Source organism: Scleropages formosus, chromosome 6, assembly GCF_900964775.1.
Source record: "Scleropages formosus chromosome 6, fSclFor1.1, whole genome shotgun sequence".
Taxonomy (NCBI): Eukaryota; Metazoa; Chordata; class Actinopteri; order Osteoglossiformes; family Osteoglossidae; genus Scleropages; species Scleropages formosus.
Genome location: NC_041811.1, coordinates 4,144,567 through 4,216,250, shown reverse-complemented (window position 1 = coordinate 4,216,250; position 71,684 = coordinate 4,144,567). Strand labels below are relative to the sequence as shown.

General features: G+C 45.1%; 2 protein-coding genes across 5 annotated transcripts; one reads left to right on the top strand and one right to left on the bottom strand.

The window, feature by feature from the left end:
* Nucleotides 1-18,012: 18,012 nt before the first annotated feature.
* aak1b (AP2 associated kinase 1b) lies at nt 18,013-44,585 on the bottom strand. Of its 4 annotated transcripts, XM_018734505.2 has the most exons (22): nt 44,283-44,585; nt 43,486-43,675; nt 38,879-38,997; nt 38,626-38,734; nt 37,983-38,125; nt 37,772-37,893; nt 37,139-37,220; nt 33,746-33,878; nt 33,418-33,521; nt 32,913-32,998; nt 32,688-32,836; nt 32,281-32,468; nt 30,619-31,059; nt 28,615-28,790; nt 28,351-28,523; nt 28,114-28,212; nt 27,674-27,775; nt 25,422-25,526; nt 25,204-25,308; nt 24,209-24,310; nt 23,923-24,030; nt 21,618-23,514 (listed from the first exon to the last, which is right to left on the bottom strand). In XM_018734505.2, exons 2-22 carry the CDS (start codon nt 43,646-43,648, stop codon nt 23,420-23,422), a joined length of 2,904 nt encoding a protein of 967 aa, XP_018590021.2. In that variant the 5' UTR covers nt 43,649-43,675; nt 44,283-44,585; the 3' UTR covers nt 21,618-23,419. The 4 variants fall into 4 exon arrangements, with proteins under 4 accessions (XP_018590019.2, XP_018590020.2, XP_029108817.1 ...); XM_018734503.2 differs by lacking the exons at nt 21,618-23,514; nt 23,923-24,030; nt 24,209-24,310 and adding an exon at nt 18,013-19,719; XM_018734504.2 differs by lacking the exons at nt 21,618-23,514; nt 23,923-24,030; nt 24,209-24,310 and adding an exon at nt 18,013-19,719 and having other exon boundaries at nt 30,619-31,056.
* An 8,422-nt stretch (nt 44,586-53,007) lies between these two features.
* anxa4 (annexin A4) lies at nt 53,008-69,950 on the top strand. Its single transcript, XM_018734405.2, has 13 exons — nt 53,008-53,090; nt 56,506-56,552; nt 57,050-57,137; nt 59,050-59,144; nt 59,289-59,402; nt 59,603-59,693; nt 62,862-62,941; nt 63,465-63,521; nt 63,602-63,695; nt 66,174-66,269; nt 68,988-69,046; nt 69,216-69,338; nt 69,792-69,950. Exons 2-13 carry the CDS (start codon nt 56,544-56,546, stop codon nt 69,849-69,851), a joined length of 966 nt encoding a protein of 321 aa, XP_018589921.1. The 5' UTR covers nt 53,008-53,090; nt 56,506-56,543; the 3' UTR covers nt 69,852-69,950.
* Nucleotides 69,951-71,684: the final 1,734 nt, after the last annotated feature.

Sequence of the window (71,684 nt, the reverse complement as noted above, 5' to 3'; positions counted from 1 at the left end):
TGTGATTTCATTGATCTCAATGATAGCTCTTGAATCAGTGCAATTAGGTGATGCTGTTGAAAAATCTTTACTTGAAGAATCTATGTTGGGGTGGAGATAAAAAGTGAAAAATTATAATTCAGATCAAGGTTCCCTGTAAGCAGGGACCTTCTCCAGGCCTTTTGCACAAACCTACCTAGAGAGATGTTTTATGAGAAACTCCCTATTTGTTCTTCTGAAGCTACAAGGCACAGGCCACAACACAGCCTGTTGTCTGCGCAAGCCCTCCAGAGAGCTCTGAAGAAAGAAAGAAAGGGGAGGGGGGGAAAAAAAAAAAAAAAAAAAAAAACCTCTCCTCATTTTTCTCTCTGGTCTTTCTAAAAGTTTTTAAACCAAGGGCCCAAAATTAAAAATGGAGATTTCTAAAGAGTTATTCTCAAGGATCCCCCCCAAAGTGTTTCCAACCTTCCAACACTTTGCAGGTTCAGGAGGCATTTACATTGTCAAACAAGTCTGCACTGGGGGGGGGGGGGGGGGTCTTGAGGCTCTTTCACAAAAGGTCTCTTCTACCGAGAGGTCTACAAACAACCAGCTAATCTGACTGCTATTTCAGGACCAAAATCCCCTGCTGCACTGAGATCCCATGACAGGCACTATATGTGGCACACCTGGGTCAGATAAATGGCAGACTGATTCATAGTCGCCCACCTACTGGTCAAACACACCTGGACAGGCAAAATGATTGTCATACCTCTGAACCTTTCTTAGAGAAAGACACTATAAATAAATAAATACACCTGGAAGAAAGTCACTGTAAGAAATACAGAAGCAGTGTGACTCATGCAAAAGATCTCATTGTCAGAGCAGGAGGCCAGGGCATGGATGGGGATTGGGTGTAACTGAAGGGAACCTGTCAACAAGGCTTTGATGAGGTTTATTGAGGTCCATTAGTTCTCCTGAGTAGTAACTGTGCTGATGGCCATGTAGCTTGGACCCAATTAGTTCCATAAGCTTATTAAAGCCAAAGGGAGCTGACTAATGCTTCTGGGAATGACTGTGCATCACAGTGCTAACTACATTATTCAGGGTCAAAGTCCATGTCAGATATGATGTTTAATTGCTTTGATTTTATTTTTGGCATGGTATAAATATTTAAAAGGACAGGAAAAAGTGTTGCCCACACAGGAGCAGCCAAACACAGGCTGGGACTACAGGTGCCCGTGGCTGTCATGGTGAATGTGGCCAACAATGTGAATGAGCTGTACTACATTTATTCATTTCCCAAATCCTTATCTTGAAAGTGACATATGACTCAAAGTAAACAGAAGTGCATCAACCAATGATGACTAGCTTTAGACACAGACAAAGGATTATCAATGCACAGCTTGTTTGTGACTGATGTAGCTGTCAGGAGATCAGGAAAGAAGGGAAGCTCTGAAAGAGATGGGTCTGAGACCCTTCTTCAATGCTGGGAGGGATTCAGCAGCTATGAAAGATACAGGGAGTTCAAAGCATTAGTGACCAAATCCAGCTACAAGAAGTGCTATTGTTTTTTCAAGCCAGATATTGAATATGTGCCAGAAACATATACAGTAAAACATGGAATGCTACAGTGAAGCCTGCAAAGGAACTGAACAATGTAACAAATTCATAACAAAGGCATATGGCACTGACTTGAAATAGTAACCCTAGTTTAGGGGTTTGTTAGTGTGTTGTGGAGAACCTGTCTCAGCTCTCACCAGGACCAAGTCCAAGTTAACGCTGAAGCAGAACAAGGTCTAGAACTGAACAGGGGCTCCAGAACACCACGCAGGACTGGGGAAACACAGTGTCACTGCAAAAAAAAATGTTCCACAAAGCCAAGAATTTGAGCAATTGCAATCTGAGAAGCAGCCTGAAACTAAATGCATTTCAAAGCAGGGAAAGTCGCAGTCTTTGGAATTCCAGAACAGTATGCAATTTGTATCAGAATATAGAAAGGCTAGGAGTTCCAGCAGTAAAACATCACCCTCTACTGGTCATCCACACAACTTTAGGAGGAACAGTACACAACTCAAAGACACTGATTTAGGAAAACTGAAATAATTCTCAGGAAGTAAATTATTCTTTCTACAGTATTGATGCAAATGTAACTATTATTTTTAGAAATAGAAAGAAATAGAAAACAGCAAGGGAACGCGGTGGTGCAGTGGGTTGGACCGGGTCCTGTTCTCTGGTGGGTCTGGGGTTCGAGTCCCGCTTGGGGTGCCTTGCGACAGACTGGCGTCCCGTCCTGGGTGTGTCCCCTCCCCCTCTGGCCTTACGCCCTGTGTTGCCGGGTAGGCTCCGGTTCCCTGCGACCCCGTTTGGGACAAGCGGTTCTGAAAATGGGTGTGTAGAAAACAGCATCCAGTTTTGTCAACAGCATTATTCCTACCAGGAGGCTCCTTGACCCAAGTTATTAATCACCCTTAAGCTCACATTTTGCACAAGCTGAATTTTAATATTAGACACCCAGCTTTACAGTGATTTGTCTGTTTATACATCATGGTATTCTTTCTTACTCATTTCAAAGTACAATATTTTCGGTAAGACAAGGTGGCTGCTTGCTGCAATAGCTTAACATTATACCTACCTACTCTGATGAAAAGTACTACAGCAGGTGTGTGGATTCAAACCCAGGACATTCAAATCACCAAGCAAAAGCTCTAACCACTGTGCTACCTGCTGTTTAGCCAATAACAAACCAATCTCTACAAGCATATGGAACACTGCAGGTTCAATCTAATTATTATGCAACATATACACCGATCATTTACATTACATATACATTTAGTCATTTAGCAGACGCTTTTGTTCAAAGCGACGTATATCTCAGCAAAAGTACAATTTATGCATTACATTAAGAGAAAGAGACATAGCTGCAGACATGTAAGTCTCAAGTAAACTTAGTTTGTTACCAACCACTAGCTGCACCGAGGTTCATCATTTAAGCAAGTGCACAAAACACAGGACAGACAAATCCCGATACCATCCTACCAATTTTTTTTTTAATATTATAAAAATTTTAAATTTTTATAATAGTCAAAGTTAATATTATAAGATACACAAACAAACAAATACAATGCCGGAGTCGTGGCTGAATAAAGGCTATATCTGGGGATGCTCATGAAGTGACGGTGCATGAACAATTACACCGTAAATGAGCTGGAGAGATCTTGGGCGAAGTAGATCCGGAAAAGATGAAGTTTTCAGACCCTTCTTGAATATAGACAGAATTTCCGCAGTTCTGAGTGAGAAGGGAAGGTCATTCCACCAAAACAGAGCCAGAGCTGAGAACCTCCGAGCTCTACCTTTCACGTGCAGGACAACCAAGCGAGCAGAAGTAGATGAGTGAAGGGGCCTGGCTGGGGCGTAGCACTTGATCAAGTCCTGTAAATAGCTGGGAGCAGTTCTATTGATGCATTTGTAGACAATAACCAGGGTCTTGAATTTCATTCAGGCAGCTATAGGAAGCCAGTGCAGAGAGATGAGTAGAGGAGATACGTGGGAATGCTTTGGCAAATCAAACACAACTCGTGTAGCAGCATTCTGTAAAAGCTGCAGAGGTTTGATGGTAGTAGCAGGAAGGCCACACAGGAAAGAGTTGCAGTAGTCCAGATGAGAAGTCACCATGGCCTGGACAAGTAGTTGGGCAGAGTCAGTTGTGAGGTAGGGACGGAGCCTATGAATATTATGCAGGAAGTATCTGTAGGACTGGGTTGTGGCTTCGATATGCTGAGAAAAAGACAGACTTGTGTCAATTGTTACTACCAGACTCTTAGCCAAGGAGGTAGGCGAAATGAGTGAGTTGTCCAGTTTGATCGATAGATTGTGACAGGAGGACAGGGCAGCTGAGAGGTGAAGAATCTCTGTTTTGGAGAGCCTGAGTTGGAGGTTGTGATCAGACATCCATGCAGAGATGTCCAACAGTCAGGCAGCAATGCGTGCGGAGATGTCTGATGTACCAGGTGGAAAGGAGAGGAAGAGCTGGGTATCATCAGCATAGCAGTGGTATTTGAATCCATGGGAGGGTATGACCAGACCGAGGGAGGAGATGTAGATCGAGAAAAGAAGAGGACCCAATACTAAGCCCTGCGGAACACCGGTTGAGAGAGACAGAGGAGAAGAATGAGAGCTCCGCCAGACCACTTGAGAAGATCTGTCAGATAGGTAGGACTTAAGCCATCTCAGTGCCACACCTTTGATCCCAAGCTGATTAAGAAAGGAGAGTAGAATCCGGTGGTTGACTATGTCGAATGCTGCAGACAGCTCGCAAAGGATGAGGACCAAGGAGAGGGAGGCGGCTCTAGCAGTTTGGAGAGCATCAGATATCGCCAGAAGGGTCGTCTCAGTGGAGTGACCAACTTTGAAATCAGACTGATAACCATTGAGGAGATGGTTCCGTGTGAGGAAATCAGACAGCTGATCACAGGCTGCCCGCTATAGGGTTTTAGACAGGAAGGAGGAGGAGAGAGACCGGTCTGTAATTTTCAGCCAGACTGGGATCCAGGGAGGGTTTTTTTTTTTTTTTTTTTTTTTTTTTTTAAACAGAGGTGAAATTAGAGCGCTTTTGAAGGCAGCTGGGAAACAGCCAGAAGAGAGCAAGAAGCTGATCATCTTAGAGATGAAGGTAGAGAGCTGCGGGGAAATGTTCTGCAGGAGTGACAATGGGATTGGTCAAGCAAGCAGGTGGTGGCTCTGCGCAATATCAGGAGGTCAGAGATTTCAGATTCGGCTTGAATTTGGAAAGGATAGCTTCGCAGGGAGATCCAGCGCAAACCGGGCAGGTTGATGCTGAGAACTTGTTAGTAATCGCTTTGACTTTGTCTCTGAAAAACAAAGCAAAGTCGTTAGCAGTGAGAGAAGAGGGAGGAGGAGGTGGCTGGGGACACAGAATGGATGAGAAGATGGCAAAGAGTTTGTGTGGTTTTTTTAGATGCAGACTGTATTTTGTTGTGGCAGAAGGAGGTTTTAGCTGAAGAGATAGCAGACTGAAAAGCAGCTAAGAGTGACTGGTAGGCATCCAGGTCCGATGGAGTTTTGGATTTATGCCATCTTTGCTCTATAGCCCGCAGTTTGGTCCTGTTAGCACTGATAGATGCCTCACATCAGACAGCCATGGGGTAGCAATGGGGCATGCTGATCTAGAAAACAGAGGACAGACAAACTCAAGGGAGGAAGATATTGTGTAACATTATGTAAGTTCCCCTCATGCCGCCAAAAACAGCTCTGACCCGTCAAGGCATGGACTCCAAGACACCTCTGAACGTGTCCTGTGGAATCTGGCACCAAGACATTAGCAGCAGATCCTTTAAGTCCAGTAAGTTGTGAAGTAGGGCCTCCATGGATCGGACTTGTTTTTCCACCACATGCAACAGATGTTCGATCAGACTGAGATTTGGGGAATTTGGAGACTAAGTCAATACCTTGAACCCTTTGTCATGTTCTTCAAACTATTCCTGAACAATTTTTGCAGTGTGGCAGGGCCACTGCCATCAGGGAATACTGTTGCCACGAAGGGGTGTACGTGATCTTTAGGTAGGTGGTATGTGTCAAAGTAACATCCACATGAAAGCCAGGACCCAAGGTTTCCCAGCAGAACATTTCCCAGAGCAACACACTACCTCCACTGGCTTGACTTCTTTCCATAGTGCATCCTGCTGCCATCGCTTCCCCAGGAAAATTACACACACACACCCAGCTGACCACATAATCTAAAAGAAAACGTGATTCATTATACCAGGCCACCTTCTTCCATTGTTCCATGGTCCAGTTCTGTTGCTTACCCATTGTAGGTGCTTTCCGCGGTGGACAGGGGTTAGCATGGGCACTCTGACTGGTATGAGAACACACAGTGCATCACAGCTTGCTGCATAATGGGGCTGTGTAGCCGAATACCTTTCTATCATGGCTAGCACTAAGGTTTTCAGCAATTTGTGCTACAGTAGCTCTTCTACGGGATCGGAGCAGATGGGCTAGCCTTCGCTCCCCACATGCATCAGTGAGCCTTGGGTGTCCACTGGTTCACTGGTTGTCCTTCCTTGGACCACTTTTGGTAGATACTAACCACTGCATAATGGGAACACCCCACAAAACCTGTCATTTTGGAGATCCTCTGACCCAGTCATCTAGCCATCACAATTTGGCCCTTGTCAAAGTCTCTCCGATCCTTACTCTTGCCCATTTTTCCTGCTTCCAACATATCAAATTCAAGAACATACTGTTTACTTGCTGCGTAATATATCCCATCCCTTGACAGGTACCATTGTTACAAAATAATCAATGTTATTCACTCCATTCAGTGGGTACGCATGCGGACATGTGCATGTATGCAGCAGCTGGATAGCCTAGAGGTAATGTCACTGACCTTGGTGCAGAGGACTGAGGTTCCAAGCCCAGTCAGAGTGAGCCTCCACTAAGGGTCCCCAAGCTTAGACGCCTAATGCCATACAAAAGCCTGCCTTGCAACATGTGCAAGAGAAATATAACTGAACTGCTAAAGGCTTGGATGTTGCCCAGATTAACAAGGCCTACATCAGGTAGGGGGGAACCAGGACAACCTGATGACAAGTAGGCTACTGGAACAAGACATTTATGGACATGGACTGAGAACATGGAATTGATAAAGTAACAGCAGACCTAAGGAAAAGGGTTACATTCACCATATGTGGGAACTATGGATGAGCAGAAGACCCACATCCACACTAACCAAGAAGCACCTCCTAGCTCAATGCTCAAACATCAATAGAAGGAAGCTACTCTCATAGCTGGAGATTGAGAAGCTCCAACAGAATGTCCATGGTAGTCAGCAGCTTGGAAATGAAAGCCTACCCCTAATGGAGGAGAGCAGGGTTACAGAACCAGCTGACACAATCCTACCAACTATGACAGCTGAATCCTCTTCAGTGACCATGAGAATCATGGCCAGCCTGCATACAGTCAAACTCCCATCAGAACAGAGTCTGGTAGATGTGAACATAGCTCTGCTCACTATCCCCACTACCAGCCTCACAGAAATCCATGAGCTTGTATATGCTGTTGGACTATCAGATCAAGATTGCAAGATACCCCCTCTAAAACCAGACAAACCAACCTGAGCAATGTTGGGATTGATTACAAGAAAGCCTACAACTCAATGCCACTCACATGGATAGCCCTCCTTAAGAACTCAATGTGGCTCTGGAAAACAACACTAGAAGCTAACTCCAAGGCCATTGCACAAGTTACAACATATGTGTTGTGTGCAACATATACCAAGGTGATATACAGTCCCTGCTGCTGTTCTGCATAGGTCTGAACCCCTGTTAAATCATCACAAAGAGTGGATATTCATACAAATTCAGAAGTGGAATAACTATAAGCCACCTTCTCTACATGGATAACATCAAGCTGTATGCCAGGTGTGAACAAGACATTGATTTATTGATCCACCTCACCAGGCTATACAGTGATGACACCAGGATTTCATTTGGACTGTAGAAAAAAGAGGGAAGGTGATCAGAACTGAAGGAGTAGAGTTACAAGAAGGCAGAATTGCAGACATACAGGACAGCTACAAGCACCTGGGTATCCCACAGGTCAATGGGAACCACGATGAGGCAGCAAGGAGGTCAGCCACAACCAAATACCTCTAAAGTGTAAGGCAGGTCCTGAGAAGCCAGCTCAATGGCAAGAATAAGATCTAAGCCATCTACATGTATGCCCCACCGGTCATCAGATACCTAGCTGGAAAAAGAAGTGGGCCACAGGAGGAGATAGATGCCTCACATGTCAAAACACAAAAACTCCTCACAATGCATGGAGAGTTCCACTCAAAGTCCAGCACCCTGAGACTGTGCGATAAGCAAAAAGAGGGGGGCTGATGGTTAGTGAGTGTCAGAGCCACTATCCAGGATAAAACAAGGAGCATCCAAGAGTACATCAGGAAGATGGCCCTCCAGGAAAAACCACTGAGTGAGTACCTCAGGCATCGGAGACAAGGAAGAGGAGGAGACATCGTGGAAGACCAAGCCCCTCCACGGGCTCTATCATTGACAGATAGAGGGAGTGGATGACATCAAGAAATCCTACCAGTGGCTGGAAAAGGCTGGCCTGAAGGACATCACAGAGGTTCTGATCATAGCAGCACAAGAACAAGCCCTAAGCACCAGATCCACAGAGGCCGGAGTCTACCATAGCAGACAGGATGCAAAGTGCAGGCTGTACAAAGATGCCCCTGAAACAGTCCAGCTGGGCAGCGTACACCAAGAGACATAACCAAGTGGTTGGGATAGTGTACAGGAACATCTGTGCAGAATATGGACTGGAAGTCCCTAAGTCCAAATGGGAGACATCACCAAAGGTGGTTGAAAACAGCAGAGTTATGTTCCTGTAGGATTTCAAGTTCCAAAATGACAGGCAGTTGCTGGCCAACCAACCAGACATAGTAATGGTTGATAAAGAGAAGAAGAGGGAAATTGTGATAGATGCAGCAATCCCAAAAGACTGCAATATCAGAAAGAAGGAGCATGAGAAGATCAAGAAGTACCAAGAGCTGAAGGAAAAATTGGAACGGATGTGGAAGGTGAAGTCCAGAGTGGTCCCAGTAGTAATAAGAGAACTCGGGGCTATGACCCCCAAACTGGGAGAGTGACTTCAGCAGATTCTGGGAACAACATCTGAAGTCTCTGGCCAGAAGAGTGCAGTCCTAGGAACAGCTATGATACTGCGCAGAACCCTCAAACTCCAAAGGCCTCTGGTAGAGGACCTGAGCTTGAGGAAAACACACACATCACCCCCTGTGAGGGTGAGAGGGAAATTTATATTGTAACAGCACTGAGGGGAGTAAATGTGTAAATAGTTGGCATTAGTGTTTATGTGTATGTACATAGTTGTGTGTGGTTTCTGACTGGTTGTCGTTCTATTTATGTTCAGTGTTCGACAGTGGAATTCTGGTGAGTCCCGGGGGGAACCCCTTAACCATGGGGTGCAGCAGGGGGGCTGGGAGTGACCCAGAGGGATTCTGAAATGTTATGTGACTTGTACTGTCTGAAGCATCTTTGTTAAGACTGCTGCTGAGAGACATGTACGCTTCTAATAAAGAGCACGTTTCTTTTACCCCGTCTGCCAAGCCGGTTTCTAGTAGCTCCGCGGGGGGATGCTACAGTATATATGTATACACACACACACACACACACACACACGTATATTATGGTGAGCATGGTGTATCAATGAAGAAGGTAAATATTTATTTCAAAGTCCTTCATTACCATAGACAGTGAAAGAACTTGTATAACACACCTGACAGTATGACACCTTCAACAAGGATCACTTCCCAAAGGGTATTACAGGCAGTTTTCAGTTCTTCCATAAGTTGTAAATTTCAGGCACTTTTTAAACTTTTCTAAAGCTGGGAAATGTCAAGCAGCTGTTACTTCTAAATTTTAGTCTAGGATTCTAAGAGGTCTAACACCTCCCATTTCCCCACAATTTCAGATTAACTTTCTCCTGCAGTCAGGTCACTGCTGGGTTCCGGAATATCTTACAAATGGTTTAAAATACTTCAGTGATCATACAGAACATGTCTACATTTCATTAAGGATCTATGAGATGAGCTCAAGCACTTTTGTTTGTCATCTCGGCCCTATCTAATTCACAATTATCAGCACCAGACCCTTGAAGACAACCAATCCATTCACCTGATGACTGGGATGCAGGGGCTCAGGACCAGATAGTGGATATTCTGCAGATTCCCCATTTCCATCTAAAAAGCCAAGTTCAGATGCAGCAATGCAACACATAACCTTACTCCTTGAACATCTGCAACGGATCTAGTGCTGTTAGAGTCCCAAAATGGATCACTGTTGTTAAAGACCTCAATAGGCTTGTAGGATGCTGTGTCGTTGTGTATATGCCATCTGACAGAATTCAACAGAAACACACTTGAGGCTGACAGAGCCACAAAACAACTGAAGAAAAACATACATTTGTAATAGGTTATGACATTTGCCACGCTAAGTAGGAAATTGTGAAAAGAATCAATGATATAGAACTCACGTGCACTGGCTGAAGCCACTCGTCACGAGCGGGGTAGCGATGAACCAGAGTCTAACCTGGCTATACAGGGTGTAAGGCTGGAGGGGAAAGGGAACACACCCAGGACAGGACACCAGTCCGTTGCAAGGCCCCCCAAGCGGAACTGAACCCCAGACCCGGGTCCCGGCTAAGCCCACTGCTTGAAGGGACTTTGACAAAATGACGATTGCTACAACTTGCTGAGATTGAGGAGTAGAAACTGACCTTCTGGCTCAGTTTTAAAACTAGACACCACAAAACTTAATTGTCCACCAAAGTTTGCCAACTAGTTCTAGGAATAGAAAGATTTCTGATTATGATTCCACCAGTTTGTTGGAATACATTACAGCAGCAGCTAAGAATCAGGGATTCCAAGGACATCTACAGGAAGAAGGTGGAGGGCAAACAGAGATGTGCAAGAGATGTGGAAAATAATAATAAACATCATGGGTGTAGCCACTACTCTGCGAAGGGTGACTGTGAAAATACACACACACACACTTTCTGAACCGCTTGTCCCATACGGGGTCGCGGGGAACCAGAGCCTAACCCGGCAACTCAGGGCATAAGGCTGGAGGGGGAGGGGACACACCCAGGACAGGACGCCAGTCTGTCGCAAGGCACCCCAAGTGGGACTTGAACCACAAACCCATCAGAGAGCAGGACCCGGTCCAACCCACTGTGCCACCGCGCCCCCCAACTGTGAAAAAACCAATGAGTTAAACTAGTTTTCCACAGGTTTGACAAATGACTCCTAGCTCAGTGCTTCTCCAGCAAACAGCTTACCCCTCTGAACATTCCATGCTGCCACAGCTCTCCTCAAATTCATAATTCTGTACATCAAGCCCTTTTGAAGCTTCTGGACCTCTCCTCTCTATAAAGATGCATAATCTCAAAGCTCTCTGCTTTACTGAGTCACATCTTAGCACTACAGCCTCCTGTGTCACCATAACTCCTCCTTCTCCTACCACTCGACAACCTTAGATTGTTTTTCACCGCTAACTGGGTTAGGTAAGGGCTGAAGGGACTGAAACAAGGAAAAGCCAGATGGCATTAGTCCAAAGGATTAGGTGTGTGTCAAAAAGCTATGTTCACATTACGTTCTTATGGACCTGGAGGGTGGGGAGGAGGTGGGAGCTTAAAGATAAACAGTTCTCAAGGGCTGGAATAATGGGATAATTACATGCCAGTCAGCAACAGACACTTGAGTGCTCAGTGAAAAGGCTATAAAACGCAGCTAGTCTGAAGACTGTGAGAGAGGATGGATGTTTGGCCTGACTGCTGGGTTAAAGACCCGAGTTTTGGATGAGATTGCGTTTTCGATTTACATTTATTCATTTACCAGAAGCTTTTCTCCAAAGCGATGTACATCTCACAGAAAAAATGTGTTCATTACATTATCAGAGTGACAGATGCAAACACATGATTCTTAAGTATTTTCTTTCCACCATGTGAATCAATGTACATAACACAAGTAGTGCATAAAACTTTTTCCAAATATTGACGATTCCTTCCTAGTAATTTTTTGTATGTGTGTTTTGGAGTTTGAGTTCTGTGCAGTATCCTAGCTGTTCCTAGGACTGCACTCTTCTGGACAGAGATTTCCAATGTTGTTCCTGGAGTCTGCTGAAGTCACTCTCCCAATTTGGGGTTCACAGCCCAAGTACTCCTATTACTACTGGGACTACTCTAGACTTCATCTTGCGCATCCATTGCGTGTGTGTGTGTGTGTGTGTGTATATATATATATATATATAAATAAAAACATTTATGTTACATTACAGGAGTAGTTATGTGAAGGTTTATCCATTGTTTAACAGGCATGATCTCAAAGTTACAGTGCATGAACTTAATAGATCATGGTGAAAGTAAGCCCGGAAGAGGTGAGTTCAAAAGACCCTTTTTAAATGTGGACAGATATTCAGCAGTTCTGAGTGAGAGGGGAAAGTCATTCCACCACAACAGAGCCAGAACCAAGAACTTTTCTGCGTGGGACCACCAAGTGGGCAGATGTGGAGGAGCGTAGCAGTCTGGTTGCGGTGTAGCGGATGACGAAGTTCTGTAGATGGCTGGGAGCAGTTCCACTGATGCTTTTGTATGCCATAACCAGGGTGCTGAATTTGATCTGGGTAACTACAGGAAGCCAGTGCAGATAGAGGAGGAGGGGAGATATATGGGAACGCTTTGGAAAGTGAAATAAGTCGTGCAGCAGTGTTATCAGCTGTAGAGGTTATGATGGCAGTAACTGGGAGGCCAGACAGGAGAATTGCAGTAGTCCAGGCTGGATATCAACATGGGCTGGACAAGTAGTTGTGCAGAGTCTGCAGTGCAGATAAGGACAGATCTCGTGGATGTCTGCAGGATTTATTTGCAGTTCCGGGTTATGGTTTCGAGATGCTGAGAGAAGGATAAACTTCAGTCAATCGCTCCCAGACTCTTAGATGAGGAGGAAGGCAAAAATCAGTGAGTTGTCCATCGTAGAAAGTTCACGACAGGAAGACAGGCCAGCTAAGGGTGAAAGATCTCTTTCTGGAGTGGTTGCGTTGTAGGTAGCAATCAGACATCCATACAGAGATCCAGCCGTCCGACAGGCAGGCAGCGATGCGTGGAAATGTCTGATGTTCCAGGTGAAAACGAGAGGAAGAGCTGGATATCGTCAGCATAGGGCTTGCACCCAAGGCTTAAGTTCTCTTTTGCTTTGGTCGTGTTGTAATGTAAACATTTTGTTGCACTTTCTCTGTTTTGTGCCTTAATTCTGCCCTGTGACAGTCTCCAGCCCCACGGATAGGGGTCTCAATGATGGGGTGGGGGGAATCTTGTCACACCAGGGGCAAAATCAAGAACTGACAGGATTATTATGGACCTCTTTTGATTAGAACCACCAAGCAACCAGACATGCAGGATCACAGAACTTTTCTTGGCATGAATGGAGTAATCAAGTTCTGTATTTAATCCTTTCATTTTGCTGCTGCTGACAATTGTCAGAAAAAGATACAAACCAGTGAATCCATATTCATCCAAGTACTTACTGTGAACCCTTTCATACCAGTGTGCTGTTCTGCCTCTAGTCCAGGACTAAGACCTTTACCTTAGAGTTGGACTATGTGTCCTGGTGAACGAAGCTGTAGATAGGGAATAAAAGGCATCTGTTCTGGTGTTAGCTTTTGAAGGCAAGTCTGTCGGGTTCATTGAGCTTGTACACATTCCAAAGGACAAAACGGCATTTACCAGATCCAGGCCAAAGAAGGAACTGGGGCATATTTCTGCAAATTTTTTTTTTTTTTTAAACTCTCTCAATGCACTAGCTCCTCAGCTAACAATTCTGATGGTGATCTATTTGTATTTCTGAAAAAGTCACTTTTACAACTCATTAAAGATGAGCAACACTAAATTTTAATCTCCAAAATCTATGTGCCAGTTGTTGACTCATCCCCTAAAAAAAGGGGAACATTCCTCATGTGGTATTCATCTGCAGCACAGAAAATGGTAGCTATAAACACTGTGGAAGAGTTGACAAACATGGTTAAACTGTGTTGTGCCTTACTATTTGTCAGCTTGTAACATGAGTAGCCTCTGTGTGTGTATGTGTATATATACACATTGTACTGTTCTGTGAGATATTTCTAGATTTGTTTTGGGTTTCTGCCACCTAGTGGTCATTTAGGAGAATAACGTTATTCTTCACGTTATTTCTTACTATTACGTTATTGGATGGATATGCCACGTGACGCAAGCATAGCTATCGTTTAAGAATCAGGAAGTGCTTTCAGTCAATGTGTGCCTTGCGGTCAGCTTGCAACTCCAGTGCCTTGGAAAGCATCGCTTTTTTACTATTCTGTTGATTTGCGTTTAGACGCGCGCGCGCGCGCGCGCACACACACACACACACACACACACACACACACACACAGGGTTGTATGATAATTTGTAGTTTAAAAAAAAGCCACACAAAGTAAATATACAAAAAAACCAAAGCATGTGGCTTGAGAGTCCCAATTAGGACGAGTGTAATATTTATTTTGCATTACTTTCTTAAAGGTACACAGCTTGTTATGACACTTTTCAAGGACAAATGCTTTGGGTAAAAAGTATTTTGTGATAGTAGTGCCTCATGGATTTACTTATGCTAGGCTGGCCGTAAAATTGTCCATCAGTCCTGTATGTGTGTACATGCTCATATTTCAAAGTGTGATTCAACACACAGCCACCCAAAAAAAAAAAAAAAAAAAGCACAAAACAGTCCTGAAAGGATGTACCAAATTTGATAGAAGCCGTGATCACTCACAGATATGTCTATCCAAACATTTGGAAATTAAGGCCTTCATCGCACATGGGTGGTTGGACACAAAGAAACAAAAAGCAAAAATTCTGGATGCCCGGAGGACTAACAACCACGAGGCTAATGTGCCAGCAGAAAGCTGACACTTCTTTAGACGTGGATTAGCAGAACACCATTACTAGACCACATGTGAAGGTTCCAAGCAGTTTTTCAGTAGCTGTTGGCCACAGCACAGAAGTTCTTTGAGTGCCAACCTGGTTCACTGCCAATCCAATCTATGAGGAATACTGTGAGGGTAATTTTCAGACCTTCAATAAGCTAAAATAACTACATATACTACACAAACCATAAGATTTAAAAGTTTTCCTCTTGTGGTCATACCTAATTTTTTTTGTACACACCCTACCCCCCACCATTCCTGGATCGAGGCCTTGGCATGGCGGAAGGGCTTGCGTGATCTAGGGATCTCCAGAGCTATGTCGTCAGGAGCATTATGCTCCTGGTAGGGTCTCCCAAGGTGAACAGGTCTGGAGTGAAGATCCAGACTAACACGATCCAAAAACCTCCATGAAAACAAGAGAACGTTTACCCTGCCTGGAATAGGGTCACCGGGACCTACCCCTGGAGCCAGGCCTGGGGGTAGTGTTCCTAGGCGAGCACCTGGTGGCCGGGCAGCCCACATAGCCCGGTCAGGCTCAGCCCGAAAAGGCATAGTCGGGGGGCCATGTAGGCCCACCACCTGCAAGGTCCAGCATGGGGGTCTGGTGCTATGTATACCTGGCGGCAGGAGGGGGCGGGGTGGCGCATGGCGTCGCAGCCCCTCGTGACGAAAACTGGCTCTTGGTACGTGGAATGTCACCTCGCTTGGGGGGAAGGAGCCAGAACTGGTGCAGGAGGTTGAGAAATACCAACTAGATATAGTTGGGCTCACTTCCACTCACAGTGTTGGCTCTGGAACCAAACTCCTCGATAAGGGGTGGTCCCTCTCCTACTCAGGAGTTGCACGAGGTGAGAGGCGCCGGGCGGGTGTGGGGATACTCACAAGTCTCCGGCTGGCTGCCATACAGTTGGGAGTTTGCCCCGGTGGACAAGAGCGTCGCCTCAATGCGACTTGGGGTCGCAGAGAGGAAAACTTTGGCTTTTGTGTGTGCTTATGCACTAAACAGCAGTTCAGAGTATTCGGCCTTCTTGGAGAAGGTGGGAGGGGTTCTGGACAAGGCCCCACCTACAGACTCCATAGTTCTGCTAGAGACTTCAATGCTCACGTTGGCAATGATTGGGAAATCTGGCAGGGGGTGATTGGGAAGAACGGCCTGCCTGATCTGAACCCGAATGGTGAAATGTTATTGGACTTCTGTGCTAGTTATGGTTTGTCCATAACGAACACCATGTTCGAACACAAGGATGCTCATAAGTGTACTTGGTACCAGAGCTCCTTGGGCCAAAGGTCAATGATCGACTTTGTAGTCGTTTCTTCTGACTTGAGGCCACATGTTCCGGACACTCGGGTGAAGAGAGGTGCTGAGCTGTCAACTGATCACCGTCTGGTAGTGAGGTGGATCAGATGGCAGGGAAAACTGATGGAGAGACCTGGTAGGCCCAGACGTTTAATGAGGGTGTGCTGGGAAAGACTGTCGGAGGATCTTGTCCGGAATGATTTTAACTCGCACCTCCGGGAGAGCTTCTCCCATGTCCTGGAGGAGGTAGGGGACATGGAGTCTGAATGGACCCTGTTCAAAACCTCCACTGTGGAAGCAGCCAGACACAGCTGCGGCCAAAAGCTTGTTGGTGCCAGCCAGGACGGCAATCCGAGAACCTACTGGTGGACACCGGTGGTGAGGGAAGCCGTCAAGCTGAAGGAGGAGGCCTTTAGGGCCTGGTTGGCTCTGGGGACTCCTGACTCAGCAGACAGGTACCGGCAGGCAAAAAAGGCAGCAGCGGCTGCGGTTGCAGAAGCAAAATCCAGGGCATGGGAGAAGTTTAGAGAGGCTATGGAAAACGACTATCGGTCGGCTTCAAAGAGGTTCTGGAGAACCATCCGGCAGCTCAGAAGAGGTCAGAGGAGTTTCGCTCAGGCTGTGTTTAGCAGGAGTGGAGAAACTCTGACCTCTGATGAGGACATTGTCGGGAGGTGGAAGGAGCACTTTGAAGAACTCTTAAACCTGAGTGATATGCCTCCCTTACAGAAGTCAGGGCCAGACGCTTTCGGTCTGTCAGAGTCCATTTCCCTGGTGGAAGTCACTGAGGTAGCTGGTAAGCTCCACAGTGGCAAAGCACCAGAGGTGGATGAGATCCGCCCGGAAATGCTTAAGGCCCTGGATGTTGCATGGACCTCAGGGACAGTGCCCTTGGATTGGCAAACTGGGGTGGTGGTCCCTATCTTTAAGAAAGGGGACCGGAGAGTGTGTGCTAACTATCGGGGTATCACACTTCTCAGCCTCCCTGGGAAAGTCTATGCCGGGGTGCTGGAGAGGAGGCTCCGGCTGATAGTTGAACCTCAGATTGAAGAGGAACAATGCGGATTCCACCCTGGCCGTGGAACAGTGGACCAGCTTTTTACCCTCTCACAGATCACTGAAGGGGCATGGGAATTTGCTAATCCAGTCTACACGCGTTTTGTGGACTTGGAGAAGCCCTATGACTGTGTTCCCTGGGAAATTCTGTGGGAGGTGCTTCGGGAGTATGGGGTACCGGGGCCACTACTGCGGGCCATTCAGTCCTTGTACATACGGAGCGAAAGCTGCGTCCGCACACTCGGCATTAAGTCAGGCCTGTTCAGTGTGGGTGTTGGACTCCGCCAAGGTTGTGCCTTGTCTCCATTCCTGTTTGTGGTCTTCATGGACAGGATATCAAGGCGCAGTCGAGGTCAGGAGGGCATTCTGTATGGGAATCGGAAGGTGACGTCTCTGCTTTTTGCAGATGATGATGTCCTTCTGGCACCGTCACATGGCTGCCTCCAGCACGCACTGGAACGGTTTGCAGCTGAGTGTGAAGCGGTGGGGATGAGGATCAGCACCTCAAAGTCTGAGTCCATGATTCTGTCACGGAAAAGGATGGCATGCTCCCTCCACGTAAAGGGAGAGTTTTTTGCCCCAGGTGGAGGAGTTCAAGTATCTTGGGGTCTTATTCATGAGTGAGGGAAGAAGGGAGCGTGAGATCCGCCACAGACTGGGAGCAGCGGCAGCAGTAATGCGGTTGCTGTACCGGACTGCAGTAGTGAAGGGGGGAGCTGAGCCATAATGCGAAGCTCTCCATTTACCGGTCGATCTACGTCCTTACCCTTACCTATGGTCGTCAACTCTGGGTGATGACCGAAAGAATAAGATTGCGGATACAAGCGGCCGAAATTAGTTTTCTCTGCAGGGTGCTGGGTGACAGGGTGAGGAGTTCGAACATCCGGGAGGAGCTCAGAGTAGAGCCGCTACTCCTTCACATTGAGAGGAGCCAGTTGAGGTGGTTTGGGCATCTGAGAAGGATGCCCCCTGGACGCCTCCCTTTGGAGGTATACCAGGCACGGCCAACTGGGACGAGGCCCTGAGGTTGGCCCAGGACCCGCTGGGGATCCCCCAGGCTGAGCTGGAGGAAGTTGAGGGGGACGGGGCGGCTGGGCCTCTCTGTGCTGCCTGCTGCCACTGCAACCCTTTTAGGACAAGCGGGACAGAAGATGGATGGATGGATGGATGGACCGACCCCCCCCCCCCCTTTACTATATGACCAGAGTGATTGAGGAACTTATGCAGAGAACAAAGTTAAGCACTGATGATTCAGGTGTGGACAAGCAAGATGACTGCTAGTCTGTAATAAAAGCACAGATCATCACAAAGGTTTACTCCAACTGACCTAAACTTGGGCAAAAGACCCTAAAACAAACAAACCAAAAAAAAAAAAAGTCCATACGAACAGCAAGTAGAACCAGCACAGGTGCCAAAAAAAGGCACTGATATGAGAAACCATTGGTGGACATTCAACAGCAAGTTCACTAAGTTAATCGGAAGGTGGCTGTGGGTGGTGAGCCTCTTCTACAGGAAATGGCCATGGACTAGACGACTCCTGTCACCATCTCTGCAGCTTGAAGAAAGCTTTCTATCAATAGTGAAGAAACTAGAGTCACATCTCACTAAGAGGAATAGATAAGCAGTGCATGGAAGTGACACAGAATACTGGGTCCTAGGTATAAGAACCTCTTTTGGTTCAACAAAAAAGCCACGTTTTTAACACTGAAACAGTCTCAACGGTGTACATAAGTGATTGGTCAAACCAAACTTTAAAGTGACAGCAGTTCCTGTTGACTGGACACACAACCCAACAAACAGTAAAAGCACAGTTCCTTCAAAGTCTAATTATAACTAGAAGTACAGATGACAACTCTGACACTGAAAGCTCAGCTCTGGCCAAGGACGGTCCACCACCCTCAAGATGGCTAAAATGAGGCTGAGGTTAAAAGTACCTGCTTCACCTTGATCCCACACACAGGGCTAGAATGTATGAGAAAATTAGTGTAAAACTGATGTTACTTCAGTGTGCAGGGCTATAAAGTGGGCTCAGAGTGGGTTTGCAGTCCATTTAGATCAGAATATAAAGTGCTGAGGTAGGCCACATGCATGGAGTACTGGAGCAGAAGCCAGTAAGTGTCTTCCAACCTTCATTTTGGAATGAGAGAGATGAATTGTATATTTGTTTGTGTGCCATCTGCCTGCCCTACTCCAGCCATCTGCCATCCTCCAACAATCCTCAAGGCCTACCTTGCTGACCCCGACACAAGAATGGTGCCGTGACAAATGGGTCCAGCACAGGTTTTGGTTTCCCTTCAGAGCTCCAGGAATGCAGTGGCCCCACAGGCACCGAACCCACAGCTGCCTGCCGAGCGACATTTGACACCACACGGTGAGCCGCCACTGGCTGCTGAGGAAGAGGGACCTCCAGGGGCCATGAGGGCTTATGCAGAGGGCCTGCCGGGTGGAGCTGTATCCTCGAGTGATTAGGATGAACGTTGCTCTCCGGCACCTGGTCCTTCTTCATAAATGGAGCCTGGAGAAAAATGTCAGGCTGCTGGGTAGGGGCGTTAGCACACTGGAAAGGGGCATTAGCAAATATATCTGTGCCATCCTCATGGACTATCTGAACTGGGGTATTTGAAAAGACAGTGCCCTGGCTCTTGCAGGTATTTTGGGGCAGCTTGAAAGTGAACCGATGGGTGGCCTCAGTAAAATGACCCTGCTGGGGGTCGTCGGCATCTTCTGACTCCAGCAAATAGAGCCTCTTCTCATCATGCAGCCCTTCGCTGTGCTCCAACTCCTCTTCACCCGACATGGTGTCTCTGCCATGGATTGGATGAACTACGCCTAACTCTGGTCCCGTCCAGTTGCATTCACCCTCATTCTGTAATGCTGTGGGAGGAAGAAAACCGGAATGAGCCTTTAAAATAGAAAAATCACCACCTGGTGGTGAGGCACATAAGACCAGCCCTTGGCATTCCACTAAGTACAGGGCTGACGACACCAAAGGAGAGTAATGATTGGTTGGCTCACAAGAGCAGAAACACCAGAAGGAGAAGCTAGAGAGGCAGGTACAGTGAGGTCACCAATGGAACTGGCACACAACACAGTGTGGTACTTTCAGTGTGCATGACGCACACCAACATAAACATGTCAAAGCAAAATGAAACATCTTCACATGGGGCATGAGATAATCCAAGCGGTATTGCAAAGCGTGTAACAGACTGCCAGCACTCACAAGAGGTTTCATTCATGCCACTGATCATGTTGAAAGCAAGAGACTTTCACAGAACCTCTTTGAGGGACAACACACAAACTCACAAGTATACAGAGATGGAGGAAGGTAGAGACAGTCTTACCTAGACAACGCAGAGGCACCAGCTTCAGAAGAAAATTATCAACTACACATGCAGACTCAAGCCGGAGAGGAAGTGTGAGTAAGGTGAGGAATTAATGCGAGACGTCAAGATGGAAGGTAAACCCGGGATTTTTGGGAGGCAAACTACAAGCTTTATACAGCAGTTGGAAGAATCCATCTACAGTATTCCTATGTTCAAACAACTCCAACAATGTGTTTCTCAGAAGAGTACTAAGCATGAACTCCAAGGAACTGTGTGCGTGAAACATCAGCCAAGCTCCTAAAGCCAGCACTGAGGGACTCTGCCCTGGCAATGCAGTCTTTCTTGACCTGAAGAATTTCATGGTTATAGAATGAGTAGACAAGCACAGAAAAAAGTATGACACATTAGGCAAACAGTCTCCACAAGACAGCAATGCTAAAAAACCATCTTAACCAAACACAAGTGTAAAATCTATTATGTTCCCTTGGTGGAACCTCAAGATCTCATGAATGACCAAAAACACTGTGTTTATGTTGTTTCATTTATATTTTTATTCAATGCCCCCTATTTTTTTTTATCCATTTCTAAATCAGATGGTAGACAATTATCATCATCACCCTGCCAGAGGAAGGGGTCATTTCATTCTCATTTTATTTTCTCCTGCCCCCCTCCCCAAACATATATATTATTTAAAAAGAGCAAAATTCTACCAGCAAGGTGAGGATTTAATTAATATAGCATGAGAGACTGCATAGCGTGCAACACGGCAACAGCAGGGAAGGGGAAACCAAAGAGCACAGAGCTGAGAAACTGCCTCTTTCAGATTTTAAATTCTCCACACAATTTCACCATCAGGTGAAGTCAAGTTGACTTCATACATGGACTTCCTTCATGAGATCATCTCTACAGCAGTGTGCAATAAGCATCACAAACATTCACTACCAGCTGGCTACACAGAGAGTTCACCAAAAGTATGTGAAGCTGAAACTTCATTCACTCTGCTCCTAAACACTGTGCAGTGATATTATACATTTATCTAATATATGTAGTTATTTATTCATTTAGGTGATGCCTTTCTCCAAAGAAGCTTACAATGTTAAGCTACTTACACTGATATACCCATTTATATAGCCAATTTATTAACACTGTCTCAGTTGCATTTACATTTATTCATTTAGCTAATGCTTTCTCTAAATGACTTACAGCGTTAGTCTACCTACAATTATTCAACATATACAGCTATGTAATTTTACTAGAGAAATTTTAGGCCAAGTACCTTTCTCATGGGTACTACAGCAGTAAGTGAGATTTGAACCTGTAATCTTTGGGTTTGAAGGCAAACAGCTCTAACCACACTCTGAATGTGAGGCAACAGTCCAGGGGAAACAAGTGGTTAGCACTTGCACTCGAAGGACCCAAGTTTGAATCCCACCTCTTGCTGTTGTGCCCTTGCTCAAGGTACTTGCCCTGAATTGACAGAGCAAAAAATGAACCTGCTATATAATCAGTATACTAGTGTAAACAGCTCAATGCACAAAGCTCACAGTCATTTTGGAAGATGTGTCAGTTAAATGATTAACTTATAGTAATTATAACCGAGGCAGCAGGGGTGCAGTCAGTAAGCTGTTTGACAGAAATTTGTGCTGTCACTCAGTGTGAAATGACCAACTGTGGATTTTAAATTCATTTGTGCCCCACAGACAATTTGGTGCAAAAAGAAAGGAAGCGAGAGGACAAAAAGACGACACTTGGCACAAAAGAGGGGGAGAGAGAAGGACATTGTTTACACTTCCAAATACAGATCCATAAAGACCGCAATAAACAGCTCCTCTTAAAAGTGTCATGACAATTATCATTATATATTATTTATATATCAATACTCATTCATTAGCACTCTATATTCACACGTACTCACCCATACTTGAAATATCTTGTAACTTTCACTAAGTACTTACACTATTCATTTAAAAAGAGAAAAGCTGAAGGGTTTGAGTACAGCGTGAGTGGACAATGGAGAACACATTGACAGAGGGGGGAAATCTGTACCTCTGTGGTCTGTCCAGGCCGGGGGTGGTTACAAACTGTAACAGGTAATGGACACATGGGGTTTGTGAGATGTGAACAGTGGTAGTTGAGAGATGGCAATTGACCGGTGACTGATTTTTGTGCTTTTGACCCCATCTGTGAGTCCCTGGTTGCATAATTAGCCCCCGCCCTCTTTCCACACAAAGCACATGCTTGGTTGAAGGCAGTCCTGCAGCAGTGCTTGCAGTTGAGGGGTTATCTTCACCTGACAGTGGTGGACTTCGACTGGAACTGGCACTGAAAAAATCATTGCTGGCATTGCCAGTTTCGCCTCACTCGACCTTGTGATTATGCAGATCTGTGAAAACGCACGTGGTTTCAGGAGCTTGTGTAACATGCTGGGCAAAGCTACACGACACAAAGCCCAAACAAAACAACAATTAAAGCAATGTGCAAGAAACCTACTGAAATGACATCTGAACCATACAAAGTTTTACCATACAAAACTACTAATGAAAAAACAAAGACCATCTCATTTTTGGGGTAAAGGGTCTTTCCCGAAGTCTAAGCACATGCAGTGAAGAGAACAAAAACAAAACATGCGCTCATATGCAAGGAGTTCATTTAAAAGCCACTAGCATAGCGAGAATTAAGGCAGCGAAGGAAAAACTATCTGATTTGGTAAAGACACAGGAGGAACGAAGACGTGTGAATAGTGTAGTATCAACTAAGCACTGCATTGTAGGAAGTGTAGTTTCTGTCAAATTACTTTCGCAAGACAAGGATGTTCTGATGTTACGGCCCACCGCTGGCTCAGGAGAGCTGTTGTAGTCAGTATATCTGTGATAAGGTGGAAAGGGGACGAAACACCACTTGAGGCAAGCTAGAGACAACCCAGCTGTGGAACACAGCGCTAACTGCCACTCCCATGATTGGGAAAGGAAACAATGGGGGCAACCATGATGGAACTGAGAAAGTGATGAGTCAAAAGAATCAGATACAGTGTGGGAAGGAAAGTTGGAGGTAAGCAGGAAGGGGACAGGGGGATGATGGGAATGTCAATGGGGGGATCCAAACAGTCCCCAGTACTCGCTGCAAATGAAGGATGTGGTATGATGAATATGTAACTGAGGATGGATGGAAAATCATTTACAAATTACCACCATCACCAACCCCTCATCATTCTAAAGCCCTGACCAACCCTGCTCTGCCCACTCCTGCCCCCACTACAGGTCGATGAGCTGGTCCACCAACAGGAGGGAGCGGGCCAGGCCAGGGAGGCTGGACTCGGAGCCTCCATTGTTGCTGTGGGACTGAGCTCCTGAAAGAGGGCGGAAACAAAATGGGCAGTAGGGGAGAGGGGGGTGTGGCCAAAGCATACAGGGGAGGAGGGAAGAGGAAAAGAGAGAGACAGACATGTTACGGAGGAGTTATTAAAGGGGTGTCAAGTGATAGAGTGTTCAGGTTGGAGGGGTTTAGAACGTCCAGAAAGGCAACATTCAGGAAAGAGAGAGACAGGAAGTAAGCCGGAATTATACCCTTGTGAACAAAACAAGAGGTGATGAGTCTGTGTGTAACTTATTGCCTCCCCAGTGTTGTATACACCTACACAACACCCAACCAAAAACTTCTGCCAAAGTTGCCATCACTGTTGCGCAGCATTGTGGGAAGTATCACACCAGTGACATGGGAGAGTAATAGCAGAGACCACAGATGGGTGAGTTTTTACCTGGGGCAGGGCTTTTGGAGACAAGCACAGGGATGGGGTCAAACTCTTCCTCGGGACCCTTCTCGGCACTCACGGAAGTGTCAAAGCATGAGATGAGGTAAGAGGGGTCTGCAGCGGTGGTGGAAGTGGACAGTGTGATATAAAGAGAGTGAGAAAGAGCAAGAAGGAGGGTGAGGCAAGGAGGACATAAGTGGAAAGAAGATAAAAGTGAGCCAGGAAGGAGTGGAGGTCCTCAGGTCAAGCTCTGGCGTGCGTGCGTGCGTGCGTGCGTGCTCTTTATCCTTACCCGTTGGTGGCTGCAAGACAGGCGCAAACTCGGCCAGGGAAGAGGCTGAGGCCTGGGAAAGCAGTGAGCCATCGAGAAGGCAACCCTCCCCATTCAGGGAGTCTTGGATAGGAAAGAAGCAGGGATTCAAGGCCGAGAGTTAGCAGTGAGGGGGAGAGAGATTAAGCGGTGTTAAAAATTAGGTTAGTGATAGCAAAGCAACACTAAGCATGCATGTGAATGGAAGATCATGTAAAGGAAACTGCGAGATCTAGAGCTGCTACCATACCAATGAGCAGTCACAGACCTGCAACAATTAGACGAGCACCACAGCATCCAAAGTTATGGCTCTCCTTATCTCACATTTCACCCCGCCAGCCACCCTCTTGCACCCTTCCCCGAGAATGTCCACTACTCACTGTCTCCCCCTAGTGGTCATTAGCAGTAGAGTAATACGACAACTAACCATTCAATCAGTGATTTCAGAAATTATGGAGAAATTTCCGGCAGAACCTGGCGAGTAAACATACATACAATTGTAAACTGGAAAAAGATTCATGCCAGCATTGGGTGCCACTTTCATTTTTTCACAAAAACAGGGAGCTCAAACACCTATTTCAACTATGTTCTGTGTGTATACTGCTGTAGCCTCATGCTCTTTCCTTCAGTAAACTTTAGATCTGTCCATCTATCTAGCCATCCATCCACCATATGAAAGTGAAGCAGAGAGAGAGACCAACATGGACCGCAGAGAAGCCTTCTGTTGGTCTGACAAAGGGAGACAAGGGTACAATAAGTGCCACAGTGTACGTTGACTCTAAATGACCATTCACAGGGTTTCTAAAGTAACAGAGTAAACTTTACCACCACCTTTTTGTGTACATGTCTTTGCTTTAGGAAACCCATAGAAACATGGAGAGAATATGTAAACTCCACTCAGCTTGAGTGGAGATTGAACCCCAGTTACAAACATCCACCAGCAGAGTGCTACAATGGAGGGAGAGACAGACACTGACCTGATGGTTGCGTGGAGACAGGATCCAGTGGAGCAGAGAGGGACTGGGTTTGGGGAGCCTCCAGCCCGGGAATAAGGGACTCCATACACACCTCGGACACTCCAACTGCATACAAGAGAGACGGTGACAGTGCGAGTGAGGACACTGGCTCTTGGCCTCCAGCCTAGCCCTTCCATACAAGTGCAAGAGAGTACCACGGTACTTGAGCGCCATGTTACCGTTGGCGGAGGAGTTAGCAGTGCTGCCAAAAGGGTCGGCCAAACCCAGCAGGTCGGGCAGCAGCAGAGATGTTTCTGGGGATGCGAGTCCCTCAATGAGCTTCTCTGGGGGAGGGGGAGTAGCGAGAGCAAGGAGAAGGAAGAAGGTTTGAGGTTCATTCAAAAAAACTGGCCATGAGAGAGAAAGGGACAGACTGTTAGCTTCAGGAACCAGGACGAAAGAGTTCACAGAAGAGTCAGACTGCAAGAGGGAAACATCTTAGAAGAATAAAAACCAACCCAATCTCTTCAATTCATAATCAAAACTGTGACTGGAAGCCTGTTTGCAAGTCCATTTGTTCATAACTTCAAAGTCACACTCAATAAAAGCTAAACAATACGGAAGCTCATTGACTTATGCATTTGTTAGATTCTGTAAAAATCTCAGATACAGACACGAGAAAAAAAATATTTTGTAGAATTTTGTTTTAAGATTATTATCCTAACATTAGCATTGCTAAAACTGACTGAATAAAAACTTGCTGCCTCCACCCCACTCCTGTTCAATGCTAAATATTCTCCAAACAATATGCACAATGTTCCACATCTTGATATTGATCAACACTCAGGAACACTGGACAGGAACTGTAAATCCTGCAGAAGTGAGCTGAATAGCATGCAAGTGACAGAGTGTGTGTTCCACAGATATATGAATGAGTGACCTATTGTATCTAGCAGTGTAAGTCACCTTGGTGAATAAGGTATATGGGCTGATAACATTTCATAGAGTTCATTGGAAGTCATTTTGGAGAAAAGTACCAGCTAAATGAATAAATGGAATATTAAGTGGTCTCACATTGCTATTTTGTTTGGCTGCTCTTTACCCTCCCAGCCAATAGATGACAGTAAAGACTTCCCATTTTCACCATAACTACAAATTTTCAAAAATAGTTAAGAAAATGCAATTAAAACCCACGTAATGTTCATAACTTAATTCAAAACTCGTTCATTTGTAAAATGTACGTACAAGTGGATAACATTATTTACGACCGAAAAATGTCAAAGCCTCCTGTTGTCACTCTCCAATATCTTGGCTGGTGCACCCTGGCAAAAGGTCGGCTTTGCTGAAGAGTGGTGTTGTGTGTGTTATTCCCACCTGGGTTTAACTGGTGCAGAACCAAGCTCATGTAACGCAGACAATGCTATGTCACCATGGACTCACTGTTAATTGACAGTGCACCAAATGCACTGGCATAGCACAGCAAAGCAGTAGCTACTGTTCGCTTGGCCACACAGCACTGCAAACTATGAGATACTGCACCCAGCTGGAGAATAAGTGCTGCAACCTCAGGTGGAGAGAATCAAACCCTGAGAGTGATGCCCAACTTCAGGCTGATTGTACCAAAAATTTCCTGGGGAATGTGCAAATTAGCAGGATGAAATGGGTGTCTATCAGGTGAGCCCCATGAATCAGTTTGCAGAAACAGTAGAGGGGAAAAAAACAATTATCCCCAGAGAGTTCATCCTGGAAATCGAGCAAGTGTATGCTTCCCCATTTCCTCTGTCCCATCCATGACCCCACAACTGTCCAAGGCGGGTTAGTTCTGAGTCTGGGTTCTTAAACCAGAAGACACCACATCCATGCCACCTGCTGACATGCCTTGCTCACTCCATTTGGGGAGCCTCCATTACATCAACACACACATACCCGTGCCTGGTTAGGGAGTCGTAAAACACGTCAAAGAGGGAGCACATGCACCCCCTGCACTCCCAGCTTCAGCAATGACAAGGCATCAAGTCCCCAGACCACCAACCAACATGAATGTGAGTTTCATGTAACACAACCAGCTGCCCCTGTAGTTACAGTCTTGACAGCTGATAGGACCACAAGGAAAAGAGAAGAGCTGGGGCTCTCCAAAAATGGACTGGGGGAAGAGAGGTTGCAGCTGACCCACTTGTAGCAGTGAAGGGCAAACCTAGAGAACACTAGGCTGCCCCCAGTTGCTGAAGGGCCACAGTGACATTTCTACATACCAGTGTGTAGAAATCAAAAATCAATTATATTCCTTCTATTTATACCTCATTTTATAAGTTGAAATAGTGCATTTCAGTGGAACTCCTGAACAACTCAGTGAATACTGAAATCAGCAGTCAACCCTGTTCAGGTAAGGGGACAAACAGCACTGTGCTCCAGCAATGAGGAGCTGTGAGACCAACCGTAAGGCAACAGAGATCAACATTTTCTCCAGCTGGGGGCCTGTTGTGGTGTTTACCTGAACTATCAGGGAGGGCAAGCAAGGAAAATGGATCAGGGGCACTCTGCAGCACTCCAGTCATTTCCCCGCTAAGGGTGTCTGTGGAGCCATCCACTGGACCTGACAAACAGAGCAAAAAGTTCATGAAGAATACCAAAGTGCAGCACAAAAGCAGAACTTCCAGACAATTTAAATCAGCATACAGAAACAATGTGGTCATCCCTTAGCCACAGATGAAATGAGCTGGAGACAGTATAAGACTGAGAATGTAGAGACTATGGGGTCATGGACCACAATGCTGCAACCCACAAAGCTCTCAGGGTTTGGACCAAACAGGGAGAGAAAGAACAACAAAGAAAAACAAAAAAACCAAAGGAAAAGCAGAGGCAGAGAGCGAGAGAATCTGAGGTTCGCATCAGGTAGATGTAAGCAGGAGGGTGGGGCCCAATAACACCTACCTGTTGACGGGGGGAAAGAGGGCAGCGGTGCTATTGGTGCTGGCTGTAGGCCAGGGATGAGGCTCTCTGTGGAATCACCAGCTCTATCTTCTGTCTTACCTGCAAGTCAGAACAGCACATAGAAAGTGAGCACAAAATGTAATCAAAAGGTCATTCATTGAAGATCACGTACTCTGTACATGACAACTGGGCTGCTGTGAGCTACCTTGGCTCAGTCTTCCAAACCTGAGTTCTCACCATCTGCCAGCTTGGCAAAGTCCTTGTTGAGTAGCTCCTCGGCTGTGAGCTTGGAGAAGTTGTCGTCACCAAACGGGTTCCAGGTGGGCTGCTCGGAGGCGCTGGCCTCGGCGGGCTCATATACACTCGGCTGGGAAGCATGTGGGGAGCTTGACGGGGTGGTGCTGGCGGACCTGGAAATGCACAAGACACCGTTATGGTCCCAGAAGACAGATGAGTGCCTGACGTAAGCATCTCTTTCTCGCATGCCCTCTGCAATCTCACTTGGACTTGTTGAGGCTGGCCTCGTGCGCAGCCGTCTGCATTAGCTGTGTGGACTGGCTGACAGGGACTCCAAACACCGTGCTGTGGGTCACATCGCTCAGGATTCGCCGGTGGCCTCCCCGCGATGCTGGCTTGGGGGAGGAGGGGGGTGTCAGCGAGGTCACCTTTGAGGCAGCCTGGAGGACAGCAAAAGGAGAGGGACACCTATGAGTGAAAGCATGAAGGAATGAGCTCACAATGTCAAATACAGTTCACTCTTGCATGACAGACAGGCTCACAGGAGGAGGGTAATTCCAATGCATCATGTTCTTTTTTTTTTTTTTTTTTTTTAAGACCCTTTTGAGGATAGTATTCTTAAAACCAACTAACCAATTTAAATAACTGCTTGTCCCGAGCAGGGCTGCAGTGAGCCGGAGCCCATCCCGGAGACACTGGACGCAAGGCTGAAGGAGTGGGGGGCACACCCTGGACCTGCCACAACTAGCTACCCAGGCACACAGCTGGGCAAAAGGTACTGGAGCAATTGCAGGGCAAGCACCTTGCTCAAGGGCACTACAGGCGGAGGCAGGGTTAAAACCGAAAACCTTCGGAGCCAAAGGCAGCCACTCCAACCACAACGCCACCAGCCACCCGGATAGTAGTCTTGCTATATGTAATTTAAACAATAGGTTAAAACACAATTCATGACAAAATACAAGTGCCATATTTGTTAAAATATTACTGAATATTTAATGCCAGTAAATGACTTCAAATATTCAAATATTCTTTAAAGAATCTTAAATTTTGTTGCCTTTATATGCATTTCAGGCAAATGCATTAAAAAAATATTAGGATGCATTGGACTGTCCCGTCATTCCCATATTGGGTCTCACTTACATGAACTGTAACAGCCAAAGCAGTATTTAATTAATGCTTTATTAGAACATAAAGCATTATGTAGGGAAAATGTGAATTGATGAATGAATAAGTGAGTACAAATCACACTCAAACGGAGAGAGGAAAATGGGAAAGACCATAATGCATTTCTCACTACTCCATAGGCAGATTAAAAACAAAAAAGCAAAAGAAACCACCAAATTACATAAAACAAACAAAAGTGCTGTCACCAATGATCTGACCACATGATGACCACAGAAAATATGGTGGCAGGTGGACTCATGCAGATGAGTGGAATCAGCTTTGCTCCACAATGACCTGTGACAAGATGTAAAGGGCACCTTGGACTGTGGACCATGCTGGACCTCGGAGCATGAAGACATTAGAGCGTAGAACGTTCACAACAGGAAAATTCCAAGGTACCCTGAGGCACACCAAGACTGCGAGGCACAACTGAACCCATCCCCCGCTGAGGCTGACTTGGGTCAAAGTTCATGCCTTATTGATGTCAGTACACTGGCTGCTCACGTTCTGAATACTTTTGAGTTATAGATTTTCAAAGAAATTCTTAATTCTTCTCCCCTTATCTTTTTAAAATTTCTAAATTGTTGCAGAGCAATTGTGACTTGTGTTGACAGTAAAGGGGATCCACACAGTAATCTATTTGCATGGAGGGTAATGTCTTGAATCAACTCACTTCCACAGTGTGTAAAAGACATTTCCCATGTTCCTGACTGCCGGTGAGCAATAAGATGAGGAATCAGGTCTTTTCGAAACCTAACTTGTCCATAATTTAATGGAAATCTATTTTGTAAAAATTTTTAATCATTAATTAGCCGTTTGATCCCAAGTGCACTTGTGAGGTGAGGAGCCAGCGTACAGAGCAATCTGTGGGGGGGGACCTGTGAAATTTTAAATTTTGAACTGCGTTATCAATCACCCTGGACAGGAACACCTGGTAAATGAATGTTGGCCATTAGTGGTCAGCAAGGCATCTTTGCCAGGGAAAACTGGGCTAGTGACCAGGAGTTAATCAGCCATGAATGGAAAAAGGAGCCCATATCCAATGTTTAACCTATATGGGAATGCCTTTTTGTTTACGTGTGGGTCCTGCCCACTGAAGTTTACCATCTGCTCAGATGCAGACTCAGATGGTGGAGTGGCTTCTTCGATGCCTGCTGGAGGCAGTACAGCTGCAGATGCGGGAACAGGTGCTGAAGCAGGAGCCTCCACAAGCGCCTCAGCAGGTGCTGCAGCAGGAGTTGGAATGGGAGTCACTGCAGGTGTCGGAATGGGAGTCACTGCAGGCGTCGGAATAGGTGTGGAAATGGGTGCTGAAACAGCCTGAGCTGCAATAGCTGTAGGTTTGGAATCAGTGGCTGCTGGCTGGGCTGATGTTGCTTGTCTCTGGCGGGACCCTCGGGGCGGAGCTTTGGGAGGAGTGGGGCTGGCCTGTGGTTGCTTCTGGAGAGTGGTAGAAGCTGCCTGCTGTGGGCGCTGCTCGGGTTCTGCTTGCAGCTGTGGGGCTGCAGCTCCCTGGACTGCCTGCTGGGGCTGCGGCTGCTGCTGCTGTGTGAAAATGCGCAGAATCCACATGGGGCAGTAGGTGGAGTAATGAGGGAAAGGGAACCAGACCAAAAGGCTTTTCAAGTTTTGAAAATACAGCACCGCTCTGAACAGCTTGACTTCTGTTGTGCAGACAAATCATAACTCTTCAAGCACCTCCTGTGCCATGAACGTTATTACTGCGACAAGTCTTGCAACAATCCAAACTGAGCTCACGCTCTCTATCAGTGCCCTCAATAAGTCCAATGCACAGCACCCTCTGTATCTCGCTGTCAGAAACGCAGCCATCGAAAGATTAATACCCATTTCAGTGCAAACAGATTAGTAAACCACACCCCTCCCCCAACAGCTAAAGAGTGAAGCTCAAAAGCAGTGAAGAGCTTCAACATCACCAAGCCACCACAACTAAGGCATTTTAAAAAAAAATAAAAGTCAGTGGTCCATGTGTGACAAGACCTTAGCAGTCACCTCTATTAAAAACCAAGAACTCAAAAGAGCACCTGCAGACTGGACACACCCCTCCCAGACTAATGATAAAATCATCATCATCCTGAATCCGTGTTCCTATGCAACTAGGTTCGATCTTCCCTCTCTCCCTTGGTCACCCTTGTCCTCTGTGGATACTCCAGCCTTGCTGCCCAGTGCCAATATTCACACCTTTCTCCCCTAGCCTGATTGAACCATGAAAAGGAGATTTAAAAACCTCAGCCATTGTAAAGGATGGTGACTAAGAGCCAAGGAGAACAGTGGGGGTAGCATCCCAACTTTCCATGAAAGACACCAATTTTAGTTTTCAAACAGCCCACTGTTGTCAAAACAGGAACATCACAACACAGACATGTACAGATTGACCATATTTTCACAGATACTTCACATTCAAGCAGTTAAAACAGTAGTTATGTTGTGTTATTGGCCATAGACACCTAGCAGGCAGTGCTTTGGGAGGCTGACCAAAGTTTGTCATAAACAGTGAATGCAGTCTAAGAAACTTGACTCCTGGTAACTACAGAGGACAAGTGCAACCTGACTGCATCTTCAAAAAGCCACACCCTCCCATGGAAGGGGCCTTCATTTCCAATGAAAACAACAGGATTATGAAAGGCTTCGTCAGTGAGCTCACCAACTAAACACTGCTGCCATAGAGCTAATACACTTAGTATACATTATCAAAATGTGTGAGTTGCGGTGTGACATGGTCAAGGATGATATGGGTGGCTCAAGTACCTGTTGCCCTGGCTGCCCGTCAGGGAAAAAGGCTGCTGCTGCCATTTGTGGCTTTGGAATGACTGGCTGCTGCTGGGGCGTGGTTCTGGCTGCTGCAGGCATGGTCTGTGGCTGTGTGGGAGTGGTCTGAGGCTGCATTTTTTGAGACTGGACACTGGCTGCAGACTGGGCTGGAGCTATGGTCAAAGCTGTAAGACATTTGAAGCACTTAAAACCTTTATTGCGTTTCTTTACAAATTAAGCAGAGATGCTATTACTGTTCAGTTTGTTTAGCACAATATCTTGCTTTGTAAATAAGAGAAAGCCAAGATTTAGAAAGGACACTATTATCACTGTCCCCTCCAACATGATAATGTCACTGAAATGGGTAACAGAAACTATGAAGCTGAGACTGGGAATTCTCGTACCAATTGGCCCTGGGTTGGCAGGGGGCCTCTTACGCGGTGTGAGGGCAGCCTGGATGGGCAGGATGCCAGCATTGGGCTGAGGCTGCCCCGCTTTGGGCCGCTGCCGGGGAGCAATGGATGTTTCCATGGTGGGAATAGGATCCGTCAGCCTAGGCCACAGAAGTCAAAGATGAGGATACTAGCATGTACCTGCACAGACACAAACACACCCAGGTGCTACCCCACCTGGCTTTGGTGTGGCTCTGACTCTTCTTGACTGCAGCGTCGCTAGCTCGGAGTGGTTCAGGAAGTTTTGCAGGAATGGGAGAATTCTGGGAGGAGACCAGAAGAGGAGAGTTTGCTTCTTTATATATACACATTTAATTTTTAATATAAAAAAAAAGCACTGGTATTCTATCCACACCCAACTGGCACCTATCCCAGAAGCAATACTGTTTAATTGATAAAAATCTGACACTGTTCTCCAAAGTTATTTAGTGATTTACCAGTTTATACAAGTTATTTTTACTGTATCAGTTCAAGTATCTTAATGAAGAGTACTACAGCAGGAGGTACAGTTCGAACTTAGCACAGCTCGAACTCTTATTCCACTAGCACCACTCTATGCTAAGTGAATGCTAATGCAGGACAACTTCAGGGTTAGGAGAAAAGTCAACTACAACGGCCACCTGTCACACAACGGAGCACAGCATTAAGACTCCACAGGGGACAGAACCACAAACTGATTCACCTGTATGTTCTGGATGGGGCATTCCCGCCGTGCGAGTTTGAATGCAAAGTAAGAGACCTGGTAGATGTTAGGCCTCTTATCAGGGTTGGGTTCCAGCATGTATCCTGGGTTGGGGGGCACAGGAGGGTTGTTTATGATTTACAGTATTATGGGTTCTAGTTACTCACTGACTGCTTGTTTTTATTATATAAAGCTTCATTGGCAATATTTTTAAAAGTAAATTTCCCTCTGACAAAGACCATCATTTATAGCAGCCCTATTATAGTTTACGCACACACCCACACACAACAAGACAGAGATACCGTAGAAAAAAGGGAATCGGGCTCACGGATGAGGCAGTTGAGGTCCTGTGAGTAGCGTGAGTTGTCGGGGATGGTGAAGGTACCATCGGAGATTGCCACCTGACTCTCGCCAAAGGGCAGGGTGAAGTAGCACAGTTTGTACAGCAGGCAGCCCATAGCCTGAAGTGAACAACACAAAGAAATAAATGTTGCCTACATGAACTCTGGTTCAGTGCCAATTGTTGGCTGATTCATCCTATAAACGTATGCAGAGCTCCTTGTTATTGATCACCAACACTCAGGAACAACAGAAAAGAGTTGTGCACACTGGGGAAGTGAACAGAATCAAGGCTGTCCCACACTCCTGTCTGGGAGCTCTTTACTGCCACCTATATGCTGGATGCATAAACACAGGTCACTTTTGCTCAAATACAAACTACAGCACGCAAGTGTTGGAAAAGACAAGCTCGGACTTATTACTGATAATTTGTGCAATGGCTTCTCTTTGTATAAAGATGGTTAGTTTCTTTAGCACTGACTAAGAGAAAGTATACAATTTCATTAAATCTCACTTGTGGAAATTCACATTCACAAAACTAAGTTTAGTTTCAAGTTTGTCATCAGTACCAGTATCAAGCATCATGAAATTCTTCTTGAATGCTTCTCCACAGACTTTGGACAAAGACAACAGAAATACTGCACAAACGAAACAATGACAATGAGTAATGCTAATAGCAATGACAATAAATAACGGTAACAATAATACCAGTAGACAGTCAGAGAACTCCGAACGTGAGAGTGAGAATGCGGATGCTTTAAGCGACAGTGTAATCTACCAATGTGCTTGGAAGGAGCAGTCCAACTCTAGTTACTGAAGGTGGCACATTGGTGATTGTTGTATACTCTTACAGCACTGGGGTAAAAGCTGTTCCTGTGAGTAGTGAGCAGTGGGGGCTCAAATAGACCTGAGCCGCTTTGCAGATGGCAGAGAAGAGTGCCCATGCTGGGTGACTATGATCTTTCATGATGTGCATTGTCTTTCTGAGGCAGCGTGTGGTGTAGGTGTGCAGGACTGCTGGTAGCTGTGTGCCGATGATTTCCTGAGCTGTTCTAATCACCCTCTGGAGGGCTTTTTTGTCCTGTATGGAGCAGCTGCCACACCAGAATGTAATACACCCTGTGAGGACAGACTCCACAGCAAACCTGTAGAAAGTGGTGAGGACTGTAGTGGACATCCGGGCTTTCTTCAGACGTCTGAGGAAGTGGAGATGTTGACAGGCGTTTTTGATGGTTGATGCTGTGTGCTCAGCCCACGTGAGTTTAGCAGTGAGGGTGACTCCTAGGAATCTGAAGCTGTTGACCCTCTCTACAATGTCCCCTCCTATATGTAGATGGGTGCATGGATAGTATCCTGTTTCCTGAAGTCAATCACCAGCTCCTTAGTTTTACTGACATTGAGAGACAGGTTGTTGCCCTGGCACCACTCTCCCAGCAGCCTCCTCTCTGCAGGCCGTCTCATCGTTGTTGGTGATCAGACCCACAATGGTGATATCATCAGCAAACTTTATGATGGTGTTAGAGCTGTGCTTGGCCACACAGTCATGCGTGAACAAGGAATACAACACCGGGCTCAGGACGCTTCCCTGTGGAGTGCCAGTGTTGAGGGGCAGTGGGGAGGATGTATTACTGCCAACCTGCACACGCTGGGGTCTGTTGGTGAGGAAATCCAGGATCCAGTTGCACAATGTGGCACTCAGTCCCAGTCCTAGTAGTTTGTGGATCAGCTTGGTTGGGATGACGGTGTTAAATGCCGAGCTATAGTCCACAAATAATAGCCTTGCATAGCAGTTTCTATTGTCCAGGTGAGCCAGCGTGGTGTGAAGGGTGTGCGATATTGCATCTTCAGTGGATCTGTTGTGGCGGTAGGCAAACTGCAGTGGGTCCAAAGTGTCTGAGATGGTGTCCTTAATGTGTCCCAGCACCAGCCTCTCAAAGCATTTCACTGCAATGGGGGTTAGTGCCACTGGGCGATAGTCATTAAGGCAGTTCACTTTGTTTTTCTTAGGAACTGGGATAATGGTGGTGGTTTTTTTTAAACAGGTGGGTACAGTTGAGCTTTCTAAGGAGGTGTTAAATATGTCCGTGAAGACAGCAGCCAGTTGCTCACTGCATGTTTTAAAACTTGTCCTGAAATTCCATCTGGACCAGCAGCTTTGTGGATGTTGACTCGGCTAAAAGTTTTTCTCACTTGTGCCACAGAGACTCATTCAGCACTATAGGAATTCGCACTGGGGGGGGGTCTTTGCTCGCGAGCTCGAAACAGCCATAAAATGTGTTCAGTTCGTCAGGGAGTGACGCAGCGGCACCAGTCAATGTTCGCATCTGTGGTTTACAATCTGTTAAAGTTTGGATTCCCTGCCACAACCTACGTGCGTCTTGAGTGCAGTTAAACTCTGATTCCACCTTCCTGCTGTATTCCCGTTTCGCGCCGGCGATGGCTTTGTGGAGTTCGTACTTCCTCTTCTTGTACACATCCGTGTCTCTGGACTGAAACGCACAGGTACGCGCACGGATCTTATTTCGGATTTCAGCAGTAATCCACAAGTTTTTGGTTAGGGAACGAGCGGACTGTTTTATGGGGTATGCAGACACTAACACAGTACCGGATGAAGTCTGTGACCACTGTGGCATACTCGTCCAGATTGAAAGACGAGTTTCTGAACATGTCCCAGTCCATAGAGTCGAAGCAGTCCTGGAGCCTTTCCTCCGCTTCTGGTGTCCAGCGCTGCACAGTGCGCGTCACAGGCTCCTCTCACTTCAGTTTCTGCTTGTAGACCAGGAGCAGTAGAATTGAGGCGTGATCTGACTGCCCAAGGTGTGGTTGCAGCAAGGAGCGGTACGTACCTTTGTGTGAAGCATAGCAGTGGTCGAGGGTGTTTGAGCCTCTGGTGGGGCAGGAGATGTGCTGATGGTATTTTGGGTACACGTTCCTGAAGTCGACTTGGTTAAAGTCCCCAGAGATAATGAACAGTCCATCTGGGTGCTTGTTCTCGTACTTAGTAATGACATGGTACAGTTTGTTCAGAGCGCTGTGTGTGTAACCCTTAGGGTGGGATGTAAACTGCGGCCATGAGCACAGCCGAGAACTCCCAAAAGTAATAGCAAAATTGAACAGTTATGTTTCAAAGTGAAGTTAAGCAGTATAACACTATTCTGACCTCCAGTAACTATATATTTCAAGCTTTTTGTGTAATCTGGCATTTATGTGTTACTCTGTGCTCACCATTTCTTTGTGCTGTATTTGCATCATTAAGAATTTAATATTAAAATTAATTTAAAACAACTTAGACTAAAAGAATATGCCACTCAAAAAACATTTGCGTTTTCCAAAAAACACAAGAAGCCAGTGTACCCGCAAGTCAGTAGCAGACCCCACTCACCCAGATGTCAGCCTTGGTTGTGATGACATTGCCGCTGTACAGGTTCACCATCTCAGGGGCACGGTATGACAATGTTGTGTACCTGGAAAGTGAAAAGGCAGGCAGTCTGTGGCGGTCAGAAAGCAAAACACTTGATATCACAACTCTACTAAATTCAGGGAAAATGCTTATTGGATGCACTTCTTAACAGAAATGGACAGCATTCTCCTCCTATCTGTCTGTTACTAACCAACATCTTAACCCTTATAAACTAACATTGGGGATATTTTGCACCCCACTGCCAGGTTTTGCAATGTAATTTTCAAAACTTTGTAACTGAATCATCCCGTTGGCCATTTTGTGTCATTTTCTATGAGGTAGCAAGAAGGTTTTCTGCTGCAAAAGCTGAAAAACTAATTACAGACCTAGAGAAAATGATTATGATTGAAAATGATTGATTATGTCAGCAATGTAAGCTCCTTTTGGGGTGCTACAACTCTGTGGGGAGAAAAATTGACCTATCTTAACTAGTACATGATTTTCTATAAGGTTAATCTCTTAAGTGTGTTACACTCTGGGAAGATTCACTAATGCCAGTAGGGGACACAATACCAGGATACAGCAAGTTTCAAGAAGGCACAGAGAACCACTCACTTCTTGATCTCCTCCTCCACCACAGCCACGCCTTCATTCTGAGGGTTCTGGAAGTGGTTGGTGGCACTGCCAAAGTCACAGAGAACATAGTGGCCCCGGTCATGAAGCAGGATGTTCTCAACCTGCCAGGAAAGGCAACTCAGTCAGGCAGAAACGCCCCCTCACACACACACACAACAAGTGTGTCTGCCTGGTCAAACCAAGGTCTAACCTTAAGGTCACGGTGAATGATGGGTGTCTTGCGCTGGTGAAGCCGGGCCACAGCCTCACACGTGTCACAGAAGATCTGCAGCACCTCAGCCTCAGTGAAGCCTATCTGGAGCCGCTGGTTCATCAGGTTTACCACCTGGCCTCCTGCGGAGCACAGCACACCACACCACCAACATACACACATTCCATCAGCTGGGAAACACCTACAAGTAACTGGCACACACACACAAGGCAAGAAGATACACATAATAAGCAGAAACAAGTAAAACACCACAGAACTAGTGACCAGTTAGACTCCCATAAGTGATGAGCTTTGTGAAAACCTCAAATGCGATTGGTCCAGAAAGGTACTGCCTATAAAACGGTGGAGGAACCTCTCTCTCTCTCTCTCACACACACACACACACACACACACACACACACACACACACACACACACACACGGTGGCCGGGTTGGACGGCTGCAAGCTTTTGCTTGGAGCTGCTTTATTGTTTCCATTAATTATTCAGACTAAGTGCACAGAGTGGGCTATTTTAACACCGCCACGCTGCATTATTCAGCTGGACTTGTGCCCTCTAGGCACTGAGTGCCAACGGTCTTTCTTCCCCAAAAGAGAGAACACAGCAGCGACAGAGAGACTCACCTCGACAGAAGTCCATGAGAATGAGGACTTCCCACACATCCCCCGCCCCCACTGCTGTGATACTTGAGTCCAGGTAACCCACAATGTTCTTATGGCCGACAAGGTCCCGCTGCACGCAAACACACATGCACATATTACAAGGACTGACCATAGTAAATTACGTATAAAATGGATACAAGTCTGCTGCAGAAAATGAGAGCATTGTGATGAAAGGTCCATATAACTGTACATGCGTATGTGTGTGTCCACTCACCATGATTTGGATCTCGCGGTGGCACACCTGGAGGTCGTGCTCGTTATTGACATACATCCTCTTCAGGGCGCAGCGGACACCTTGGTGAGTGCGCACCAGGAACACGATGGCAAAACCCCCTATCGCAAGAGAGAGCTACTCAGACACACCTAATGTTGACTTATTAATCCCAAAAACACATACAACGCATGTTTTCATTGATCACTCAAAAACAGATGCAAGATGTAAACATTGTACAAGTGAGTGGAATAAAGGTTGAGGTGCATTCTGTTTGTGCTCTTTACTGCCGTCGATTGGCCTGGAGGATAGATGGGTTAAAAAAAAAAAAAAAAAAAAATAGGATTGAAAATTCATTTTTTATAACAAGAATCCAGTGCACTGTAGTTATCACACCTGCTGTTCCTCAGATCTGAACCAGCAAACAATTTTTTAAATGGGAACAATCTGTCGTACCTAAATACAGTACACACTCCACCTGCTTGAACCCCAACTGCAGAGAATGCACTTAGCCAAAAATTCATTTAATCTCCAGTGGTTAAAAGAGCCAGCATACTGCAGGCTCAAATCCCACAGGGGTGCTGTAGGTGCAGTCCTGAAGTTCCTTAAAATATCCATTTGGAAAAACTGTATATAGTGGAGTATATATACACACGCATTTTGTATATATATATGTAAATTAAAAACCTATATACATATATTAAAGCTACTGTCTTTGTATGAGATGTCACGTTTGGCTGTAGGGCCCTTGAGCAAGGGCAAGGGACGTAGCATGAACTGACACTGTAAAATTTACCCAGTTGCAAAAATTGGTTTTGTGGAAGCTGCTTTAGAAAAAAAAAAGTCTCAATTAACTTAAATGTAAATATCCCTAAGGGGGTGCGGTGGCGCAGTGGGTTGGACCACGGTCCTGCTTTCTGGTGGGTCTGGGGTTCAAGTCCCGCTTGGGGTGCCTTGCGACAGACTGGCGTTCTGTCCTGGGTGTGTTCCCTCCCCCTCCAGCCTTACGCCCTGTGTTACCGGGTAGGCTCCGGTTCCCCGTGACCCCGTATGGGACAAGCGGTTCTGAAAGTGTGTGTGTGTGTGTGTGTGTGTGTATAAATATCCCTTAGCAGAACGAGTCCAACATACACTAGCAGGGGGCCTCTTATTTGCCATATTCATACCTTCAGTCTGAAACAATAGTGCTCAAGAGTCCACGACAAGATTTCATAGAACTTACAGGTGCAGAGCAGCCTGTGTGTGTGTGTGTGTATCAGCATGAGGACAGAAACTGGGCCAAGGGAAAGTTACACCAACCTTTTTGGATTTGATGTACACACACATACACACAGTTACCACCCAGCCTGAAGGAAGTTCACTCAAACACCATAAAAACAGGCTCCTGCATACAAAAAGTGTACCAGTGGTTTCCCAGCATGCAGCACCACCCCCCTTCTCTCTCTCATATACCTTCCCAGTGATTATCACGCCACCACAAGCTACTGAGCTCACGGCTGCCTCCGTTCCACCGTAGTCTTGCGGTTGTGCCACGTGACGGCAGATTAGCAGCCTTGTTCGAGCACTGAGGAAGGAGATGGGTGCCTTCCTATACTGCTCCTCCCTGCTTGCTATCGGTGACAGAAGGACTCTCATATTGTCTCTCTCGCTCTCTCACACACACACACACACACACACACACACACACACACAGTGTCTGTTGGGCAGGGAAATAAAGGAGTCGGAAGTGTGAATTTACATTTTTAAATTTATTTTATCTAAGGCTTTTTTTAAACACTGATTTACCAATTCATACAGAAAGGCAATTTCTAACTATCATCCAGGGTACCTTTCTCAAGATAACAGGAAGAGATAAGATTTAAACCTGGGTCCTTCATGTCAAAAAGGCAGCAGCTCTCACTACTGCACCACTGGATGATGTTCAGGGAGCCTAAGCAGAGGCTGTGCTGCGGAACACAGTAACCGATACGGTAAAAATTACTTAGCTGTATAAACGGGTAAATCAATGCAGAAGCATCACATAGTAGGTCACCTTGGAAGGAGTGTCAGATAAACAATAGATGATAATTAAAGTGGGTAACTAAGATAGGTCACTATGCAAATGAAGACTGCAATGTTAACTAGCCAAGAGCGCTTATGAAAGTGACTGCGAGCAATGACAGATGGTCCTTTCAGCAGCTCTGACTGACAGTGCAACGAGAGGCTGGAGGAGGCCGCTGAACGGCTCATCAAAACCTACTTGTTACTTCTTAGAAACATGAGGCTGGCCGCTCTGGATGGGCGTCAATGGAGCTTTTCTGCATCCAGAACCACGCAGAGAATTCCAAATGCAGCCCATGAATGGGTAAGCTGTGCAGGGCCCCAAGAGTCATGCTGGACCAACCATGACAGGCGACTCCAATAACGAAACTTGTGGGCGGCTTCCAAAAAATATGTATACTGAACAAGAATATAAAGCAATAACAGGAAGTTCGCTATGCAGGATTCCTTTACATGAAACACATACAGTCTATGCCATTACATTTATTAATTTCTTAAACTTTTCTCCAAAGTGATCTATAACTCAAACAAAAGTGCATCAACAACAGATGAAGAGCTTTAGAGACAGATACAGGATTATTGAAGCACAGCTTGTATGGCTGATACCACCATGTTGCTGGTTCACATTTCTCAAGTAGCTGCATATAGAAGTGACATTCAAATAGCAAATACGTAGATAATCATAACAGATGGTGTTGGAATCATTTATGTAGTTGTCAGGAGAACAGGACAGAAGTGGCTCTGAAAGGCATGGGTTTGAGACCCTTCTTGAATACTAGGAGGGTCTCAGAAGCTCTGAGGGACAGAGGGAGCTTGTTCCAGCACATCAGGGTCAGGATATACTAATTTGAAATGCAGTGGGTCCTCTCTATCCAACAACCACTTGTTCCTGAGACCAGGTTGTTGGATAACACGTTTGACCACTTACAGGCCACTATGAAGACCCTGTAATACATACTTAAATAACGTGGATGTAACTGTACCAGTGCATTAGTAGTACAGAACAGTAAGTAACCTCACTCCCAACTATTATGTCAAAAAAAGCATTTGTACTGAACTCAGTAACATGACCTACTCAACATAAATTTCTAGTAAGTAAAATATTGGTACAATTAAAGCACAAACTACAGGACTAACATGCATTTGAAATTTTTCAACTGTTCATTGGCTACAAAATTTTTGGCATTAACTTTGAGGGCTGCCATGTAAAGGAAATCCACTGATATCACATATACATATTACAGCTGTCTTGGGACTACCTCCAGGCAGTCTCAGGTGCGAGGACACCTAGGTGAGGGATTTCAGGGAGGGTGGACAACAGCAATACACAGGACTCAGATTTCCATTTACATCCCATGTACAATCCCAACTTGACACCCTGCAGAACTTCAGGGATCCACATAAGACCCAGGTAAGGGAATTATATGCCGACTCTGCATCCCTCAGCGGAGTCATGCATTTAGACAAGCGACCTTCACAAATTTGGAAGACTCTCACGACCCGTATTCCGTGACTTCTGCAGCTCGTCTGCAGCTAATGAAACACAGTATTTAACAGTAGCCCCAGTGGAGGAGGAAGCTTTGGTCCTCCAGCCAGACCTGGGTCTCCTGGGAGGGGACCGGATGCCAATGGGAGCTCAAGTTTGTAGACCAAAGGCCCAGATAAGAAACAACTCTAATTCCACAGCCCCTCCCTGCTGCATTACAAATGCAAGTCTCACAAAAACCAGTTGGGCGTGCTGGGGGGTGACTCTGTCAGAGCCGACTGCAAAACAAACATCTCTGTGAGGGTGTAGGTTTTTTATACCTCACAAGAGGCTGAGTAGTTGGGGGGGGGGCATCACAGAGACTCCAACCAGCACTTTGCCTTCATTCCTGAGGATACTTTTTATCTACATGTATTTTCATGTGGGGGAGAGGGGGGAATGTTCCGTATCAGATCTCGGATCAATGACTTTGGGAAGTTAACAGCCATAGAAGTAGTCAAAGGTACCATGGTAGTTTCTGAACAGCTAACTGGTCAGACAGATCCAAATCATGTCCATGGAAATCTCGATGCATGAGCCAAGCTGTTCTGACACTGTTCCACTTACATTTATTCATTTAACTGACACTTTTCCTCCAAAGCAACTTACAATGTTAAACTACTTAGTCATTTACCCATTCATAAAGCTGGACAATTTTACTGGAGCAATTCACCTCAAGTACCCTGGTACGAAAGCTGAAGGTGGGAATTCAATCTGTGACCTTTCAGTCCAAAGGCAGAAGCTCTAAACACTACACTACCAGCTCTCCTCTGTAGGCTGAAGGTTCGAACAGGAGCTCGCAAGGCTTTGTCTCCAGCAGAAATAGAATTACACCAAATCTCAATGAAATCTAGGACAGGCATTCAGTGAAGGCTTGGATGGCAGGATTAGTTTACCCATCGTCCTGTTTTAACACCTTTTTCCCCACTAGCTATTGCCAAAATATTGAGAAATAATGGTGGAACAAGGAAGAACTTTGGCAGAAGTTGTCTGAGATAAATCCTTTGAAACACAACCGCAAATGAGAACAAGTTTTGTACCTCACCTTCAGCGAGGGTCTCGTCCACTGTGACCTGATGCCGGCCAATGGTGAACACTCTGCCGATGAAACTGCTCCCAGCGCCACTGGATCCGCTGCCTCCACCACCTCCTCCAGAACCAGGCCCAGAGGCCACCATCTCCCGGCGAGAGTCAAAGAACTTTTTCATGGTTTCCGGTGTGGTGGGGGGGAGAAGCTGTGTGAGAGACAGGAAAAGGGCAATTAGGGTAAGGAACGGCACGTTTGGCCCCATCTGGCTGACGTGCAGAAGCTGAATCTATCTAGAAGCCGGAGTGGGCAGACCAGATGTTGCAAACGACATCTAGACTTGAACCCCAACTGCCTAGGAAATTGAACCCTGAATTGGAAATTAAACCTGACTGGAACCCCAAATTTTGCAAATCTAAAAAACTGTGCAAACACTAGTAGTATTGCAACCCCAACAGAACCCACAATGAAATCTGATCGTAATGGAATCTAGATTATAACCAAAACAGAACTCAAACCAGATGGAAATCAAAGCAGAAATGAACTGGAAACCAAACGGTAAAAAGCAAACTGGTCTGAAACCCCAACTGCACAAATCAAATGGAACCCAGAACCTAAGGAAATCCAAATATTTTCGACTAGACAAAGAACGCGATTATTCTGTTCACGATAAGCGCCGCTCTGACTCCTCCATTCATCCGTCCGTCAGCACGAGACGCTCAAGGTTAGTAGGTTCACAGCACGCAGCTCGGACCGAGGGCCTGCTTGCGTGTCACTGCTACTAACATCACTGACTGTGTAATGTAAATGCTCACCGTGTTGAGCCGACGCGCGGGGTGCGTTCACCTGGGCTCCATCGCAGGCACAGCACCGCTGGGACAGCGATGCGGGAAGATGTCAGAACCCCAGTACCTATACCCCGGACACCCGGACCCAGACACCAGCTCCGGCTCTCATTCCCTGCATAGAACTCGGATCGGCTTAGTCCAGCCGGCTAGTAGTAGTAGCTACTCCATCGCCCAACTCACTCAGCTCTGCTTCCCGATGCGCTCGCAATCAGGATTTGTATTAATATTACGTTAACTTAACGTTGTAATAACCGGTTTATATATATGCGATACCGCAGCTTTTTTTTTTTTTTAAAAAAAAAAAAAAAAAAAAAAAAAAAAAAAGGAGGGGGAGCGTCTGGCAGCCCACCCCCTCCGTGAAATGTGCCTCAGCGAGCTGCTTAGCTCCCACCTCGGCTGAGGAAACGCGAGACAGGAAGCGGCAGCACGAGCCGCTCCGTTTTCCTCATTTCTTCCCGCGCGGCCACCGGAGCTCCACTGCGGCACATCGACCACCACAGCCGCGCTTCGACCGAAAATTAAAAATAAACCCGCAGAACTGACTGACCGTGGCGCCCGCCAGGGATTGTGGTAGTTGTAGTTCCACCAATCCCCAAAGCAAACACCCCAGGATGGGCTAATTGTCGCTGCTCTAATAATGGATTATGGGAATTGAAGTCCCCAAAGGTGCAAAATAAAAGGCTTCTCCGTCTGCCACCAGGGGGATGGTGGACGTTGTCGTCCCTCAAGTCAAACTCCAAAGTAAAAAATACACCTGCAGATGAGAATTGTCGTCTGACCAATGATGGATTGCGGGAACTGTAGTCCCTGGCAGATGGATTGAAAAATTATAAAAGATGAACCCACGGGCTAACGCGAAGGCCTATGAAAATTGTAGTTCTTCACACTATGTCAAAAAATACTGTACTGTAGTTTAATTCCAATTAGAAGTGGTGCCACATCTTCCCCGATGTGAGAAGTGCAGTAGCCTGCAATTAGATTTCAAAGACAATATCCCTATTAGCAATGAAAGAGTTAAAACTTTCCTTTTATCTATAATGTAACAGCGCTGAGGGGAGTAAATGTGTAAATAGTTGGCATTAGTGTTTATGTGTGTGTACATAGTTGTGTGTGGTTTCTGATTGGTTGTCGTCCTATTTATGTTCAGTGTTCGAGAGTGGGATTAACCATGGGGTGCAGCAGGGGGGCTGGGAGTGACACGGGGGATTCTGAAATGTTCTCTGTTTTGTACTGTCTGAAATGTCTTTGTTAAGACTGCTGCTGGGAGACATGTATGCTTCTAATAAAGAGTTTTTTTTTTTTTAAAAAAAATACTCTGTCTGCTGAGCCAGTTTCTAATAGCTCTGTGGGGGGATGCTACAATAACATGTAAACACAAAAGTACACAACTCAAATGAATTAAGGGTTGCAAAACACATAAACATTCTATAATAATAAATACAACTAAAATGGAGCCAGTGCATCGAGTAGGAATTATGGGATATGAATTATAGGCCTGGATATAGGTGTAGTCATTTAGTTAAGTATAACGATGCCATAAACAGGAATTTACATTCATTCAAATGATACAAACTGGATTTTGCTGATTTGTTTGTTATAATAATGGCATTCAGTCTAACATAGTCTAACAGTATTTGTCAGCATCGCTCATCAGTTGTTAACATTTAAAAAAAAAAAAAAATCTTCAAGCAAAACAGGACTAGAAATACAAAAACATAACTAAAAGGCCAGAATAGCATTACTGGCCAAATCACATCTCTTCTTAGTCACTTCTTCCACTCTTCCGACCAGCCATATGCAGCAGCTGGCCTTCATTAAGCATGATTACACAGGGCAGAGCCTGCCCGTTGTCTGTCAAATTCAGCCCTGCCTATGTTATGGCTCCACCTCCTGCCAACTCACCACTCTTAATATGTGGTAAACATAAGAGTACTTTGAAATTTCATATAACATATTAGGTACTGTAGCACACAGCACCATAGGTTTGGATAAGGTGATGAAAACAGCATTCATAACCAACAATTTATTATAACACCAAGGATATAATGCTTTTGGTCTGCGGAGGACCCCCTCTTTCCTCTAGGTCCTGCACTTACAGCCAGCCTTTCCAGCCTATGACCCTGCATCGGTGTGGAAAGGCCTGAAAGACATCACAAATTACAAGACACCACCCCCTGGCACCATGTCAACTCAACAACTAGCCGACGATTTGAATGAGTTTTATTGCAGGTTTGATAAACCCTGTCTCACACCCTACACCCATTCAGACCCTCTCTCCACGAATCAATTAACACCTTCCCTCCCCCTGCACCTTTGATCTGCGAAGAGGAGGTGCATCGGGTCTTCGTCAAACAGAAGACAAGGAAAGCACCAGGCCCAGACAGTGTCTCACCGGCCTGCCTAAAAACCTGTGCTGACCAGCTGGCCCCTATCTTCACAAAGATCTTCAACAAATCACTGGAGATGTGCGAAGTTCCTTCCTGCTTCAAATGCTCCGCCATCATCCCCATCCCAAAGAAACCCAAAATCACAGGATTTAATGACTACAGACCTGTCGCCTTAACGTCTGTGGTCATGAAGTCACTTGAAAAACTGGTGTTGGACTACCTGAAGGACATCACTGGACCCTTGCTGGACCCCCTGCAGTTTGCTTATCGAGCAAACAGGTCTGTGGATGATGCAGTCAACATGGGACTGCACTACATCCTGCAACATCTGGACAAACCAGGGACTTATGCGAGAATCCTGTTCGTGGACTTCAGCTCAGCCTTCAACACCATCATCCCACACCTCCTCCCGTCCAAATTAACCCAACTCTCTGTGCCCACCTCCATCTGTCAGTGGATCACCAACTTTCTGACAGACAGGCAGCAGATAGTGAGGCTGGGAAAATTCTCATCCAATACTCGCACAATCAGTACTGGAGCCCCCCAGGGATGTGTGCTCTCCCCACTGCTCTTCTCCCTGTACACCAACGACTGCACTGCAAAAGACCCCTCTGTCAAACTCCTGAAGTTTGCAGATGACACCACACTCATTGGCCTCATCCGAGATGGCGACGAGTCTTCTTACAGACAGGAGGTCCAAGAGCTGGCTGTCTGGTGCAGTTATAACAACCTAGAGCTGAACACGCTCAAAACAGTGGAGATGATCGTAGACTTTAGGAGAAACACCACAGCATTATCCCCACTCACCATCATGAACAGCACTGTGGCAACAGTGGAGTCATTCAGGTTCCTGGGCACCACCATCTCACAGGACCTGAAGTGGGAGCTCCACATAGACTCCATTGTGAAGAAGGTCCAGCAGAGGTTGTACTTCCTTCGCCAGCTGAGGAAGTTCAACCTGCCACAGGAGCTACTGATGCAATTCTACTCCGCAGTCATTGAGTCCGTCCTCTGCACCTCTATAACTGTCTGGTTCGACTCAGCTACGAAGTCAGACATCAGAAGACTGCAGCGGATAGTTCGGACTGCTGGAAGAATCATCGGCACATCCCCCCCAGCTCTCCAAGAACTGCACTCGTTCAGAGTCAGTAAAAGGGCTAGCAAAATCATTCTAGACCCCTCACATCCAGGCCACTTCCTCTTCGAACCTTTGCTATCTGGCCGGCGCTACAGAGCACTGAGCACCAGGACAGCTAGGCATAAGAAAAGTTTCTTTCCTCAGGCCATCTACCACATGAACACCTAAATCTCTCCCCTAGAGAGTAAACCAGTGCAATACATAATGCTATTTATATTTGTATTTATAACTATTTATCACATCATATCTCTTACTCACACTCCCTTGCATTTGTATATAGTGACTATTTTTGTATATTGGGTACTTTATATTTTTAAATATTTTTTGTCCCTTGTTCACATACTCTATCTTCTCACCTGTCTTGTCACTGTCATTCTGTCTGTGCTGTGGTAGTTCCTGTCACCAAGACAAATTCCTTGTATGTGTGAACATACTTGGCAATAAAGCTCATGCTCATGCTCATTCTCATGCTCATGCTACTTAAGCCCACAGACTCTCTTCCAAAACACGGAAATACGGTCACCCCATCATTTTCCCCTTAAGTGCCCCCAGTAGTTACACACGCTCATTTCACATTATCTCCCATAATGCAACTTATTTACACAAAACAGCTTCCTTTTTAAATACCACTGACGCGGGTCGTCAGTTATCCCCCCGTCAAAAAAAATAGCAGCGTCCCTGCTGCTGCCTGCCCCACACCAGTGTCCCAATGTCCAGCGCTGTCCTCACGTGCCTCCAGTTGGAACGCAGGTCCTGGACGTTCAGCGCTGGTAGTCAGGGCGAGGACACTCGCAGCAGCCCCCCATGCATGACAGCACGCTCGGGGGTTGAGGCAGCCATCCTTGTCCCCTGTCCGGCCGGCCTTGGTCCCTGCACGACTCCCTCACTCACATGTGGCACGTCCAAGACATGGCAGCGCCCATGTGCCTTTTGTCGCCACTTTGCACTCCCCGTTGCTGACCGGCTTCCGTGGGATCTTCGTGCTGATTCCCCGCAGCAGCTCCGTTGTCGGGGGGGGGACACCGCTCTTGCACCCCCCGTCGTCTCGCCGTGCGCCTCGCCGCTCGGCCATCTTCCAGCGGAGGACCTGGCAAAGCCCACCTGCTTGCCGTTCACACCTCTGTTGATTCGCCGCACGCCGAGCCCGCCGCAACGCTCGTAAACTCGGCTGCTTTTCGCTGTGCAGCCCTCCTCTTTTTGTGGCGTTCAACCCGCTGCGCCAGTTCAGCTTTAAAATGCTTGCTGGGGTTGCAGGCAGGCTGGACGCATCCTCCACGGGCGAAATCGCGTCGGCGGGTTTGCTCACCTCCGTTACGGAGCCGTGCCTGTCCAGAGACAAGGCATGCTGCTCCACGTTGTCGAGCACGTCATCCGACCCGCCCGGGAAAGCGGCGCTCACTGCGGGGCAACTCTCCTCAGCCCCAGCTGACGGCGTTTCGCTGCCTCTTCCTGCCGCTCCTACTGTGGGCACAGGGAGACCCCACTCAACCTGCTCGCCCGTTTTCAGTGACACCTCGCAGCTCTTCTCTGCCATCTTCATCACAGCACGCGCTTCCCGAGTCCCCCTGGACACCCGTGCTTCCCAACTGCTCCTCCGCTGAAACCTCCACTGTTGCAGGCGTTTCTTCTGCCGCACACTGTTCTTCCGTCCTGCCAGCTTTCAGTGTTGCGCTTTTCCTGTCTTTGCGCTCGGCATTCAGCTGCTCTTTGATCCAGCCTCTCATGGTCCTGCCCCATCCCACTCCTGACACCAATGTGGCACGCAGCGCCGAAGGGTTAAAAAGGGCAAACAGGGACACGAAGGCAGCATTCATGACGAAGGATTTCTTAGAACACCGACACAAGGGAAATAATACTCTTGGTCTGAGGACCCTGTTTCCTTTAGGACCTGCACTTGCAGCTAGTCTTTCCACCCTGGTTAGCACCCCAAGGCTCTCTTCCAACACACTGAGAAACACGGTCACCCCATCATTTTCCCCCTAAGTGCCCCCAGTGATTACACACGCTTATTTCACATTATCCCTCATAATGCAACTTATTTACACAAAACACCTTCCCCTCTAAATACCAGTAACACGAGTCGTTACAGTACTATATACAACATGCTATATGCTTGTTATGCTTGACTTTGAGTGTCACATCTTCTTCAGCCATTGGAGAGATTTAAATAACCTTTCTTTGAATATAGTCAAATACACAGAGATATGTAAAATACCCTATTCAAGCTTTTACAGAAGCTTTAGATTTCAAATCATTAGTCCCAGATTGTTGTGGAAATAGACAGACAGTATGTGTAAAGCTGTGCTCTGAATAACTTCTGAAGAATGTCTTAGGAAAACACTTCAGTGGTTCAAATGACAAAATGACAAACACTTCTGGCCAAAGCTGGGGTGAAGAAAGCTTCTCTGCAAGCAGATTTCAACACATACAATACAACACACACTGTTTTTAAGCAGCAGTAAATACAGTTTCCCCATGAGGCCACTAGCATTCTGTACTTTACAGCTTGTAGATGGGAACCCCATACAGACAAAGCACAGTCAATCAGCTTACTACCATAATTTTAAAAAAAAAGTTCTGGAGGGAAGTTAGGGGTGTTTAGCTGGGAATGAGGAAGTATATTTACTGCTTGGCACCTGGGAAGTGGTGGCTAACAGGTATAAAAAAGGAATTACATTTAAAAGACAAATAAAAAAAACTGATAATCATTTGAACCCAGATAGCAATTCCCATGGCAGAATGCTAACAGCAGATGCTGACTTTCAAGCAATATATATTTACCTAACACCTTTTGTGTGGATGTCAACACAATATTTTAACAACCTAACTCTGAACAAACAGGTGTTAGAACCTGAGGATAGATAAAATATTGATGTTTATGAGGCCAACTGAATGTGAGCCACAGGCTCCTCTTAGGTCGAGGAGACCCTCTTTGTGTAGTATGTTTTTGATTAGACTCCAGCACAATGGGGGGTTTCTATTGCATACAGTGAAAAGGCCTCTTCTCCATTACTGAATATGGCTTTTGTGATGTCATTAATATTCTCAATTCACTAATAAAGCCAGTATAGCCCACTTGTGTATATTATATCACTCCATCTGCATGTAGAACTGTGCGTTACAGAGTCATGTAATTAGGCAACAGGTGGCACAGCAGTTTAAACCACTGCCTTGCAATCAAAGGACATGGATTCAAATCCCTCCTCCTATTGTAGTTCTGTTGATCAAGATACTTACCCTGAACTGAAACAGTAAGAATTTCCTTGCTGTGTAAATGGGAAACAGTGTAAATTATTTAGTGTACAAACCCCACTTGATTTAGAGAAAAATGTCAATTAAATAACTAAATGTAAGGAAGTATATGCTTTCTGTAGTGATTACTACATAAATAATACAGACAAGGTAGTATCAATTATAAAGAATATTATAGAAACAAAATAATACAAAATGTATGCGATTACAGTTACTTTCTGGGCTGCATTAAGGTTGATTCTCACCAAAGCTGCTGCCAGGAGATACATCACAAAGGGCCAGAGAAGGAGTCTGTGATCCCAGCAGAGAGAAGTGAGTTCACAGCTCATTTTGGCCATCTTGTTCACCCTTGTTGGTCAGTGTCACCATCACAGGTTTTCATATTTTGCAGCAGAGATCTCAGCCACATGCTGGTCTCAGAGGTGAAACAGAAGACTATTTGGTTTCTACAGCAGCTTCCTGACCAGAAACTATAGTGCATTTTGAACAGTAATTTCTATGTACTTGTCCTGAGCAAGGCTGTGAGCTGGATCCTATCCTGGAATCATTGGGTGCAAGGTTGAGGGAGGTACTTCCCTCAACCTTGAAGATCTATTACTATTCTTTAGTCACCCGCTGACACCTTGCTGACTTACGATGTTGGATTTGTACATTAAGTGAGATACAAATGTGTGCCTTTTTCTAGAACAGGGTAATTTGTACTATGTTAGTAAACTATACTGTTACTACAGGGGGCGCAGTGATGCAGCGGGCTTGGCTGGGTCCTGCTCTCTGGTGGGTCTGGTGCTCGACTCATGGGGTGCCTTACGATAGACTGGAGTCCTGTCCTGGGTGTGTCCCCTGCCCCTCTTGCTTTGCACCCTGTGTTGCCAGGTTAGACTCCAGTTCACCGTGACCCTGCTCGGGACAAGCCATTTCAGCCAGTGTGTGTGCGTGTGTGTGTGTGCATTATTACTACTATTTTACTATATTTATTCAGGGTAAGTCCCTTACTGGCTGCTGTTACAGTGGAAAGAAACTTGGAACCTTCAGATTGAAGGATGACCTAGAATACTACAGTACCTGTTGTGCTTTAATCAATTTAATAAATGTAATCTATTTTTTGTCCGGAGGGGGGCGCAGTGGCGCAGTGGGTTGGACCACAGTCCTGCTCTCCGGTGGGTCTGGGGTTCGAGTCCTGCTTGGGATGCCTTGCGGCGGACTGGCGTCCCGTCCTGGGTGTGTCCCCTCCCCCTCCGGCCTTACGCCCTGTGTTGCCGGGTAGGCTCTGGTTCCCCCGTGACCCTGTATGGGACGAGCGGTTCTGAAAATGTGTGTGTGTGTGTGTGTGTATTTTTTGTCCTTCATGTTATTTGTAGTATCTTGATTTTAAGAATTTACTCTTATTATACTGTTAACATGAATATTTTAGCTTTCTGAGACTTATTTCATTTGGTCTTAGTAGGACTTTATGCAGAAGTCTCTGTCTCTCTTCGTGTGTGAATAAATGAACCAATTTACACCAGTAGGTTGCATAGTGGCTACGGCTGCTGCATTTTACCTAAAGAACTCAGGTTCAAACCCCATCCTTGCTGCAGTACCCTTATCAAGGTACTTACCGTTAGTTTACACAATTCAACTATTCAGTTGCATAATTGTGAATCATAATTTTTTTTTTAGCAGAGAAGTGTCAACTAAATAAGTAAATGAAACTATTCGATTTCAGACACTGTCTATGAGGTTGATGAGCCTCTACATGGTTTTACATGCATGGTTAGAGGATCAGCACACACTGTCTGCTGTGGAAGATCAGTGACATCACTTTTGTCCACGAGCTTTTAGCAATGCTCTCCCAATTGTCACTGCAAAGGTTTCACCATGCTCTCCCAGCAAAGGGTGAATGCTTGGGAGGAAATGAAACCGGAGCTGTCATCCATCCACACCCACACGCCGGTGACTCATAAAGCCCGCTGATCGTCCATAAGCTCCTTCATCTGAAGGATCTTCCGCCTGCTCCAGGTGGGTCCACACACTCTGTGTGTTTCTGCAGCCGATCGTTCAATCTACACCGACCTAATTTACGCGTTTCCCCTCTGCTTCGTCACTCCGTGCCGTTCTACGGTTCTTCCTCGCCCTTCTCAGTTCTCCATGATCTAACTAACTAACTTGTCTTAGTTCTCCGTAGGGACACGGCAGAGGAAGTTCTCTACTAATAGTCTAAGGTTTTGCATTAAAATAACAACAAATACTGACAACTAAAAAATTAAATCGCACTTATTTCCGCGAAAGTTTTGCTTGCTTGCTATGTTTGTTAATTATTTCTCATAAACCCGGTAGAGGCGTGTCTTCTCTGTGGGGAGCGGCCGTGTGTTACTTGTAACGGAACACACGGACTCACTGTGTGTGTGTATATGTATGTGTATGAAGTTAATATGCGTCTGTTACACACTGTGTGTGAAGTTATATTGCGTTTTTTACAAGTTGCCGTGTCGTGTGTGTTGCACTATGTATGTAAGCGTGTAGTGCACGATGCTGCTCTGAGTGTGAGTACAATTATTACACTATGTGTGAAAAATGTGTGGTAGGTTACAATCTGTTACTAAGTGTCACAGCACAGTGTGTAAAATCACATTTTCAAAGTTAGTGTTTCATAGGATCACAGTGCGGTTACAGTGTATTTGAATGTTTGGCTCCACCTCCCATGTGGGGAGATCGTGGCGCAAATGGATGTGTGTCCTCCGAGGCTGAAAGGAGTTCAAGAGGTGGTACGGTGTGCGAGGGCAGCATCTGCTCCGGGACCCAAATCGTGGCGGAGAGCAGGGGTATTCATACCCAAAGAGAAAGATGTGGCAAAAATAGGGCAATTTAAGCCAATTTGCCTTCTTAATGTTGAAGGGAAAATATTCTTTAGTGTTGTGGCGCAGAGGTTGTCTGGTGTCTGCATATTTCTTCGCAAACAATTTAATTGACATATATCTGTGCAAAAAGCAGGAATTGCAGGATTTTCAGGCTCTCTAGAGCATTGTAGTATGATCTGGCACCAGATCAAGGAGGCCAAGACGAAAGGTAAATACCTCCACGTGATTTTTTTTTTTTTTGGACTTGGCGAATGCCTTTGGTTCAGTACCACATGCTTTGTTGTGGAAGGCATTTGATTTTTTAAGTCCCAGAGTGTTTTACAAGACTGGTTAAGGTGTATTTTGAAGACATCCAGTTTTATTTTTGTACCAAACAATACACTGCATCTTGGCAGCGGCTGGGGATTGACATAATGGCCAGATGCACAATCTCGCCTTTGGCTTTTACCGTGGCTATAAGGTCTTCGAAATGGGTGGTTGGGGTTATGAGGCTGAAGGATGATTCTTGCCTCCCGCCAATCAGAGCATATGGACGATATGACCGTGCTTACTCCTACTGTCCCGTGTACTCGTCGCTTATTAACAAAGCTAAATGGAAATCTAAAGCTGGCCAGATTGAAAGTTAAACCTAGCAAGTGCAGGAGCTTGTCAATAGTCAAAGTTATTGCAGAAGAATTTTCCGATTGATGGGGAAAAGATCCCGTCAGTGGCTGAAAGGCCAATTAAGAGCTTGGGCAGATGGTATGATTCTTCACTAAGTGATAGGGAACAGGTAAAATGATTAAGGGAGGATGTAGTGCAAGCAATTAATAAGATTGATAAATCTTTTTTACAAGGGAAGCTGAAGGTTTGATGCTTGCAGTTTGGTTTATTGCCTTGTATTAGATGGCTGCTAACAAGGTTTCTGTGTCAGGGGTGGAAAGACTGGAAGGGGTTATGAGCAAAGCTATAAGGAGATGGTTGGGGGTTCCTCATTGTTTGAGTAGTGTGGCTTTGTATGGAAAGGGAGTCTTGGAGTTGTCACTGACTAGTCTAGGAGAAGAATTCAAGTGTACCAGAACTGCTTTAGAATTGACATTGTCAAGCACAAGAGACCCAGTGGTGAGATCGGTTCCTGTAAGTTTTAAAAATAGGACGTAAGTGGAATCCACGGGAAGCTGTTGCGTATGTGCAGACAGCGCTTGAGAACAGAGATGTACTCGGTCAGGTGCAGGTAGGTAGGGCGTGGCTCTGTGCCGGCGGTCCAATAAAGTTGTGGAGTAAAACTAAGTTGCCAGAGTGGAGAAAGATGGTGATTGGTTTTAGCTGCGAACAGGAAGAGGAGATGAAGCGGGCAACTGCGATGTCACATTGTGTGCAGGGGCGATGTTTGGCTTGGGAGCAGGTGGAGAAAGGGAAGATCAGCTGGCATGATCTGTGGGCGATGGATGTCGGTCGTATTAAGTTTCTCATTGGAGCCACCTACAATGTTCTTTCTACTCCACAGAATCTTAGTCGCTGGGTAGGTACGGAGTCGACTTGCGACTTGTGTGATGGTATAGCCTCTTTGAGGCATATTTTGTCTGCGTGCAAGGTTAGTTTATCTCAGAGAAGATATACCTGGAGGCAGACCGGTGGAGATTGGTGCAAGAGGGTTTGTTGCAAAATCAACCATGTCGCTGCTGTTGGGTTTTGGTTTTAGGGGTCAGTTGTTAAGAGCAGTGATTTAAAAACTCCTCAGAGGTAGCGGAAAGATCCGGTCACTGGTTGTGGATGAGGAGGCAGCAAGATATTTGGGAGAAGCAGACTTGAGCGGGAAGTACTTGCTTATGTGAACATCAAATGGTGAGTCTTGTTGTCGCCTCCATGTACTGATGCCGTGTGTTGGTTGGTTTGTTGGTGGTTAAAGTATGGCTAGGGTGGGGGGTTTTTTTTGGTGGGTGGCGTCACCAGGATGGCACCGCGGGCATGGAGGGGGGTGGGTCTGGGATGCCAGATCTTGCCGTTAATCCTTCTGGAGGTGTCATGGGCTCAATTCAATGAAACATCAATGAAGGAAGGTGCCCACTTGACAACCCCAGTGAAGTGCTTGCGGTGGCTCCTGGTGAGTAGGGTGGTGCTTGCCCACGATGTGGGCTGATTTTTTTTTTTTTTTTTTTTTTTTTTTTAAGTAGAGGGAGCTGTTATGGGATGGGGGTGAGGGGTATGTGAGGTTTTGGGAGGGATGGAGTACTGGTGACATGGTTGGTTTGTGTCCAGCCCCCTTGATTTTGGCACGAGGGGTTGAACATCTTTCCCTGTGTATTATTGCATGCTTGTGCACTGTGTCATTTAGTGAAATGGTCATCGTTAGAAACAGTGACTATAACTTGAATTTAAGGCTGTCAGCTTTAGGAAGGTGGATGTGACCAATCTGGAAGGCTAGCTAAGTAAATTGTGACATGTTCTGAAGACACTTTTGATTTTAAATAATCTGAGTGTGCTTTGGAAATGATTTACTTTTAGATGTATATTTCATATAATGAGTGATTGTGTTGCATGGCAGCCTGTGTTGCCCCAATGCACAAGGTCACATTATTCCATTTGTTTACTTTCAGCTGTCTCCCACCACATCCTTTGAAACCTACTTGTTACCATGGCAGCGGTAAGTGCCACTACAGTGATTGCAGATGTGCGTGCTTGTGTGCGTACTTAAGAATCACATGTCTGCAACTATGTCTTTCATCTAATGTAATGCACAAATTGTATTTTCTCTGAGATGTACGTTGCTTTGGAGAAAAGCATATGCTAAATGAATAAATGTAAATATGTGTGAGTTTAGCAATATATTTGTTTATTCATGGATCAAAATGTTAAATGTTGGGTTTTTCTGCAACTGTACCTTCTTATATCGCTTGTTATCTTCAGTCATGCTGCTTGAACCCAAGATGGAAAGCCATGATAAACTAGTTTTACTATTGTTTAAACAGCACTGGTGTCATTTTATATCACTTTTCCACATACCACAAACATTTGCATTGAATGGATCCATATACAGCTACCTGATGTTGACATGCAGCAGCATATGACCAACCATATAAATGTTCACTGAGCCTGAGTGCAGAAGACCTTATGTGAGGTATTTTGTATGTCACTCTGCAGTTGGGCAACCAAGGAACTGTGACAGAAGCAGCAGGCTTCAACCCTGAGGATGATTCCAAGCGCCTCAGGGAGGCCATGAAGGGAGCAGGTAAGCGGTGTCATGGTGGTTTACCTCCTGTTGCTTATCAACAAGGGTGGTGCAGGTGGGTCCACGTGATGTAACTGACAACAGAAATTCACCACTTGATGTCAATGAAGTAATGCTGGTATACACTGGCAGTGGGCAGAAGTTTTAATATTTTAACTCTGGGATTGTGTTCCAGCTTATTTGACCCAATTATAGCTTTAATCCATCATAAAGATGATTTCTTTTATTTGATTGCTATTATGCTTCATGACATCAGGCATCTGAACATGTCTGTGGTGTGTCTGGTTGGTTGTGGTCAACTGTAGGAATTGAACAGGTGAGACTATAATAAATCCCAAACCAAGGAGTCTGCACACTCTTGTGCACCGTGTGTGGATTATATAAGCACCTGAATGGTGTCATTTCAGGCAAATGAGGTCTACTGACCATAATTTCCAAAAAGTGTAGATCTGCTGATAATGACTAGGAATGAAGTTGGTCAAAAGGTGTAATATAGCATTAGGTGATTATCTGTTTATCGATTTATGTTCCATTTATAATTGCTTTGCAAAGAGTTATGCACCACACAATTTTGGATGGGAAGACTAAAATAGGAAACTGTATTGAATGCAACATAAGGGTTAATTTTGTGCAAATCCACACTTCTTTCAAGGCTGTTTAAACAAGGCAGATGTATTATAAAATGGGTCCACTAGAGTTAGAGGGAAATCATTAAAAAAATGGTACCTTGTCAGACTTCAGGAGAAAGAATATGAAATATGCAGTCCTGATCCATGATGATTCCAGGAGGAGGACTTCAGCTTGTTTCCTCATGACCCAGAATAACTTCTCCTGTCCTGCCAATAACAGTTGTCAGATTTCCCTCTTCACTTTCTCCTCCTTTTCTTGGAAAAAAGTACTGTTTATAGAACTGGACTTAAATAGTTGTAGACAAGTAGTTAAGGGACTGAACCTGTGACATAAAAAGACCAGTCTGGGATACGTTAGTCACTTTGGTCAGTAGAGTCTTCTAGAGCAATGAAGAAAGAAGTGTTTGTGGATGGAAAAGGCTCTGTTGTGTATAAATTCCATTCTGTGGCGCAAACCCCTTGGCATTGGGCCTGGAATGCCAATAGCGTCCACATGACAGTAGCATGAGGTATAATAGCATGTGCCTCCAGACAGACAGCAGACAGTATGGCTGTACCAAAGGATGCTGGGGAAATGTGTAGGTCTGAGACTCGAGCATTGTTCCTGCATTTTTGCAGGAACTATTCTGACACCTTTTTTCAAGGTGAAAGCATAATGTGTGGTTATTGTGAGTAATTCTTATTGTGTCAATTCAGAGGAAATGCCTTCATCAAGAGAGCAAAAAGTAGGGGCTTAAACTTGGGTCCTTCAGTTGCACGGAGAAGTGTCTAACCCCTGTATCACCTGCTGCCTTGAAGGAAAAGGTTATTCAGGCTGTTTAGGCCTCTCAAAGCCTAGGAAGAAAACCCTTTCTCTCTCCAGACCAGCATGGTGTTTGTAGATCTTTGCATTGTCCACAGTAAGTGTGTTTGGTCTGTAGAGACTTGGGAAAGGGAAGGTGGGCATGACAAAGCTGGCATTCTGCCATAACTTCCTCACAATAACAGGTGTATAAACATAACTTGTATTTCTGTATATACAATTTTTTTTTTTCTTTTTTTTTTTTTTTTTTTTTTTGACGAAGTGTCGCTGTGAAAACAAGTTGTCCTATAGATCTAGTAAGCACACCAGACTTTTGTGGCATCATATTTTTCTGGTACCTGCTAGTGAATTATTTAACAGTTGGCACATGGTGATTGCGTGTAATTACTTTTATGTGGTCTCTGTGCAATAACTTACTCTTGTTGGGCTTTTCTTGCGGAAGTGAGGGTAGGGCCAGTTTTCATCATATGCCTTTTGTTAGGTACCAATGAGGCCACCATTATTGAGATCCTGGCACACCGCACCATAGCCCAGAGGCAGAGCATCAAGGAGGCCTTTAAACGATCAGTGGGGAAGGTAAGCACCTCCTGCCATCCCAAATCTTCTTTGACAGAGAAAGGTTGGGATTGGTGTCCATGTGCTGTTCTTGGGTTGTCTACCATGATATCCCTTTGGAGCAGACAAGGCCACTGATGCCTTTCTTTTGTTGTGGTTCCTTAGGACCTGCCAGATGAGCTGCGCTCAGAGCTGACTGGAAACTTTGAGAAGGTGGTGCTGGGCTTGCTGATGCCTGCACCTGTGTATGATGCCTATGAGCTAAGGAACGCCATAAAGGTCAGGGGTCAGAAAAAAGAGAGGACATTTACCAAGCTAGGACTTGATAAGAGTGATTGGGTGTTCACTGTTAATGATTAACACAGAGGAGAGCAGGTAGCAGGAGATTGGGGATCTGTATTTGAGTAGATGGGCAGGTAGAAGAGGAGTTTGTGTTTGTGGGTGAATATTGCTGACGAGGAAATGCGAATCTCTTGCAGGGTGCTGGCACAGATGAGGCCTGCCTGATCGAGATTCTCGCCTCTAGAACCAACGATGAGATTAGGGCTCTGAGGACCTGTTACAAGACAGGTTTGTATTCCTTCCCTTTGTTTTTGTGGCTTTTGTAGAGAATTTCACAGAGATGTCTCAGGTGTGTTTTAAATGCAAAGCATATGCAGGCATTTTGATGCACTTATTTTTGAATGCAATAAGATGCAAGTTTACTGGATTGTGGTTCATGCAACGATCCAATGAACCTAAAATTAAAAAGGATTTCTCTGCAACTATTCTTTTCTTAAATAATGACCCAGACTCCTTTCTTGATGTCATGGTATATAGACTATCCACTTTTACATTTTTGGCAAAGAAATGTATTTTAGTGTTATGGTCTCCACCTGACCTGTAAACATGTGGATGACAAGTTTTTAAATCTCGCCCACTTGAAAAATTTGACATTTGATTCGCACAATAGCTCAAATGAATTCTGGAATATCTGAACACCCTTCTGAAAATTACTGGAGAGTGCTGGATGATCATACCAGTGATAAATTGTAACCTTTGACCCTGCACCCTCTTACTCTATGTGGATATATTTGTTTTTTCTCATTCTACTGTCTATCTCTATGCTGTTTTGACCCTGTGTATAGAGATGCACATAAACTTACTAAACATACTTCTACCTCAGTTGCTAGCATAGGTAGTGTTCAAGTTGGGGAGCTCCACTCCGACAACGCATTGGGCTGCCTAGACCACACGATGCAGATCCTTTCGCTTGGCGGCTGTGCAGCTGGCATACTACACAATGGCACAGTTAGTCAAGATGCTCGCAATGGCAGTCCTGTAAAAGTTTAGCAGGAGTTCCTGTGGGAGCTGAGCCTGTTTCAGTTTCCTGAGAAAGAAGAGTATTTGTTTGGGCCTTTTTGACCAGGTGTGAGGTATTACAGGTCCATGTCAGCTACTTTGACACATAGACTCCAAGGAGCTTTAGGCTTTCCATGCTTTCCACTGCTTCTCCATGTATGTGGAGGGAGAGGAGGTGGTCTGTCTTCTTTGTTCTCCTGAAGTTCAGAACCATCTCCTTTTTCTTAGAGGTGTTAAGGGCCAGGTTGTTCTTACACCACTCAGCCAGATGTTCCACCTCAAGCCTGTAGGCCGTCTCCTCATTGCCTGAAATCAGCCCAACTATCGTGATGTCGTCTGAATTTAATTATGTAGTTGGAGGTGTGGTGCAGTCGTGGGTAAAGCGTGTGAAGAGCATGGGGCTCAGCACGCAGCCCTATGGAGTTCCTGTGTTTAGGGTGAGGGTGGAGGAGGTGTGGTTACCAATTTTGACTTCCTGTGGTCAATTTGTGAGGAAGTCCATGACCCATAAACACAGAGAAGAACCTAGGCCCAGGTTGTCCAGTTTGCTGACCAATTTGTGAGGGATGACAGTGTTAAATGCTGAGCTAAAGTCCACAAATAGCATCCTCACATAACTATTTGTTTCCTCTAAGTGTGTCAGAGTGGTGTGGAGAGCTGTTGTGATGGCATCCTCTGCGACGCGCTTTGCTCGGTTAAGCGCTGAACAAGCTGAAGTCTTTCCCTGCACTTGCACTGTGCCATCTCCCCCAATGTTGCCATGTGTGCTCGCAGTCAGCTAACAAGACATCTTTCAGAAATCTCTAAACTTTTTACAAGCGTAAACTGCCATCTGTCATTGTAATGAATCCTAAAGAAAGAAAAGTTTTCAAGTTCTAAAAGTTTTTGAAAAGGCAAATGGAAGCCTTGCCTCAAAATCTGAATCGACAAAAATGAAGGCTAGTATTGTTATGCAGTATCATTACAAATTTTGAGTTGTTAAACAATTTTCATAAAGACAATTTGAGTGGGCACTTGTAACCATCCCTAATAAATAAAAGTAATTACGTTATCCAAATTTTCCTGTAATAATTGTCTTTATACAGTACTTTTTGCTTCTGAAAGTGATCTGCAGTAAAATGTGTATGGGTTTCAACATTAAACAAAGAAATGCACAATAAATCTCCCCTTTTCAAATAGTAAAAAGATGGAAAAAAAAAAAAAAATTGCACCAGAATGATTATAGAATTAATATTTTTAATAATCGCTTGTTCAGGTTACGGATGTAGTGGTCTGGAACCAATTGCAGAAGCACAGGGGAGGCAGGGAACACCTCAGGTGGCCTGCAAGTCCATTAATGCACACATACTGAATTGTGAACTGTAGGAAGAAACTAGAGCACCAGGTCGATAACCAATAGGAAGAACAAACTCCCTAATCGTAAAGACTGCTGTTATGAGGCACAAGCGCTACCCACTGTGCCACAACACTATACAAGGAATAAAACCAAATAAAAAGAGATCGTGAGGGAGAATCAGTGAAAACTGGGTAGAAAAATTGAGCTCACAAATCTTTTAAATATGAGCAGTTTTGACCATTGAGGTCTTATGATTTGATTAAATGTGTCCAGAGCAGATCTGAAATTCTGAATGTGGCTTTCAGTTATATTTTGTCCTTTTTTTTAAATGATTGATCATGGATTTTGCATGATTGGTGGGGGGAAAAAAAATAGAAATGTATGGGTAAGGAGTACATTGTAAATCAGTATCAATTAAGTTTTATGATAATTTACTTCACAAGCAGATTTTTAGTTACGAATTGTTATGTAAGGGTGACTGCAGAGGTTACCTGTAACTGAAGAGGTTGGAACACAAATCAAAGGCCCATTTATTCTAAATCTTGTAATGATTTGACTCAATTAGTTTGATTAGATCAACATGCCTGGAGGAGCTCAAACACAGCAACTAGAAACTTCTCAGAAATGGCAGACTAACCATATGTTTTTTGATTAACCTGCCTTTGGTCAGGGGTGTGGTTGCGCAGTGGGTTGGACCGGGTCCTCCTCTGTGGTGGGTCTGGAGTTCGAGTCCCGCTTGGGGTGCCTTGCGGCGGACTGGCGTCCCGTCCTGGGTGTGTCCCCTCCCCCTCTAGCCTTATGCCCTGAGTTGCCGGGTTAGGCTCTGGTTCCCCGCGACCCCGTATGGGACAAGCGGTTCAGAAAATGTGTGTGTGTAATTTCAAGCATAATAGCCGTGACTCGTGAATGTGATTGTAGGGTGAGTTCTGCAGTGAAACAAGTTACATACTTTGCATGTTCATCAGCAAAATGTGAACTTTATGCAGACATTGAAAAGTTCATTAGGACTGAGGGGTTTTTTTTTTTTTTTTTTTAAATTTCTTTTTTGATGTTCTACTCAGAATATGACCGCGATCTGGAGGAGGACATTTGTGGCGACACATCTGGAATGTTCTGTAGGGTCCTGGTGTCTCTACTCACAGTAAGCTGATGCAGACAGTCCCATGATCCTTTGGTTGCCACCACACTATAAGATGTTGCTCTTCCATACATGAGCAGTGAGCATCTTCTCTCCACAGGAAACTTGATTCACCACAGGAAGCAATGTACTTCTATGCCAGACTGTTTAGTATATGTGTGGTTTGGTTCTGTCTGAAAGAATATAAAACAAAGAAGTGTTTAATTTTGTGTAGCAATACCCTTCTTTCTTCCTTTTTCCATATAACTTTTTGGGTTGAACTGTTGTGCCCAAAATTCGGTTACAAACCAACATGTCTTCTGTTCACATGACTCTATAGCACATTTACCAGATGTAAATGTCAAGGGCTACATTCCTCCATCTTCTCACTAAGCCTCAGCACTGAACTACTTGGACTTTTCACTCTACTCAACCTAATGAGATATTTCCTGAGATGTTCAACCTTAGGATCAGTAACATTTGTATGAGGTAAAGGGACACTTGACATCATCAGTCAGCTGACTAACTGATTTTCTGCATTTGTCAGGCTGGCCGTGACGAGAGCACTACAGTCAATGAGGTGCAAGCGGTGCAGGATGCCAAGGTGGGAGCTGAAGTTTTGTAGAGGAATTGTGAGTGGTGGGTGTGGGTGATTGAAGCTTAGCTTTCTGCTGTTCCGAGCAGGAACTCTACGAGGCTGGGGAAGCACGGTGGGGCACGGACGAGGTCAAGTTCCTGACTGTGCTCTGCGTGAGGAACAGAAACCACCTGCTGCAAGGTAAACCATCACCCTCGCTGTTCTAGTCCTCTCACACCACCCAGGCGCTGTGAGACAGCAGCACTACTCGCTGTGCCACGGTGCACCGCATATGCACTCACTCACTCACTCACTCACTGACTGTGCATTACCAGTTCACCTGAACTGCATGTCTTTCAACTGTGGAAAGAAACCTGAGTACTTGGAGGGAACCCACACAGGTATGGGGAGAATATGCAGACTCCACACAAACTGAGTGGGGATCAAACCTAGGCACTGCAAGGCAGCAGTGTTGCGTACTGTGCTGCCCTGGGTGTTATGTACTGAAAATAAAATGATAAAGAATCATCAATTATGTATCAAAAGATTCTCAACACTGACCCCTGGTGGTGAGCCTTCTGAACATGTCCTCCTGCTGATGATGCAACACCTCATCATTTACTTTGCTTCTTTTGATTTAGGATGTACTTTTCTCCAAATTGACGATGCAAAATGCAGATATACATACACATATGCACTAGTGTGTAAAGTTTTGGAATCACAAGAAATCTTCATGTTTTTGATAGAAATTGATACTTTCATTGACCAAGGTAGCATTAAATTGATCAGGAAGGATCATCATTAAATTGACAATGTCATAATTTTTTTTAAATTTCATATAACTATTCTATGCATCAAACTCCATTCAAAGTGTTATTTGTGAAAATTGTAAAATAATTCAATTTGTCAAAGAGTCCTCCATTTGCAACAATTACAGCTCTGCAAATCTTTGGCATTCTAGCTGTAAATTTCTGAAGATATTTAGGGAAAATTTCAGTCCATACCTTCTGCACCTCTTCCTAGAGGTGCAACTAGCTTGTAAGGCATCTAACCTTACTGTGAAACTCTTCCCACAAGAGCTCGATAGGATTGAGATCTGGTGATTGTGCTGGCCAGTCCATCAAAGACAGTACTCTGACTTCCTATTTCTTCAGCTAATAGGTTTTTTGTGAATTAGAAGTAAGTATGCTTTGACTTGTTGTCCTGCTACATGATGAAATTTGCACCAGTGGAGTGCTGACCACAGGGGATGGCATGATGTTGTAAAATAAAGTGGTAACCTTTCTAGATGTAGATACCTTTGTATGAAATCCATTATTCCATGCACTCTATGTAAATCGCCAGCTTTACCAGCACCAAAGCAGCCCTATACAATTACTTTCTTCTGCTATGATTGACAGAAGGCATCAACCACTTCTCCAACTTTCATTTACTCTGACTTCCTAATTCTTCAACAAAAGTCTCCTCCTTGATCCAAAGACTTTAAACTTAAACTCATCCATCCATAATACTTTATCCAGTCATCCACTGCTCAGTGTCTTTGTTCTTTTCCCATTTTAACCTTCTCTTTTCATTTGCCAGTTTCAGATATGGCTTTATCTTTGAAACTCATCAGAGTTGTCTTTTCACTGTTTGTTCATGACACTGGTATTTTAGTGTATACTGTTTAAAAAAAATCAACCAATTGAGGACCTGGAAGTTGTCTGTTTCTGAAAGTACAGACTCCAATGTACTTATCCTTTTGTGCAGTTGTGCTTCTGGGCCTTCTCCTTCTATTTCTGTTCTGGTTAGATCCAGTTTTCCCCCTTTTCTCAAGGCAGTAGCAGATACCTTTGTGTGAAATGTTCAGTTTCTTGCCAGTCTGATGCATGGAATAACCTTCATTCAAAACAACAGCAGACAAAATGTACTGAAGTGTTTCTTTAGAAAGCTTTTTCCTTTTTTTTGCTAACTTTCAACCCAGAAATGTGCTTTAGGAATGCCACTACATTGCAACCCAAGGAAAGACAATTTACTTGTTTTCGTGAAAATAATAATGGGTTTTAGCTGTGCTAACACAGTTACAAAGGTTTTCTACCATTAGGCCCATTACCATTAGACTCTACATTAGGACACTGGAATAATGGCTGCTGAACATGGGGCTTTGCAGTCATATATGAATAGTAAATTATAAATCAGTAATTTCAAGCAAGGGGGCGCAGTGGGTTGGACCGGGTCCTGCTCTCTGGTGGGTCTGGGGTTCAAGTCCCACTTGGGGTGCCTTGCGACAGACTGGCATCCTGTCCTGGGTGTGTCCCCTCCCCTCTCCAGCCTTATGCCCTGAGTTGCCGGGTTAGGCTCTGGTTTCCCGTGACCCCGTATGGGACAAGCGGTTCAGAAAGTGTGTGTGTGTGTGTGTGTGTGTGTGTGTGTGTGTGTGTGTGTGTGTGTGTGTGTGAGATTTCAAGCATAATAGCCATTTGCAACATTAGTAATGATCCCTTGACTACACTTTAAAATAAATTTAATGGTACTTTGCTTAAAGTTAGTTCTTTCAAAAACATTAACATTTCTGGGTGCATCCAAACTTTTGAACACTAGTGTAAAGCATTAATAATCACAAGAAATGTCAGCGAGACTTATACCCTTTATGGTTAAATCTCTCCTCTTCATACCACTCACTGCTACTTCTCCTCACAGTGTTTGAGGAATACCGTAAGATCTCTGGCAGGGACATTGAAGACAGTATAAAGAGGGAGATGTCCGGCTGTCTGGAGGATGTCTTACTAGCCATCGGTGAGTATGATCCCCACTTTGTCAATCACAGCCCTGCCCTGCAGGGGGGCATGGGCCTCGTGGTATAATTTGAAAAGGCTCTTGCTGGATTTCTTATGTAGCACATTTCCACTTTCCACACACCTGTGTATCTTCTGAAGGATGAAGCAACAGATTTAGGATGTGACAAATGTTACCTACTTAGATTTACAGATTTTTAGTCTCTTCATCCTGAAATTTCACTACTCTATGGCTTACTGCTCCAGACTTGAGGCTCTCAGGCTGCAGTGAAAAAGTACATTCTTTTACATTATTTATATATTCTCTGTATAGCAGATGGATAGCCTAGAGGTAGCATCACCAACTTTGGCACAGGAGACCATGGCTGAATCCCAGTCAGGGCAAGCATCCATTAAGAGTCTCCAGACTTAGACTCCTAATGCTATACACAAGCCTACCTTGGAAAATGAGCGAGAGAACCGTAACTTAAGCCTTACCAGCTCAGACATTTGACCAGATTAACAAGGTCTGTGTAAGGTGTTGGGGAACCAGGACAACCTGATGACAAGTAGGCTACTGGAGTAAAACATTGATTGACATGGACTGAGAACATGTATTTGATGGAGAGCTACTGTAACAACAGACCCAAGGAGAAGGGTTATATGCACCGTATTAGGGAACTATGGATGAGCAGAAGACAAACATCCACACTAATCAAGAAGCACCTAGTAGCTCAATGCTCAAACATCAATAGAAGGAAGCTACTGTCACAGCTAGAGATTGAGAGACTACAACAGAATGGCCATGGCACTCAGCAGCATGGAAATGAAGGGCTACTCCTGATGGAGGACAGTAAGGTTACAGAACCAGCTGACACAAAGCTACTGACCATGACAGCTGAATCCTCTGAGCTGACCACAAGAATCATGGCCAGACTGAATACAGTCAATCCCCTGCCTCACTGCCAAACTATCATCAAAACAGATGCTTGCAGGTATCAACATAACTCTACTCCCTATCCCCACAACTTCCATCACAGAAATCAATGGACTTCTATATGCCATTGCAACAGTTATCCTGGAGATGCTGGGCTATAAGATTGAGACTGCAGAAATGCAGAGAGTGCCTCTGGTGGAGAAGAAGGTGGGAGGTCAAGATCAAAGAAATCCGGAGAGATGTATTGGATTCAGTAGTGTTTTGTACACTACTGAAATATTCAGAATTTCACTTTGCAATCCAAAGTGTTTTACTCATCCCAACTTCAGTGACCACAAGAAGGAATATGAAACTACAAATGAAAAAATTTAATACATGTGGTGTGGTGCTGAAGGTTAGTGGGTGACAGAGCCATTAGCCAGGATGAAACAAGAAGCATCCAAGAGTACATCAGGAAGATGGCCCTCCAGGAAAAACTGAGTGAGTTCCTCAGGCAGCAGAAGAGGGTGATGAGGAAGAAGAGGAAACATCGTGGAAGACCAAGCCCCTCCATGGGCTCTATCATCAACAGATAGAGGGAGTGGATGACATCAAGAAATCTTGCCAGTGGCTGGAAAAGGCTGGCCTGAAGGACATCACAGAGGTTCTGATCATAGCAGCACAAGAACAAGCCCTAAGCACTAGATCCACAGAGGCTGGAGTCTACCATAGCAGACAGGATGCGAAGTGCAGGCTGTACAAAGATGTCCCTGAAACAGTCCAGCACATAGTAGCAGGGTGTAAAATGCAAGCTGGGCAGCGTACACCGAGAGGCGTAATCAAGTGATTGGGATAGTGTACAGGAACATCTGTGCAGAATATGGACTGGAAGTCCCTAAGTCCAAATGGGAGACACAACCAAAGGTGGTTGAAAACAGCAGAGTTATGTTCCTGTAGGATTTCAAGTTCCAAAATGACAGGCAGTTGCTGGCCAACCAACCAGACATAGTAATGGTTGATAAAGAGAAGAAGAGGGAAATTGTGATAGATGCAGCAATCCCAAAAGACTGCAATATCAGAAAGAAGGAGCATGAGAAGATCAAGAAGTACCAAGAGCTGAAGGAAAAACTGGAACGGATGTGGAAGGTGAAGTCCAGAGTGGTCGCAGTAGTAATAAGAGAACTCGGGGCTATGACCCCCAAACTGGGAGAGTGACTTCAGCAGATTCTGGGAACAACATCTGAAGTCTCTGGCCAGAAGGGTGCAGTCCTAGGAACAGCTATGATACTGCGCAGAACCCTCAAACTCCAATGACTCTGGTAGAGGACCTGAGTTTGAGGAAGACACACACACCACCTCATGTGGGGGTGAAAGGGAGATTTTTAAAAAATATATAGCAAGAGCAAAGTGCTCATCCAATTATGGCTACTTGAAGCTGCCACTCTAAAGGGTCCAAAATTGAACAAAGTTTGCTTTGACCCTCAGAGCTACTGAATCCATTCAAATATTCAAGAAGGATCTCTAACCCCTTTCTTTCAGGGCTACTTCTCTCCTGATCATCCTGACTGCTACATCAATGATCCTAATGCCATTTGCTATGATTGTCTATGTATTTGCCATTTCAATGTCATTTTTATAGGGAGATGTGTGAGGGATGGGAACCAACAAAACGGTGGTGTTAGACAAACAAGCCGTGTTTTGATTATCCTGTGTCTAAAGATCTTTATCTGCTGTTGATGCATTTATTACTCTAAATTGTGAAACACTTTGGAGAAAAGTGTCTGCTAAATGTAAATGATCAGAGCTGAATGCTGTGCTCCACAGTGAGGTGTATGAAGAGCAAGACGGGGTTCTTTGCAGAGCGCCTATATAAATCCATGAAGGTAAACATTTACCTTCTTCTATTACTTGTTATTCACAGTGATGCTGAGTAAAAGTTCTTAAATAGTAAAATAAGCAGAATTAAATTAACTCTGAGTACATGAATCCCTGCATGATCACATGAGCTCATTTAACTGAGTTTTTATGACAAGGCTGAGTTGTGCTGTTCAGGGTCTCGGTACTACAGACAGCATCCTGATCCGGGTCATGGTATCTCGTGCTGAGATTGACATGGTGGACATCAAGGCAGAGTTCCTCAAGATGTATGGCAAGACGCTCTACTCTTTCATCAAGGTGAGGAGCAATTGCCATCAGTCATGGTTTCTGAAAGGGTGACTCTTACAGATATGCGTACGTACACACACACACACACCCACACACACACCTCAGGCTGTGGTACTTCACTTCAGATGGTGTGGTGTGTGAGTGCATCTGGTAACTGTTTGGAAATGCCTACAAGCCAAACACAGCAGCTGTACAGAGATTAGTGTGGGCCTGGTGACTCTATTAGCAATAATCTATTCGCAATAGTTTCCATGGAGTCAGTTTTCCCCAAAATGCTCCAGTAGCTTTGAACATTTGCCTGTCGTTCGTTACCAAACCATCAACCAGTGTAAACATAACCAAGACAAAGCCAGCAGTGAAGAGTTATTGTGGAAAAGCCTTAGAAAGGTCATTATAAAGCAGGAACATAATGTGTTGGAGAGACTCCTGACTGGTCTTCTGACAGTGTTTGTGTGTTGCCAGGGTGACACTTCAGGCGACTACAGGAAAATCCTGCTGGAGCTCTGTGGGGGAGAAAAGTAAGGCAGCTTGTAACTCTGACATCATTGACAAGTGCCAGCACTTCTAGTCCCCATTTCTGGTGCTTTTTCAAATCTGGTGATTTTTGTTTGTCATAAGGATCAAATAAAAAGTTGTCTTTTATCCTTGTGTCATTATTGAAGTTTAAGCTATAACCAGGTAAGCAATTTCTTAGTTTTTTTTTAAACTTATTTTTATTCATTCTCCTCCTTTTTACACAATATGCAGTAATAAAATATACCGTTTGTCCACTGACCAGACTGCATGTGCACATGCGCCAACAAGTAGCATAATTACTCTGTCCCACTGGGAGTCATGCTTGCTCAACAACTTTGAGTTGCATTTTTCAGATGACAGAAATTGAAAACATGGCCACTTTCCTTTTCATGGTGCTCACTAGAAAACGTGTTCTATAGGATGCTACGAAAGTCTGAGAACCCTTTCACAGGCTTTTTAATTAGAAATTAATGTAGGTATAATTATCTGTATTCTGGCATTAATTTCACACATCATTGGGTTTTAAAGTCACAATAGTTGATAAACATAGTGCCATAAACAGTTGTGCCTTTTAAGTCAATACTGAACATGTTCAGAAGATAGTATGTGCAGCATCTTGTGCAGAGGTTAGTGCTGCTACCTTTGGACTTGATTTTAGGTTCAAGTCCCTCCTACTGTAATACATTTGAGCAAGGTGCTTTCCTGAATTACTTCAGTAAAGAAAAATTCCTTGGCTTTAGAAATTGGTAAATAACCAATTGGTAGCTGAACACTTTAAGTTTCTTTGGAAAGTAGCATCAGCTAAATGAACAGATGTTAAACCATTCACTGTCTGTGTTGAGAATATGGTATATTCACACATGCACATTTTCTGAACCGCTTGTCCCATTCGGGGTCATGGGGAGCCAGAGCCCAACTGGGCAACACAGGGCATAAGGCTGGAGGGGGAGGGGACACACCCAGGACAGGACGCCAGTATGTCACAAGGCACCCTAAGCAGGACTCGAACCCCAGACCCACCAGAGAGCAGGACCCGGTCCGATCCACTGCACCACCGCGCCCCCTATGGTATATTCTTGTATAATAATTCCTTTGAGAAGAGTCAGGTTTTTGGGTCAATAAGATAAGTGTTATAAGTTTGAGGGTCTTTGGTCTATTAAAAAAACAAAATATGGTTACCAGTTAAATGCTCTTTATAGCAGATTTCTCAAAGTAAAACATGGCCTGATCAAAACAAGTTAAGAGGACCTCAGAAAAGGATGCATTTACAGTGCTTATAAGGCCTGACAAGTTTATGAAAGTATTTCTAAAGCATTTGGCCTGTATCAGAATTCAGAATTTTATTGCTTAAATACAATTTAAAAATTATATCAGTTATAATCACAGCAATAAAAAACAAATTACACCCCTGAAGACAAAACATTCTTCCACATGAGCCACATTTACAAATGCAGCTTTACATCCAATCCAGACTCATGTTAATACCCATAAGCACAGGTCTGCAAACAATCATTTCTAAATCAAACACAGAGGCCTACTTACAACACAAATTAATGTTACCTCATACTGTATCCACAAAATTATTAATACTCTCATTCTCACATTGATACCACTGTAACAAATACAATGAATGACTACACCTCTAAAAACAATTATCAGTTTGATAAAATACATTCCCAGACTTTAAATTCACAAATAATTACAGCAAACACACATTAAAAATTACCGTTTATACCAAGTGTCTCTTATGGCCATTAACATCCATAACACGTAGGGACACAAACAAGTCACCCACACCTCCGCAAGCAACAAATCCGTGCAATACAACACTGAAAAAGG

Excerpts from the sequence above, each read along its gene's own strand:
- aak1b (XM_018734503.2), bottom strand. The coding sequence starts at position 43,648 with ATGAAAAAGTTCTTTGACTCTCGCCGGGAGATGGTGGCCTCTGGGCCT. Across the intron at positions 27,776-28,113 it reads CTCTTTCCCCCCGTCAACAG|GTCCAGTGGATGGCTCCACA; the intron begins GTAGGTGTTATT and ends TCTGTTTGTCAG. Across the intron at positions 25,309-25,421 it reads TGCTAACTCCTCCGCCAACG|TTGGAGTGTCCGAGGTGTGT; the intron begins GTAACATGGCGC and ends TCTTGTATGCAG.
- anxa4 (XM_018734405.2), top strand. Across the intron at positions 59,403-59,602 it reads AGCTAAGGAACGCCATAAAG|GGTGCTGGCACAGATGAGGC; the intron begins GTCAGGGGTCAG and ends AATCTCTTGCAG. Across the intron at positions 69,047-69,215 it reads GCCTATATAAATCCATGAAG|GGTCTCGGTACTACAGACAG; the intron begins GTAAACATTTAC and ends TGTGCTGTTCAG.